Genomic DNA, 72,089 nt, shown 5'->3' on the forward strand with positions numbered 1-72,089 from the left:
TGTTGGTATATTTGGTTGAGGTCCCGAGGGTCTCGGGTGAGTTTCGGATGGTTAACGGATCAAAAATTTGAGTTAAAAAGCTGCTGCAATATTTCCTCTTCTGTTGGACATTGTGGGCTGTGATCGAGCCCAGATATCGAGCCGGATATCGAGCCCAGGTATCGAGCCCAGGGTTGATGAGGTACAGGCTCGAGCTAGTGTATCGAAGCCACGATCGAAGGTCCAACTCGAGGTCCATGATCGAAGGTCCAACTCGAGGGCCATGATCGAAGGTCCAACTTGAGGGCCATGATCGAAGGCAAGGCTCGAGGGACAGGATCGAGACCCAAGATCGAGGGTCACAATCGAAGGCTCAAGCTCGATGCCATGATTGAGGCTATGATCGAAGGCCCAACCTCGATGCCTTGATCGAGGCCATGACCGAGGTCCAAGCTCGAGCCTGTGATCGAAGCCGCGATCGAGGCCCAGTTCGAGGACCAGTTCCGAAGGCTGCTGGGCAGTTTTATAAAAAGAGGACATTCGTCCCATTTGCTATTTTTGGCGAACTTGAGCTTGAGCAGAGGCGACTTTTGACAGATTTTCAAGGGAAAAAAATTGGGGTAAGTAATTCTAACTCAGATTTGGTCTACATATACAAGTGTATCATTGTTTTTCACAATTTAATTAGTGTTTTAAGATTTGAGATTTGGAAAAGTTTAGAAATCTCATAGAAACGAAATTTTGAGATTTCGGTATCGATTCGGAGTCGGATTTGAGTGAAACTGGTATGGTTAGACTCGTAATTGAATGGGTTATCGGATTTTATAACTTTCGCCGGATTCCAAGATATGGGCCCCGCAGGCAAATTTTTAATTAATTATGGGATTTTTATTAAAAATGTAGTATTTCCTTATAGAATTTATTTTCTATAATTTTTAATGATTGTATCGAATTATTTTTGGCTAGATTCGAGCCAGACAGAGTTGGATACTCCTGGAAAAGGCAAAATTATGAATTAAATTGGAGCAAGACGAGGTAAGTCTCTTGTCTAACCTTGTGAGGGGGAAATTACCTCATAGGTGATTAAAATTAAATAATTGTTGCTAATTGTGGGGGGCTACGTATGCACGTGGTGACGAGAGTCCGTGCGTAGCTACTATTAATGCTAAAGTCCGGGTAGTTTAGGACACAAAGCATGTCTTACTTGTGTAAATTGTATTCTTTGATTTATTTATATTAATTGATATCTATATGAATATATTGAGAATTTTTAGATAAATATATTAAAGGATGAAAATCTCATAGGCTTGATTATCTGTTTAAATCAATTAATTGTTAAAAGAAATTGTTCTCCTCCCAAATTCATCTTATAATGAATATACTCTCCTTCCGGAGGCACATAAGAAAATATTCCCCTTTCTTGTGGAGCGGGCCGAACGCCTCGGCAGGATAGATGCATCTATGGATCGCACCGCACATCCCTCGGCAGTGTACACGATACTCTGGATCGGGTCGTACGTCCTCGACAGAAATCGTGCTTAATAATAATAATTACACGATACTTTAATAATTTATTTCAGTTTGTGAAGCTAGTTAATAAATTGAAAAATCCTTGGAATTTAATGAATTATTATTCTTGCTTGTTAAGGAATTAATTGTTACTCCTGTAAATGAGATTTAATTAATATATATTGAGAATTTTTACATTGGAAAGAATTTGATTATTTTCGCTGATTAAATAAATTATCGTAAATCCTGTAAATCATGTTGATTTAAATACCCTAGATTTATTTCAGTTATTATTATTGACCCATAGTGAGTGTCAAAGTCGGCCATCTCGTCTCTACCACTTCGAGATTAGGTTTGATACTTACTGGGTACACGTTGTTTACGTACTCATACTACAATTGCTGCACTTTTTGTGCAGGATTTGAGACAGGTACTAGTGGAGGACCTATCATCACATACCCATGTCATCCCGATGCATAGTGGTGAGCTGCCTTTCTGAGTCGTTCTGCAGCTACCAGTGTCTCTTCTTATATTTATATTCTGTCTATTTCATTTCAGACAGTATTTGGAGTTTTGTATAATCTACTAGATGCTCATGCACTTGTGATACCGGGTCTTGGCACACACACATTGGTAGAAGTTGGTATTTTATTATTTTTTTGAAATAAAAGTTTAACCAATGTACGTTTGACTTATTAGTTGGCTTGCCTAGCTGTAGTGTTGGGCACCATCACGACCTATAGGTGAAATTGGGTTGTGACACTCTCTTCTCTGGCCGTGACTATGTCCGGCTAAGAGACTTCATATCTATGTTGAATATCTAACTTATCTCCTATATAAACCATGAAAGAGACGGCATCTATTTAAATATAATTGAGTTTTATATATAGTATTTTGACTTGGTTTCGAGATGGTTGGTAAAGTCTGATATAGCACTACTCTTATTGGCTTTGCCTTAGTGGCTTCGTCTAGCCAGCCGTGAACCTTAGCCCGATTAAAGGAGTTGAAAAGGGCATCTTCTTTCACGGTTAGAACTGCTAGACACATGGGCTCAATAAAAGTATGTATTATATTAGGACAGACCACTTGCCTGAGTAAAAGGTTTAACCTTCCATACAGTCATTAAACTATATAAAAAATTCAAGTATATTTCAATTCTTATATCCTTACTGATTGTGCGGATTACCGCCAGTTTTTAAACATAAGGGTACTGAATTAGCTAGATTAAGAATTCTCAAACGTGTACTTTTGTTCTTCTATTACAAACTAACTCTTACTTACAACTTAGAGAGAGACAGAGTTTAAGAAGAGAGGGTTTCGACTTTTTTTTTGTTAGTTTTCTTCTAGTCTCTCCTCTCTGGCCGTGACTATGTCCGGCTAAGAGACTTCATATCTATGTTGAATATCTAACTTCTCTCCTATATAAACCATGAAAGAGACGGCATCTATTTAAATATAAATGAGTTTTATATATAGTATTTTGACTTGGTTTCGAGATAGTTGGTACAGTCTGATATAGCACTACTCTTATTGGCTTTGCCTTAGTGGCTTCGTCTAGCCAGCCGTGAACCTTAGCCCGATTAAAAGAGTTGAAAAGGGCATCTTCTTTCACGATTAGAACTGCTAGACACGTGGGCTCAATAAAAGTATGTATTATATTAGGACAGACCCCTTACTTGAGTAAAAGGTTTAACCTTCCATACAGTCATTAAACTATATAAAAAATTTAAGTATATTTCAATTCTTATATCCTTACTGATTGTGCGGATTACCGCCAGTCTTTAAACATAACGGTACTGAATTAGCTAGATTAAGAATTCTCAAACGTGTTAAAATAGAAATCTTTAACTGGTGGAAACCTCGGTGGACATATAAAAGTCAGAATAGGTGTGAAACAATTCCAGTTCCCGATCAATCGGTGATTTCTGTTTTAGCTCAGTTGCGAAGGCCGTGCGAATTACCGTCCGCCACTTGATCTTGTTAAAATATATATATATATATATATATATATATATATATATTGTTGAATCCAATCAGTTATCATACAAGTGGAGATAACGTTATCATGAAAGCAGATTATGTAAGAATAAGACCAAATCTCCAAGATTATCTAAAGTTATAAAGTCATTATTTTGTTGATCAAAAGTTGCCCATTTGCACATTTTATTTGTGGGGGGGGGGGCTATAACCCAACTTCTTCTTTCTCCACTATAATTAATAAGATTTAAAATCAATGAAGGTGAAATACTATTTTACCAATAAGGCTAAATACAACATTTGTAATCCGGCCTTTTTTCGGACCCCGCACATAGCAAGAGCTGTTTAGTGCACCGACTGCCCTTTATAATTTTTTATGATATATATATATATATATATATATATATATATATATATATATATATATATATATATATATCGCGTATTATATTACTCAAAATTTTATTTATTAATTTTCTAATCCTTTTGTAGTGGAAGAGTCAATACTTCTCTATGAAACTATTTATTTGGCTCAATTTGGCTGTAGGTTTAGTCATGTATAGCATGTTTTGGATTAGTTTTAAGAGGCAGAAAAATGCCTAAAACGAGCTTTTGCTTGTATCAGCAAAACTAATCTGATAAACTAAAACAAGTATTGAAACTTTCAGTTACTAATTTCCATTGGTTTTATAAGGTCAGGGACAATGAGTTAATTTCCATTGGTTGGTGAGTATTTCGACATTTGAGAATACAAAGAGAATCTTTTTATTTTTTTATTTTTTGTGTCAAAACGAAGAATTGACCATGTGCCTAAATTTTATTTTATCTGTTGTTTTGTTATGTTTATTCAAAAACAAATATTTAATAGCATTAAGGGATACTTGACTAAATTACTCTTATTTTTTCCTTAAATTTGAATAAGTTGGGTTCATTTCTTAATTTGGCTGGTTGCTCACAAGTCACAATTATCAACTCGCTTATTGTGTTCCACGTGAGTGATAAAGTGAATATTGGGTTTTTTAAAAAACTTTTGTGACTTAACTTTAATTACTATTGGTTTTTGGTTGTCAACTAGTAACTTCTATTTATTTGATTTGATTCCTTGGTTTAATTGTGATGATTCAAAATATTATTTTTAAATTTAATAATTAATTTTGTATTCTAAGACCTCAAAAAGTACTATTTATCATTCATCGACTTGCGTGCGCCGTCCGTAAAATTTTTCAAAAAGTTTTTATGTGAAAAATGGATTAAAATGTGAATTAGAGCCTTAAAACTCAACTGAGTTGACTTAGGTCAACCATTTGAGCAAACGGACTCAGATCAGTGTTTTGACAGTTCCGGTAGGTCCGTATCGAGATTTGGACTGGGTGTATGCCCGGAATCAAATTCCGAGGTCCCAAGCCCGAGATATGGAATTTTGATGATAAATTAAAAATTTTAAAAGCTTAAGTTCAAATAGTGACCGGATGTCGAATTATGTGCAAACGACCCCGGAATAAAATTTTGATGATTCCAACAGCTCTGTATGATGATTTTAGACTTAGGAGCGCGATCGTAATTTTATTTGGAAGTTCGTAGTGAAATTAGGCTTGAAATGGCTAAAATAGGAATTTAAGTTTGGAAGTTTGACCGGGGAGTTGACTTTTTGATATCGGGGTCAAAATCCAGTTCCAAAAATTTTGATAGCTCTGTTATATCATTTATGACTTGTGTGCAAAATTTGAGGTCAATCGGACTTGATTTGATAGGTTTCGACATCGAATGTAGAAGTTGGAAATTCTTAAGTTTCATTAAGCTTTAATTGGGGTGTGATTTATAATTTTAGCATTGTTTGATGTGATTTGAGGTTTCAAATAAGTTTGTATGATGTTTTAGGACTTGTTGGTGTATTTGGTTGAGGTCCCGAGGGCCTCGGGTGAGTTTCGGATGGTTAACGGATCAAAAGTGAGACTTAAACAATTGCTGCAATATTTCTGCTGGAAATGAAGGAAAAAAATCGAAGCCCATGATCGAGCCCATGATCGAGCCCCGTGATCGAGGGCCATGATCGACGCCGGGATCGAGGGCCATGATCGAGGCCGAGATCGAGGACCATGATCGAGCCCCAGGATCGAGGGCCATGATCGAAGGCCATGATCGAAGGCCAGGATCGAGGGCCAGGATCAAAGCTATGATCGAGGTCCAGGATCGAAGACCATGATCGAAGCCATGATCGAGGTCCAGGATCGAAGGCCATGATCGAAGCCATGATCGAGGCCCACGATCAAAGGTAGCCTCGACAGATCTGTAAGCTATAAAACAGGAGACTTCGTCCCATTTGCCATTTTTGACGAATTGGAGCTTGAGGCGAGACGATTTTGATATATTTTCAAAGAAAAATATTGGGGTAAGTGATTCTAACTCGGATTTGGTCAATATACACGAATATATCATTGTTTTCACCATTTAATTATTGCTTTGAGATTGAAATTTTGAGAAAATTTTAGAAATCTCATATAAATGAATTTTTGAGATTTCGGTGTCGATTCGGAGTCGTATTTGAGTGAAACTGGTATGGTTGGACTCGAAATAGAATGGGTTGTCGGATTTTGTAAGTTTCGCCGGATTCTGAGATGTAGGTCCCACGGGCGATTTTTGAGCTAATTTCGGATTTTATTGAAAAATATAGTATTTTCTTATGAAATTGATTCCTATAATTTTTGTTGACTGTATCGAATTAATAATGACTAGATTAGAGTCGATCGGAGTTGGAAAATCGAGGAAAAAGCATACTACTTGGTTAAATTAGAGCAAGTCGAGGTAAGTGATTTGTCTAACCTTGTGTGGGAAAACTTTCCCCTAGGATTGGTACTGATGTGATAATTATAATGTGTTGAAAGTCGTGTACATGAGGTGACGGGTGTGTACACGGGCTAAATGTGAAAGATTATATTTTTAAATTGTGTAGATCATTGTTGCGCACTAATTAAATTATTTTATCTTATTATATTCTTCATCATTGATCTGAGTTATATACTTTAAATTTGCTTGACATTTCTCTGCTAATTGTTTTACCTATTTAGTTGGAACTTGGTTTCTTTTATTCTGTGCATTATTTGAAGGTTGATTTTCTTTAAATTAAATATTATTAATATAAAGTATTTGACATTTTTAAATTTGGTATTGAAGCAACGTATTAAAAATTTTGAAATATTATTTTGCTGAATTATTTATTCCTAAATATTTTTGTAAGATTTTCGTACTCATTGTGATGGAGTCGTGAGCTCTTTATTGTGGAAAAATATTATTGATGATTTATTTTGGCATGAGCTGTGAGCTCTTTATTATGAAAAAATATTGTTGTTGATTTATTTTGGCAAATTGAATTATTTGGGCACTTGAGGTGCAAATTGTGATATATTGTGATATTGATACGTATGTGGTAGTATAAGGTCTGAGTGTGAAAACGCATGCGATGAGATAAGGGTGGCTTGATACGCATGGCTAGTAGGGGGAACTACTAGAAGTCATGTGGTGTGATAAGGATGACTAAAACGCAAGATGCTATCTCGGAAAAAAATATTTTCTTTAAAATAAATTGTGAAGGCTCCCGCGGTGATATAAGGAAATAAGATATTGTGACTTTATTTATGATTTGAGACTACGAGGCGGTACCTCGGGAGTGCCCTTGTTGATATTGATTTTATAGCCACAGTTGCCTTTGATTATTTGTTGTGATTTTCTTAAAGTTGAAAGGAATTCTGTTTTTTTTTTTCACGAGATATTATTTGCCATTATTTATTGTAATTAAATGGTGACATACTACTTGATTCATTTCCATTGTCATTTTATTTTATTATATTGTTAAACATTTTACCATTTATTATTATTTTTTCATTAGGGCCTGACCTGACCTCGTCACTACTCTACTGAGGTTAGGCTTGGCACTTACTGGGTACCGCTGTGGTGTACTCATACTATGCTTCTGCACATTTTTTGTGCAGATCTAGGTACTTCTTACCAGCCCAGATATCAGTAAGTACCTGTGCACGGAGACTTCGAGGTATATCTGCCAGCGTCCGCATACTCCGGAATCCCCTTCTATTCTTGCTATGTTGCTTCCTTATTTTCTTTAGACTCTGTTATATAGAGACATTCAGGATAAATTCTTAGAAGCTTGTGACTTATTTCTACCAGGTTTTGGGGGTTGTAATTATGTAAAGTTTCAGATTTATTTATTTCAGATTTCTATTTTTATTCCGCATTGATAGGCTTACCTAGTCTTAGAGAATAGGTGCCATCACGACATCCTACGGAGGAAATTTGGGGCCGTGACAAGTTGGTATCAGAGCTCTAGGTTCATAGGTGTTATGAGTCACAAGCAGGTTTAGTAGAGTCTTGCGGATCGGTACGGAGACGTCTGTAGTTATCTTCGAGAGGTTATGGAACTGTTAGGAAAATATTCACTTCTATGATTCCTTATCGTGCGCATTTGTTGATTTCAAAGTTCTAAACCATTGTCTTTCTATTCTCTCACACACGCACAACTAGATCTGATGATCAGACACCCGCACCCCCTGTTGGAGCCGCAAGAGGCCTGGGTCGGGGCAGAGGCCGAGGAAGACCACGTGGTGCAGCCAAAGCTGCTGCACCAGATCCACCAGTAGCTCCAGTTGGAGAGCAGGAACATGAGACGCATGTTACTACTCTTGCACTTCAGGAGACTCTTGCCCAGTTTTTGAGCATGTTTGTCACTCTAGCTCAGCCAGGGTTAATTCCACTTGCTCCTGCCACATATCAGGCCGGGGGAGGATCACAGACTCCCGCCGCCCGTACTCCATAGCCACGGGCCCAAGTTGACCATGCCCCATAGGTTATACCAGTGCAGCTAGTTGACCTAGTTCGGCCTGAGATTAGGACATCAGCTTCAGAGGGGGGGCAGCTCAGGCTTGAGAGGTACAAGAAGTACCACCCTCCAACTTTCAACTGTTTAGCTTCAGAGGATGCTCGGGGTTTTCTGGAGGAATGTCACTGTATCCTTCGTACTATGGGTATTGTGGATTCCAGTGGGGTTTCATTCACGGCATTCCAGTTTAGAGGAGCAGCCTACCAGTGGTGGCAGGCATATGAGTTGGATAGTCCCGCTGAGGCATCTTCACTCACTTGGACTCAATTTTTAGATATATTCTTAAGGGAGTATGTTCCTCAGAGTCTTAGAGTTGCATGGCGCGCAGAGTTTGAGCAGCTGCGCCAGGGTTCTATAACTGTGTCAGAGTATGCGGTCTGATTCAGTGATTTGGCGAGGCATGTACCAGCCTTAGTTACTACTGTTCGAGAGCGGGTTCGCAGATTTATTGAGGGTCTCCACCCTAATATCAGATATAGTATGGCCCGAGATCTAGAGATGGACATCACATACCAACAAGTGGTGTCAATTTCTAGGAGATTGGAAGGTATGGGGATCCGGGAGAGGGAAGCTAAGAGACCCCGAGATTCTGGCACGTATAATAATTCTCGTGCTCCAGTTGCAGCCCGTCATTGTAGAGGTTATGTGAGCCGTCCTATTCATTCAGCAATTCCATCTTCCAGTGGTGTTCCGGCTACTCCCAGACCTTAGGTTCCATATTATGCACCGCCAGTGTCTACTGTACCCAGTACGGGGTGCTTTCAGCGGGCAGTATAGTCGATCAGGCCCGAGCCAGTCCCAGCAGCCACGTCCTCCGAGGGCTTATTTTGAGTGTGGTGACACTCGTCATATCATGAGGGATTTCCCCAGATTTAGGAGGGGTACACCTCCACAGCTTTCTCAGGCCCCACCTATTCCACAGGGCCCTCAGGCTTCTCATGCCATGATTACTGCACCAGTTGCCACTTCACTTGTACAGCCAGCCAGAGGTGGAGGTCGGGCAGGTAGAGGTCGTCCTAGAGTAGGAGGCCATGCCAGATATTATGTCCTTCCTGCTAGGACAGAGGTCGTTGCATCCGATTCTGTTATCACATGTATTATTCCAGTATGTCATAAAGACACATCAGTCTTATTTGATCCAGGCTCCACTTATTCTTATGTGTCATCTTATTTTGTCCCGTATTTGGGTGTATCACGTGATTCCTTGAGTTCTTTCGTTTATGTATCTATACCCGTAGGTGAATCTATTATTGTGGATAGTGTGTATCAGTCGTGTTTAATTGTTATCAATGGTTTTGAGACCATGGTTGAATTATTATTGCTCAGTATGGTGGATTTTGATATTATTTTGGGCATGGACTGGTTGTCGGCCTATCATGCTATTCTTGATTATTACGCCAAGACGGTGACGTTGGCTGTGCCAGGTCTACCGTGGCTAAAGTGGAGAGGTACCTCAGATCATGTTCCTAGCAGGGTTGTTTTATTTCTTAAAGCTCAATGAATGGTTGAGAAGGGGTGTGATGTGTATCTGGACTATGTGAGGGATGTTAGTGTTGATACTCCCACCGTGGAGTCAGTTCCTGTAGTAAGAGATTTTTCTGATGTATTTCCAGCGGATCTTCCGGGTATGTCACCGACAGGGATATTGACTTTGGCATTGATTTGTTACCGGGCACTCAGCCCATTTCTATTCCACCATATTGTATGGCCCCAGCAGAGTTGAAAGAATTAAAAGAACAGTTACAGGAGTTGCTTGATAAAGGTTTCATTCGGCCCACTGTATCGCCTTGGGATGCTCCTGTCTTATTTGTGAAGAAGAAGGATGGTTCTATGCTGATGTGTATTGATTACCGCCAGCTGAATAAGGCTACAGTGAAGAAGGGGTATCAACTGCCACGTATTGATGATCTATTTGATCAGATTCAGGGTGCCAGAGTGTTCTCTAAGATCGACTTACGTTCAGGCTATCATCAGTTGAAGATTCGGGATCCAGATATCCCGAAGACTACTTTCAGGACTCGGTACGGTCATTACGAGTTCCTTGTGATGTCTATTGGGCTGACCAATGCCCCAGCAGTATTTATGCACTTAATGAATAGTGTATTTCAGCCATATCTTGATTCTTTCGTCATTGTGTTTATTGACGACATTCTGGTGCATTCCCGGAGTCGGGAAGATCATAAACAGCACCTGCGGACTATGCTTCAGATTTTGAGAGAAAAGAAGTTATATGCAAAATTTTCAAAGCGTGAATTCTAGCTTGATTCAGTGGGATTTTTGGGTCATATAGTTTCGTACGAGGGAATCAAGGTAGATCTAAAGAAAATTAAAGCAGTGCAGAGTTGGTCCAGACCGTTCTCAGTTACAGAAATTCGGAGTTTCCTTGGTTTGGCAGGGTATTATCACCGATTTGTAAAGGGTTTCTCTTTTATTGCTGCATCTATGACCAAATTAACCCAGAAGGGTGATCCGTTCAGATGGACCGAGGAATGTGAGGAGAGCTTCCAAAAGCTCAAGACAGCTTTGACTATAGCCCCAGTATTGGTATTACCTACAGGTTCAGGGTCTTATACTGTGTATTGTGATGCATCGCGTATTGGTCTCAATGCAGTGTTGAAGTAAGACGGTAGGGTGATTCCCTACGCGCCCGGACAGTTAAAGGTGCATGAGAAGAATTATCTTGTACACAACCTTGAGTTAGCATCTATTGTTCATGCCTTGAAGATTTGGCGGCATAATTTGTACGGTTTCCATTGTGAGGTCTACATCGATCACCGGAGTCTACAATATCTGTTTAAACTGAAGGATCTTAATTTCCGGTAGTGGAGATGGTTGGAGTTTCTTAAGGATTATGATATCACCATTCTCTATCATCCTGGGAAGGCCAATGTAGTGGTCGATGCCTTGAATCGTAAGGCGGAGAGTTTGGGCAGCTTAGCATATTTACAGGTAGCAGAGAGGTCTTTAGCCTTAGATGTTCAGGCCTTGGCCAACCAGTTTGTTAGATTGGATGTTTCCGAGCCGGGTCGAGTTTTTGCTTGTATGGTTTCTCAGTCTTCTCTTTATGATCGTATCAAGGAACATCAGTATGATGACCCTCATTTGTTTGTCCTTAAGGATACAGTTCAGCACGGTAATGCCAAGGTAGTCACTATTGGAGGTGACGGTGTATTACGAATGCAAGGCAGACTATGTGTGCCTAATGTAGATGGTTTGCGTGAGTTGATTCTCCAGAAGGCTCACAGTTTGCGATACTCCATTCATCCGGGTGTCGCGAAGATGTATCAGGACTTGAAGCAACATTACTGGTGGAGGAGGATGAAGAAAGACATAGTGGAATATGTAGCTCGGTGCCTAAATTGTCAGCAGGTGAAGTATGAGCATCAGCGGCCAGGTGGGTTGCTTCAGAAGTTAGAGATTCCAGAATGGAAATGGGAGCGGATCACTATGGATTTCGTTGTTGGGCTCCCATAGACTCAGAGGAAGTTCGATGTAGTTTGGGTGATTGTGTATAGATTGACCAAGTCATCTCATTTGATTCATGTGATTACTACTTACTCTTCAGAGCAGCTAGCTCAGGTATATATTCGCGAGATTGTCAGACTTCATGGTGTACCGATATCTATCATCTCTGACCGGGGTACATAGTTTACCTCACGGTTTTGGAGGGCTATACAGCGAGAGTTAGGTACTCGTGTGGAGTTGAGTACAACATTTCATCCTCAGACAGACGGGCAGTCCGAACGTACTATTCAGATACTGGAGGATATGCTCTGTGCGTGTGTGTTAGATTTTGGGGGTGCTTGGGATTAGTTCTTACCACTTTCAATAACAGTTACAAGTCAAGCATTCAGATGGCTCTGTATGAGGCCTTGTATGGTAGGTGGTGTCGGTCCCCAGTGGGTTGGTTCGAACCAGGTGAGGCTAGGCTATTGGGTACATACTTGGTTCAGGATGCCTTGGAAAAGGTTAAATTGATTCAGGATCGACTTCGTACAGCCCAATCTAGATAGAAGTGTTATGCGGATCGGAAGGTTTGTAATGTTGCATTCATGGTTGGTGAGCGGGTTTTGCTCCGTCTTTTGCCTATGAAGGGTGTGATGAGGTTCGGGAAGAAGGGCAAGTTGAGCCCTAGGTATATTGGGCCTTTTGAGATTCTTAAGAGAGTTGTAGAGGTGGCTTACAGGCTTGCACTACCACCTAGTCTCTCTTCGGTTCATCCAGTATTCCATGTTTCCATGCTTCGGAAATATCACGGCGATCCATCTAATGTGTTAGACTTCAGTTCGGTTTAGTTGGACAAGGATCTATCTTATGTTGAGGAACCAGTGGCTATTTTGGATAGGCAGGTTCGAAAGGTGAGGTCAAAGAATATTGCTTCCGTGAAGGTCCAGTGAAGGGGTCATCTGGTCGAAGAGGTGACTTGGGAGACCGAGCATGATATACGCAGCTGTTATCCACACTTATTCACCAGCTCAGGTACTTTTTCTAACTTCGTTCGAGGACGAACGTTTGTTGTAGAGATGGAAAATGTGATGACCCAAATGTCATTTTTAAATTTAATAATTAATTCTGTGTTATAAGACCTCGAAAAATACTATTTATTATTCCTCGACTTGCGTGCGCAGTCCGTAAAATTTTCCGAAAAGTTTTTATGTAAAAAATGGATTAAAATGTGAATTAGAGTCTTAAAACTCAACTGAGTTGACTTTGGTCAACATTTTGAGTAAACGGACGCGAATCAGTATTTTGACAGTTCCGGTAAGTCTGTATCATGATTTGGGACTTGGGCGTATGTCCGGAATCAAATTCCGAGGTCCCTAGCCCGAGATATAGAATTCTGATTAAAAATTAAAAGTTTTAAAAGCTTAAGTTCAAATAGTGACCGGATGTCAAATTATACGCAAACGACCCCAGAATAGAATTTTGATGATTCCAACAGCTCTGTATGGTGATTTTGGACTTAAGAGCGTAATCGAATGTTTATTTGGAAGTCTGTAGTGAAATTAGGCTTGAAATGGCTAAAATAAGAATTTAAGTTTGGAAGTTTGACAGGGGAGTTGACTTTTTGATATCGGGGTCGGAATCCAGTTTCAAAATTTTTCATAGCTCCATTATGTTATTTATGACTTGTGTGAAAAATTTGAGGTCAATCGGACTTGATTTGATAGGTTTCGACATCGAATGTAGAAGTTGGAAATTCTTAAGCTTCATTACGCTTGAATTGGGGTGTGATTTGTGGTTTTAGCATTGTTTGATGTGATTTGAGGTTTCAAATAAGTCCGTATGATGTTTTAGGACTTGTTCGTGTATTTGGTTGAGGTCCCAAAGGCCTCGGGTGAGTTTTGGATGGTTAACGGATCAAAAGTGGGACTTAAACAGCTGCTGCAATATTTCTGCTGGAAATGCAGAAAAAAATCGAAGCCCGTGATCCAGGCCCATGATTGAGGCCAGGATCGAGGGCCATGATCGAGCCCCAGAATCAAAGCCATGATCGAAGCCATGATCGAAGGCCATGTTCGAAGCCATGATCGAGGTCCAAGATCGAAGGCCATGATCGAGGCCCAGTATCGAAGGCAGCCTGGACAGATCTGTAAGCTATAAAATAGGTGATTTCGTCCCATTTGCCATTTTTGACGAATTGGAGCTTGAGGAGAGGCGATTTTGATATATTTTCAAGGGAAAACATTGGGGTAAATGATTCTAACTCGGATTTGGTCAATATACACGAATATATCATTGTTTTCACCATTTAATTAGTGCTTTGAGATTGAAATTTTGAGAAAATTTTAGAAATCTCATATAAATGAATTTTTGAGATTTTGGTGTTGATTCGGAGTCGGATTTGAGTGAAACTGGTATGGTTGGACTCATAATTGAATGGGTTATCGGATTTTGTGAGTTTCGCCAGATTCCGAGACGTGGGCCTATAACGACCCGACTTGTCATTTTAAGAATTAACGCCTCATCTAGTGGCTTAAGATCTCGAGCAGCTTTGTAATATGTATCATGACCCGTGGGGTCTGGTCGAGTTTGATTTTCGGAAGATTCAAAATTTAATTAGAAGAACAATTCTTATTTAAGAAGCATAAAAGAAAGGAGTTGCCCGGGGAGTTGACTTTTGAGCAAACGACCCCGGAATGGAATTTTGATGATGTCAATAGCTTCGTATGATGATTTCGGACTTAGGCATATGTTCGAATTTCATGAAAATTATGCCAGGTTCCGGGGGCGGGCCCCGCGATGACTTATGTTGACTTTTTGGAATAAATTTTTAAGTCGACGCATTATTATCCGAAATTGTTTCCGATAAATTTTAATGAAGTTATACAATTAATTTGGATAGATTTGAGCTGTCCGGAGGTCAATTCAAGCAAGAAGGCTATTTTGGAATATCGGCCTAACTTCAAAAAGGTAAGTGTCTTGCTTAACCTCGAGTGGGAAAATTACCCCTTAGGCATTGAGTCTTATGTGCCATTTGTGAAATGTGAAAAGTCGTGTACGCGAGGTGACGAGTACGTACTCGGGCTTATACGTGCAAAATTCATTGAAATAAAGTCTTAGGCATTATTGTGTAGTAAATTGGGAAATTGTGGAAAATTATTAAATCATCAGTTTGCCATGCCTAAATCCTTATTGTTGAATTTGTTTTTATATAATAATTTGATGTGATTGTTACTTGAAATATTTATGATATTAAAATATGCATGGCTCGAGAATTGCAAACCGATACTCCATTTCAACAAGTAGTAGAGATTGCAAGGAAGATTGAGGGTGTTTTAGGCGAGGAAATGGAGTCTAAGGAGGCCAAAAGGTCTCGAAGATCTGGAGGGTTCGGGGGATTTTACTCTTCAGCTAGAACCCATTATAGCGGAGGCTCGAGCAGTCGGTCAGCTCAATCCGCACATCAGATTACACGGAGTGCTCTAGTTTACAGTGCACCAACGACACGAGATTCTTACAGTGGTTATTCCAGTTATCCGACACAGACTCAGTACGAGCAGTCGCGACCTCAGAGGGGTTGTTATTAGTGTGGTGATACTAGGCATATCATGAGAGATTGTCCCAGACTTGACGGGGTGGATCTCATCAGAACACTCCAACTACAAGCTTTAATCCAGTCGATACTCCACGTGCACAGTCAGCTAGAGGTGGAGGACAGACGGGTAGTGGGCACCTAAGAGGTAGAGGCCCGACCCGTTGATTTAATCACTATGATTTGGCTGAGGCCAATACATCAGATGGTTTCGTTACAGGTACGATCCTGATTTTTATTATATAAGGATATTTTCCTTAATTTGATTCGGATCTGAATATTGAGGTGAGCCCGTGTCTGTTATTTTATTTTTGTACACCATTGAGGGCTATAAGTCTAAAAGTAATTTTTATTATTCATTACAGTGAGTTTAATGTGTTTCGGAATAATTGATTCTAATTTTTATGAATTATATGCCCTACCGGTATGAGGGTTCGTTATGTGTTATGAAAAATGTTTACGAAATTTATTGAAAAGAAGAAAGAAAGGAAATTGAAAATTTCAGTTAGCACAATGTGAAAAATACTTGTGATTTGGAGTTGAGGACGAGATCCTCGTATTTTATATGATGTGAAATATTTAAACCGGGCTACAAGCCGCGGTAAAAGTTATATAAGGACGAGGTCCTTATGGTGAAATATTTATGAGTTTAAAATTATCCCTTTGTGAAATTAATTTGTACAATAATATTAATAGGGAGTCATGCCTGTTAGGCTTATTTGATAATTATGGTATATTTTTCTGTTCATATTCAACCATTTTTATGTTGTAAACATTGAGTTTTAGCCTATGAGATGAGTGCCCGGGTGGCATTAAATGTGACTCATTAATCCGAGTAAGTAATCATGAGGTCTTCATGCCTCACATTATGTTGTCAGTGTTGTGAAAATTCAAAATGAGGTGGTGGTTAATATGAGATTAATTGATGATACTGGAATTAATTATGAACGGCTTTTAAGACCAGAGATGTGGTGATGAGCATACATATGATGTGCTTCATGTCCTGATATCATTATGATAATGCAGTGTTTGTAATGCTGAGATTGTGTTATTGATATATACATTGTGGATGTATTGTTAGGAGTTGTTTTGGTGTTACTCTAGCAGGTGGTTAGGCCCAATTACAGGGGAGACTCTGTCGAAATTTTTAAAAAAAAATAATAAAAAAAATTGGGAGTTAGAAAAAAAAATTGGGAGATTGAGACGTGCAAAGAAGAGACAAAATTATGTTATGTGTTTGAGAGCGAATGACCCTAAGCGGGGAAGAATGAAACACCCCAGAAAAATTTTGAAGTACTTCAACACTATCAAGATAGTTGATGTGTGCATACTGCATAGGCACGAGTTGCTATAGCCTGTTGAGACTAATACCGTGCGTCGAAGTAAAAATCAGGCATTTTGGAAATGATTGGAGGGTTAGGGATTTTGCTCTAAAGCTTATAAGAATGGAGAAAAGAAATAATCTCAATTGAGATGGTGTTGTCGGACCCGTGTTAAATTGTGGGAATGTAGAATCATCCACAAGTATGTGTGTAAGAATACAATTAGTAATTTAAAGTCCTCAGAAAGATTCTTAGAACGTTCGAGGGTGAACATTTGTTTAAGAGGTGGAGAATGTAACGATCCGACTTGTCGTTTTAAGAATTAATGCCTCGTCTAGTGGCTTAACATCTCGAGCAGCTTCGTAATATGTATCATGACCCGCGGGGTGTGGTCGAGTTTGATTTTCGGAAGATTCGAAATTTAATTAAAAGAACAATTCTTATTTAAGAAGCTTAAAAGAAAAGAGTTGACCGGGGAGTTGACTTTTGAGCAAACGACTCCGGAATAGAATTTTGATGATGTCAATAGTTTCGTATGATGATTTCGGACTTAGGCGTATGTTCGGATTTCATGAAAATTATGCCAGGTTTAGAGGAGCGGGCCCCGCGTTGACTTTTGTTGACTTTTTGGAATAAATTTTTAAGTCGACGTATTATTATCCGAAATTATTTCTGATGAATTTTAATGAAGTTATACAATTAATTTGGATAGATTTGAGCTGTTCGGAGGTCAATTCAAGCAAGAAGGCTATTTTGGAATATCGGCCTAACTTCAAAAAGGTAAGTGTCTTGCTTAACCTCAAGTGGGGGAATTACCCCTTAGGCATTGAGTCTTATGTGCCATTTGTGAAATGTGAAAAGTCGTGTACGCGAGGTGACGAGTACGTACTCGGGCTTATACGTGCAAAATTCATTGAAAAAAAGTCTTAGGCATTATTGTGTAGTAAATTGGGAAATTATGGAAAATTATTAAATCATCAGTTTGCCATACCTAAATCCTTATTGTTGAATTTATTTTTATATAATAATTTGATGTGATTGTTACTTTAAATATTTATAAAATTTCGTGAGCATTGTTGGTTTAATATTTCTTGGAAATTAATTCCAATATGAATTTTCTTAGGCAAATAATTAATTTAAGCGAGCTTAAGAATAAGTATTAATATAATTATCTAAATTTACATTAATGAAGGTTTTGCTTTATGCTGAGTAATTTCTATCTCTATTGATTGTTTTTGGATGTTATATACATTGTGTGGAGCCTTGGGCTATTTGTTGTGAAATTAATTGATTTTTGTTATATCTTTGGAATTTGGTTGTGGCCATTGGGCAAATTGTGATATGAATTAATTTTATTATGTTGCCGTATTAATTTTCCATGTAAATTATTGTGTTGTGTGAGTTATTATTTTGGAGAGATAAGGGTGGTATTTCACTATTGTTGTGTTTGTTGGAATATTGTCTGGGGGAGCGATAGGGGTGGCAATAGGAGCGATAAGGGTGGCTATTGATATTGTCTGGGCAGAGCGATAAGGGTGGCTATTGTGAGAGACTATATGTGATGATGCGGGGTTGTGGTGTTGATAATTTTCATGTGATGTTGTGACTTTCTTGTGTTTACTTTTATATCTTGTGCAATTTGTCTTGTTGTTGGTAAATTGATAACAATCTGATTTATGTTGAAATTGAGAGCATGTGGCTATTGCTAGGCGAATTATAAATTAAAATGTGCGCACGAGATGCCGTGAGTAAATAATGAGGATATTTGGTACGTGAATTGTCCGCGCAGTTGTGATATGAAATGTGGGCACGAGGTGTTGTGATGAAATGATAATGATATTTGGCACGTGAATTGTCTGTGCAGTTGTGAGATGAAATGAGGACACGAGGTACCATGGAAATATGATGATTTAATTATGGGCACGAGGTGCCGTGGAAATATGAAAATGGGTTGAGACCCGTATTTACCAAAAATATGTAAATGGGTCAAGACCATGATTATGAAATGAGGTGTCACATGGTGACTTTTCAATTTAAAGAATTATATTCAAAATATTTATTTGGAAGGATTGTTATTCAAAAAGAATTATATGAAAGAATTGTATTTGAAAGATATTTATTTGAGAAAATTATATTTGAAAAGATTTATTAAAAGAATTATATTTGAAAAATAATTATTTGAGAAAACTACATTTGAAAGAGATTATTTGGAAGAATTAAATGTGAAGGATATTTATTTGAAAAACTTGAATTAATTGGGCGTACATGTATTTATTAATTGTTGAGTGATATTTATGGTATTCTTGTTGTCTTGCTGCGCATACTACTGGTTGTTTTATCCTGCCCTTATTGCTATTTGTTTCCTAGTATTTTGTATATTATATTGCACAGGTTATTAGAATAGTGAGTGTCTTGACTGTACCTCGTCTCTATTCCATTGAGGTTAGTCTTGATATTTACTGGGTACCGACAGTGGTGTACTCATACTACACTTCTGCATATTTTTGTGCATAGTCAGGTATTGCAAATATCGGACTTGAGCAGAATTACAGCGAGATCGTAAGGATTCAAGGTAGAGTTGCTTGGTCGTCGCAGTCCTTTGGAGTCTTTTCATTTCATTGTACTGTTAAATTGTAATCAAACAGTATTGTATATTCGGTCCTCGTGACCATTCCATGTATTCAGTTAGAGTTCGTGACTCAGTACTACCAGTCTTGGGAGGTTATATATTGTAATTATTTCTGTTGTTAGTTTCAAATAAAAAAAATGGCTTCAAAAGGTAATTAAAATCAGCTTACCTAGTCTTAGAGACTAGGTGTCATCACGACGCATGTGATGGGATTTTGGGTCGTGACAGGGCCCCACGGGCGATTTTTGAGTTAATTTTGGATTTTATTAAAAAATATAGTATTTTCTTATGAAATTAATTTCTATAATTTTTGTTGACTGTATCGAATTAATTATGACTATATTCGAGTCGATCGGAGTCGAAAAATTGAGGAAAAAGCATACTACTTGGTTAAATTGGAGCAAGTCGAGGTAAGTGACTTGTCTAACCTTGTGTGGGTAAAATTTTCCCTAGGATTGGTACTGATGTGATAATTGTAATGTGGTGAAAGTCGTGTACACTAGGTGACGAGTGTGTATACGGGCTAAATGTAAAAGATTATGTTTTTAAATTGTGTATATCATTATTGCGCATTAATTAAATTATTTTATCTTGTTATATTCTTCATCATTGATCTGAGTTATATACTTTAAATTTGTTTGACCTTTTTCTGATAATTATTTTGCCTGTTTAGTTGGAACTTGATTTCTTTTATTCTGTGCATTATTTGAAGGTTGATTTTTTTTAAATTAAATATTATTAAATGAAGTATTTGACATTTTTAAATTTGGTATTGAAGCAATGTATTCAAGATTTTGAAATATTATTTTGCTGAATTATTTATTCCTAAATATTTTTGTAAGATTTTCGTACTCATTGTGATGGAACCGTGAGCTCTTTATTGTGGAAAAATATTATTGATGATTTATTTTTGCATGAGTCGTGAGCTCTTTATTATGAAAATATATTGTTGTTGATTTATTTTGGCAAATTGAATTATTTGGACACTTTGAGGTGCAAATTATGATATATTGTGATATTGATACGCATGCGGTGGTATAAGGTCTGAGTGTGAAAATGTATGCGGTGAGATAAAGGTAGCTTGATATGCATGGCTAGTAGGGGTACTACTAGAAGTCATGCGGTGTGATAAGGATGGCTAAAACGCGAAATGTTATTTCGAAAAAAAATATTTTCTTTCAATTAAATTGTGAAGGCTCCCACGGTGATATAAGAAAATGAGATATTGTGAATTTATTTATGATTTGGGATTACGAGGCAGTATCTCGGGAGTGCCCTTGTTGATATTGATTTTATAGCCACAGTTGCCTTTGATTATTTGTTGTGATTTTCTTAAAGTTGAAAGGAATTCTGTTTTGTTTCCTCGTGATATTATTTGTCATTATTTTGTGTAATTAAATGGAGACATACTACTTGATTCATTTCCATTGTCATTTTATTTTATTATATTGTTAAATATTTTACCATTTATTATTATTTTTTCAGTAAGGCCTGATCTGACCTCGTCACTACTATACCGAGGTTAGACTTGGCACTTACTGGGTACCGATGTGGTGTACTCCTACTACGCTTCTGCACTTTTTTGTGCAGATCCAGGCACTTCTTACCAGCCCAGATATCAGTGAGTACCTGTGCACGGAGACTTCGAGGTATATCTGCCAGCGTCTGCAGACTCTGGAGTCCCCTTCTATTCTTGTTATGTTGCTTCCTTATTTTCTTTAGACTCTGTTATATAGAGACATTGATGATAAATTCTTAGAAGCTTGTGACTTATTTCTACCAGGTTTTGGGGGTTGTAATTATGTAAAGTTTCAGATTTATTTATTTCAGATTTTATTTTTATTCCGCATTGATAGGCTTACCTAGTCTTAGAGACTAGGAGCCATCACGACATCCTACGGAGGGAATTTGGGGTCGTGCCATTAATAAATCAAATAATTTTGTACAAATAAACTTTGTTACGCCCTTGTTTAGTTCATTCACATTATTTGAAATATCCTTAACCATTTCCTAATATTAATCAAGTAATTAATCTAAACTTGCGTTTAGGGGTAGGCATAATTTGGGCAAACCCGAAATTCGAATTTTTTGAATTTTTGGTTTGAATTTTTTGTTTGAATTTTCGGATTACGGATTGGATTTTGGATTTAATTTTTAAATTTTTCTGATTCAAATTGGATGTTGGATTTGGTACTTTAGATTTTTGGATATCTGAGTATCCAAAAAATTTATAATTTATATTTAGTCCATTATCCATATGCCAACAGTAATAAGTTCAATACCCTAACCATTAGATATTATCTCATATATTCAATATTAATTACTAAGTTACTGTCAGAATACTTTCTATTTGACATGGTTTTACTATTGATATTTCTTATCGGCCGTATTAATGTTTATGTTGCATTTTCTTGACAATAATTTATTTACTTGAATACTATATTTGGATGATTGGAGTGAGACTGAGAATGATGAACTTTTTAGGCAATTTAACATGAGTACTTCATTTGGACATTTATTTTTATAAAAAAAAAATATCTCAACTTATAAGCTCAAAACGAAAATCCAAAATATCCAAACCGTTTAATCCGAAACCGAACTTAAAATATCCGATCCAATCCAAACTTATTTGAATTGGATTTGGATTATCATTTTTTCAATCTGAAAATTAAAAATCCAAACATAAGTTTTTATATCCGATCCAAATTGCCGGAACGCCCACCCTTACTTGCGTTGTTCACATTTATTTTGATTTAGATCTAAATGTAATAAAAGAATCTTCAGCCTTAAATCACTTTTGAAAACTACTTCTATAAGTCGGACATAGCATTTAATTCGTACATTGAAAGTCATTACTCCTTTTGAGATGAAGGAACTAGTATAAATACATTCACAAAAGAAAATCTGAAATTCAATTTGCTGTTTATAGAGTGTTTCTTTTTACCAAAAACAATAACAACCACCAACAAAAAATAGTGTAATCCCACGAAATGGGGTATGAGGAGGATAGAGTGTACCCAGACTTTACCTCTACCTTACGAAAATAGAGATGTTGTTTCCGATAGACCTCCAGCTCAAGAAAAAATAAAAAATAAAAACAGAAACAATAAGTAGTAACAGCATCAAGCAAAGGTGATAGATTAGTCTAAGCGAAGGAAACAACATATAGTAAAAGAAATCGGCGAATAAGACCATATAAAAATACGAAACTAATACTAATGCTACCCGCATGAAAAAGAAGAATCTTTCAAAAACAGAACAAAAATTAGGCAAGAGTGTAGATCATATAATCTTTCTGTTCCAACAACAACAATAAACGCATTATAATTTTACAAGTGGGGTCTGAGGAGAGTAGTGCGTACGAAGATTTTATCTCTACCTAGTGAAGATAGAGAGGTTGTTTCTAACCGACTCTCGGCTCAGAATAACCGTTCTTTTACCTAGAAATATAAGATTCGAGCTCTAGAAATGGAAAAAGAAAAATTGGTGACTAGTGCTTCCCCTTTTAAGTGATCTTATACGATATGAGTCAAGATTAATTAACCAGGAACACTTTCCCTTTTAATTGATTTTACGATCTGGATTAATCGGGCCTTTCAGGGAGAATCGAACCCCCATCTTTCCTAGCGAACCCACAACCCTTACCATTGAACTAAAACCCTTTTTGTTACTGGGTTCGGCAGTATATATTTATATAGATTTAGTAATTATTTCAATACAAATACAGAATTCCAGAAAAAGTCACCGGGTTCGTCCGAACTCACACCCACTACTGTAGCTCCGCCCCTTCGGACAGTGCACATCAAATACAAAATGGTTATAAAAAAAACTACTCCTAAACTCCTAAATCCTACCTATACAACAAGTGGGTTCAGTTAGTTGAAAATTCAGAAAATAAATGACGTGATTTTCAAAAATTATGCAGATTCATGACTATACCCCACACACCCTATTTATCACCCAACCAAAACAAACTCTTCACAATTGGCCTATTTGTCTCCCCTATATAATACTGACAACACATGCAAATCAGGAATTTTTCCCTATACCATTCATCTCCCTTTTCAAGAACCAATACAACAAACGAAAAAAATTAAACACTAGTAAAAAATATTCAAGAATCAAGAATGCCTTATAGCCATTTTTTCTTCTTTCTCCTTATAAGCTTAGCTTTTGCAGCTATGGCTGTTCCTACACTTAGGCCAGGTTTTTACACAGAAACATGTCCACAAGCTGAATCTATAGTCAAAGATGTGATGAAAAAAGCAATGAAAAGAGAGCCCAGAAGCGTAGCCTCAGTTATGAGATTGCAGTTTCATGATTGCTTTGTTAATGTAATAAAAATTTCAAGAATCCATTTTTTTTCCTGTATTTGAAAATTCTTGTTTTGGGGTTAATTTTTGTGTTTATTTATTTATTTATAGGGATGTGATGCGTCTTTGTTGTTGGATGATACACCAAATATGCTTGGAGAAAAACTGGCTTTATCAAATATAAATTCACTGAGGTCTTATGAAGTTGTAGATGAAGTTAAAGAGGCACTGGAAAGAGCCTGCCCTGGTGTTGTTTCTTGTGCTGATCTTTTAATCATGGCTGCCAGAGATGCTGTTGTTCTGGTATATTTATATTCTCATCTTTTCAACTTCCATTTCCAAAAAAGGAAAAAAATCATCTTTTTTGGGTGGTGGTGGTTAGGCTTGGCGTATCAAAGTTGCTGTCATATAACTAGAAGTTCACGGGTTTGAGCCGTGGAAATAGCCTCTTGCACAAATGCAGGGTAAGGCGGTGTACAATAAATCCCTGTGATTCGGCCTTTACTCGGACCCCGCGCATAGCGAAAGCTTAATGCACTGGTGTTGGTGTGGGAGGTGTGGGGAGATTTCCATACTGAAACATTTCTTTTCTGAGTTTTTGCCTACCAGCTAATTAGAATTTTTTTTGGGGGGGAGTAGGGGGTGGGAGTGGTGGAGGGGAGGAGAAGAAGGATATAATCATATAAATATGTATCTCAAAGTAAGCTTAATTGTTTTTTTCTTTTGATAAGGTCAAAGTAAGCTTTATGTAAACCAAAGGAGCCCAAATAATTGAATTTCTTTTGGTGTTCGAAATAACTTTTGTGTATTTTGATTATGCTATTGCGAACTTGCTACCTTCCACTCCCACAAGCATAGGTAATAGGAAATTCTGCCCATCAAAAATTAAACAGATAAGAAATCACATACTATATTTCTGTCTCTGCCGGAATTTGAGGAATACAAGTAATTCATTAGTATACTAAGTTCTTGGTATTACAAATTGAGGAGTGAGTAGGGGTAAAAGAAAAAGGAAAAGGAACCCCAAATTTTGTACTACAGTAATTATGATGAAAAATCTCCTCTTTTTCGTTTTCTTTTCCCTATGTTGTCTTTTGAGTTACTTGGTAAAACAGAGGATCTTATTTGTTTTAAACTTCTACTCAGACTGGAGGTCCAAATTGGGAAGTGAAGTTGGGAAGGCTAGATAGTTTAACAGCAAGTCAAGAAGATTCAAACCAAATCATGCCAAGCCCAAGATCAAATGCAACATATCTCATTGATCTTTTCAGCAGATATAATCTCTCAATGAAAGATCTTGTAGCACTTTCTGGTTCTCATTCCATTGGCAAAGGAAGGTGTTTTTCTGTTGTCTTTAGGCTATATAATCAGTCCGGCTCGGGCCGGCCTGATCCTACCATTGAACCAAGATTCAGAGAAAAGTTAGACAAGCTTTGTCCACTTGGTGGAGATGGGAATGTAACAGGAGATTTGGATGCAACACCTGAAGTATTTGACAATCAATATTTCAAAGACTTGGTGAATGGTAGAGGGTTCTTGAATTCAGATCAAACACTTTTTACTAATCCTTTTACAAGGGAATATGTAAGAGAATTTAGTGTAAGTCAGAAGAAATTCTTTATGGCTTTTGTTGAAGGGATGATAAAGATGGGTGACTTGCAATCTGGCCAGCCAGGTGAGATTAGACAGGATTGCAGAGTGATTAATAGCCGTCGTCCGCGTGTTGAAGTCTTGTTTGAGACTTCAAATGGAGGAGAGTGACTACCAACTGAATTGGAGAAAGGTTTGAAAAAGTCTATTCTAGTTTTATGATCAGAATAATATCAATCAGATTGTTTGTTCTGATGTTTTATGGGTAGCTTTGTTTGGATTTTACTTCAGTATTTCCTGGCTGACCATGAAGGGGAGTCTTGGCGTAACTGATAAAGTTGTTGTCATGTGACCGAGGTCATGGGTTTGAGTCGTGTAAACAACCTCTTGCAGAAATGTAGGGTAAGGCTGCTTATATTAGATTCTTAGTGGTCTAGCCCTTCCCCGGACACCGTGCATAATGGAAACTTAGTGCACCGGGCTGCCCTTACTTCTTGGCTGGCCGCGGCTGCTCTTGTATAACAAAAGACTTGATTATACAATACAATAAGATTTATGTAACAATCAAACAAACATTGAATTTGAATTAACAATACAATACAATCAGTAACAACCATCCAAACAGCCTGAAAGACTGAAGAGGGACATAAATCTAAGCCCCTGCTAGTTTTTAATTGACCACGTAAAAGAAGGGAACACCGAGCACATGTGTAGGATATGCAGCGTATTTCAAGGCAAGAGCACGTACAGAATTATTATCTGCAGCTTCTCCGAATTTACTAAGTTCAAGTTCAGTAGCATGAACTCCACATGATGTGATAAATAGTGATGCAATTCCAGCTGCATTCGCGCCTTTGATATCATGGTGCAAGGAATCTCCTACGTTAATACAATCAGAGGCATCCACAGCAGCAGCCATTTCCGTAGCTGACTTGTATATTATCTGCTGCAACGAGCTCGTCATGAGATAGTTCAACGATGTTCAGAATATATCAATTGAGACAAAGAAGCACAACATCAGACAAATAATGATTAATGACATGTATATAAGCACTACATTGATGTTATTCCACTAATCAGGGGCGGACGTAGAGTATTAGTTATGGTTTCATTCAGTAGCTGTGACTCAGATCAGTATCAAATGTATTGTGGTTTCGAAGTCGAACTTATAAAGTTAAAATCCTGGCTGCCACCAATTCAAGGATATGAAACTAATGTTACGACCTTCTACAAGACATATCTTGAATATAACTTACCTTATGTGGTTTACCCATCCATTTTACTTCACCTCCAAGTTTTTCATATGTGGCTGCCAATGTTCTTGAAAAATAAGTCCAAAGAGAAGAATCTCAGTCTTGAATCTAAAGATGGACAAAGACAAGGTACAATGTGACAGGTGTCGGCAGGGCTTTGGTCTAGCGGTAACAGTAAATGCGCATTTAGTCATGTGTGGGCTACACCTAGGGGGTTAGAACCTTATCATAAACAAAAGCCTAGTATTTAAGAAAAGAAGGATAGAGGTGCCCCCATTATCTACTAGTTCGGAAATTTCTCGGGTATAAAGAAAAGGTACAAGGTGAAGGGGAGCCTTGGAGCAATGGTCAAATTATCTTCGTGTGATCTATAGGTCACAGGTTCAAACCGTGGAATCAACCAACGATGCTTGCATCAGGGTAGGTTGCCTACATGACCTTCCCCGGATCATGCGTTGCACCAAGCTGCCCAAAGAAAAGGTACAAGGTGGCAATCTATAACATACTCCGAACCCATATTTCACTCTACACATTAAAAGATTCACTATATAAGTACAAAATAACAAATTTCGAACCAGTAAATCAAAGAGTTGTGATAGAATTTCGAACTCAACGCCATAAAGTTCAAATCCTGAATCCGCCTATGAGGACACATGCCCTCAAGTATAAAGTAACTCAACCAGCAAAAGCATGAGTGCAAGAAAAGCATTCTTACCGGGCATAGCACGTAGATTTCCAGGCTCTATAGTTACATAATCAGGATTTGCTACCACCATAGGAATTTTCTTAGAAGCACATTGCTCCGGTATCTTCTCAAGGTCATCAAGATTCATTTGAAGTGAGTCACCAGAAGAAAGGCCCAAAGCATCAGTTCCGTGAGCCAAAATAAAATCGGCTTCCTGAACATTTTCCACTACTTCTAGTCCGAGACCCTGAAGTAAAAAACCAGAGCCACTAACCACTTAGTTGAGAAAGACTAACATTTTCTTTCAGTTCAAACAGTAAAGAAAACTAAGGATATTAATCTAAGGAGTTCACAAAACTTTATGTACCTCGAGAGAGATAGCACCCTTGTCGCTCCAAGTCAAGTGAATGCATGATCTTCCTAAAGAGGCAAACCATTCGTCGTCTCTCCTGATCATAATTATATGTAATGGAGCAAATTCACTTACAAATCTGATAGAAACTACATTTGATTTTATTAAGTTTTTCTCTTGAATTGACAGTCCTAAAAGCAACATTCTAAAAATAAAAATGATATAATGTGAGGGATGAAAGAGAGAAGTTAGCAGTGATAGTCGTTGATGATGACTATGTGAGACGGTGAGAGCAGTCATTTGGTAGATCAAAAGTCAAGCGAGACATCAGACATGCATAATACAAAGAAATTTGAAGCGCCATATATTGAAAGCATCTTAATTTGATGATCGATAGAAAGTTAGCGAAGATATAAAAACAACAACAGACTCAGTCTAATCCCACAAGCGGAGTCTGGTCAGCGAAGATATAAATCATTATATAATTTGCTTAGTATCTACCTTAAATGTAAAATAGGTAACCTTAGAAGATACTGATGTGTTAATTCGCCACTGGTAATAACACCAAGAAAGAGTGATGTATCACATCCAAGGCTCTTCAATTTTTCCAGGGTTGTAGATGCTCTTCTTGAAGAATTACTAATGATTGCCATTTTTGCACCATAACTTGCTAACTTTCCACTGCTTAATTAACATCATTAGTTAGACATTAGGAAAACTAATTAAAACAGTAAGGAACCACTGAAAGGTGTGTATATACAAGCTTAATCACCAAAATATCAAAGCTAAGAGATGAAAACTTACACGTCGAAATGGCACCAGGATAAGGTTGTTTCCCATCATGAAGCACTCCAAACTGATCAAGAAACCATGCCTGAAGACAATTTTGGAAACTCTTCGGGAATTCCAATAATATTTAAATCATACAAAACAATTATAACCACTTTACATCCCGACCTTTTATAATGTATGACACAACGGCAAATCTCAGCGTTCAACTGAGTTTAGATAAATCCGATATTTTTGAAACGACGGTGGACAAACCCCGTAGTCATAATGTGTTTACAATAGGACTTTCACATGTTAAAGTATTTTCCTTCCATCTCCATTTGATTTTTTTTCTCCTCGCCGCAAGAATAAAATTCTCCGGCTTGGATGGGTTACCTTGGGCGAAGTGCAGCAGTAGTCACTTTAAAGTCTACTATTTAAAATATATCCACAATTTATAATATATTTAAAGATTAGTTAATTCACACAAACTAGGACTAAGTATTATGAATTTATGAGCTACTAATTTGGAATTCAGGGCTTAGCGTCCTAAATTTTTGAGCTGCTAATTTAAAATCCAGGACTAAGCGTCCTGAATTTCTGAATTACTAATTTAAAATTCAGGATATGGTGTCGGTTTAAACTTCAGGACGTCGTGTCCTTAAGTTTGAGCAAATTGACTAATCTTTAAATACATTATAAACTGTGGATATATTTTAAACATCATGTTTAGAAGTGGTTTACCTAGTATCATTTCCACGTTGCCTCCTTTGGAACAAAACCCGGCCTAACATGAGCAACTAAGGAAAGCCCAGCCAGTTTGGGAATCGGTGGGCTCACCCTTAATGAGTTCGATTTTGAAGGATTCATAGAAATTGGTAATAACACGCAATTTTCACGGATAGAGTTCATGAGCAGAATTCTTATAAATATACAGATGCAATTAAATCTAATACTCTAAACACCAACCTTCATACTTGCAGCTCCGATGAGAATCCAAAGTTCCCATTTTAATTTAGAGGAGTTAAATAGGAAAACTACAACTGTTTGGTATAGTGTAAAATGGTTCTTTTGATGATTTTCTAATGTTATGTTGTCTTAAATTAATGAAATCGGTACCCTAAACTAAATAGCAAAGAAGGGAAAATAATTTGCATCATTGATGGGCGCAAGTCATTTTCCTCTACATCTATCTTTTAGCTATATGGTTGTTTGTTAATATGTTCCAAGAAAATTAGGAAAAGAAAAAAGAAAAGAAAATCTTGGTTTTGCAATGTAACTAGAAACCTATGCAGTAACCTACAGTTTGCGTTAAAAGGGATAACTTATCTGCATCCATGTTTACGTTAAACCATATCAACTTACGATCGTTAAGTGTTTGATGAGATGAGAATATATATTAATAAATTACATCAAATCATATCAAATTATGATCGTTAAATGTTTGATGAGGTGAGAATATATATTAACAAATTATGATTAAGTAATAAATATGTATTAACACATATTATGCACCTACCGGTTTGATATAAACATTGGGCAGATAATTTTTCACGTAAAAGAGTATCAAGAAAATGAAAATGGTGAAAAACCATTTAGAATCAGATAATTGGAATATCATGTACTGAAACTAAAGAAGCACGGTACCTTGAATTGACGAGTTTCACAAGCTGCTGTTGAATTCCATTCAAAGTTTGAATATTAAGCTCGTTTAGCTTTGAGGATTGAGCTGATAAGCATGTTCCATTCATCATTGACCTCTAATTCTCTATGTGTGTTTGTACTTTTTTTAGTTCTTGATTTCGACTTTGCTCTGTTTTTTTTCCAATTGAAAGCTACACTGGTCAACGCCAAAAAAAAACCACCCACTTAAAACACAGCACACCACCCCCAATAAATTAAAATAAACATGCACCCACATAAAATAACTTAGTTATATATTACCCACTTATAATTCAATAACTTAGTTATAGATACACCCCTTGTGATTCAAAATAAAACACTTACCCTTACTCCCGAATGCACTTACATTGTGTAAAAATATCGATTTACATTTCGTATAAAAAATGTTGATTAACATTTTGTATTGAAGCTTCGTGCTCTTATAACAACATAGATTAGTTTGTAGAGACAAGGAGTTTAAATTGTAGATAATCATGGCATATTCTGTGAAAATGTCAAGTTGTTAAATACGGATGATAAATACTTACCTAGATCCGGTGTTTCTACCAAATAATAGCAACTTGCCATGTTTAAATTATTTACTGAGATGAAAATATGCACTAATTAACCAAATGATAAGGTGACAGAAGTTTATACCCATGCAACATGTCCCGCATCTATTGATCTATCAATTTACTTTAATTTGTTATGACAAGTTATTTATAGTGTTACCTGATTAGGTTTATTATGGACATTTGGTTATCATTACATGTCGCATTTATTTGATAGTGTAAAACAGGTATACATTATCAGTGCATAAAAGGTAAACTCAATTCATTTACGACCCTTCATATGCACAAAATTGTGAATATCTATGGTAATGCACATCTATGGTAATGCACAAAGCTAAGAACTATATTGCCAAATCAAGTAAGCACTTAAAAAATAGTGCAGCTAGTTGTGCTGTTGTAAAATTCAAGAACGACATGGCTTTAACTGATTAAGAACACTAATAGGAACTTGATTATTATAGTAATTTTCTAAGAATTACAATAATTATATTCTATAATGTTCTTTATTCTGTTGTAAAGGACACCACACATCCATAATGTTCTTTATTCTGCTGCATGATGTGAATTTTCTATTGTTTTTCATAAAATTATTTAGAGAAACTTTATGATCCAGGAAGGCAGAGAATCAATAATGAAACCAACTATTATAGCAAAGTTTTGTTAACTTTTTAGGTACATTATACAGTAGGGTATATGAATTTAGAGGCGGAACCAAGATTTCAAGATTATGGGTTCGAAATTATAATCGTTTTAAATTATTCGATTCTAAATTAATAATTTATATATATTCAATGAATTTTTTTAAGACAAATACATGGTTCGAACTAAAGTTACTGAGTTCGGCTGAATCCGCTCCCGACACTCTAGTTCCGCCCCTGTATGAATTATTGAAGCTATTGGGAAGACACATCAGAATCAAGTAGCAGCAAAACCACTATCCAGTTCTGGAAAAACTATATTCCATCCATTGCTTATGATCAGCAAAACAAGGAGCTACAATGCTAAATTATAATAGTTGTGGATTCGGTCATAGAGGCAGATTCAGAATTTGAAGTGGATTTCTTAATACATATATAAGATCTGCGCAAAAGCTAATTCAAGCGAACCCATCAGTCTTATGAATCCTCACTGTCAATATCATTTATTTAAGCTCATGTAAGTTCTATATTGCTCACATCCAGGCGGCGATGTAATGAAACCCTTGTTCATTATCTGTCATTTTTCAAGAGAATTCAAGAAAACACATAAAATTAAAGGGCTTATAACTACATAGTTAAAATGATGTCAACAGTTACTACATTTAAAACATTATAGTCTCAATTAACAAAAAGGTCAGATCAATTACCGAAGTAAAGCTCTTAAACTACAAGCAGAACAATACCCTTCCACCTGTTGAATGAGAACAATATAACTCCCTAGAACAATATTTTCCGGTAATGTGTATAATTTTAATACCAAAAAACGTATTGCTGCCTCTCTTTTTAGTTCAATGGACAAAGCATGACTTTAACATTCCTATTCAAAAGGTCAGAGGGTAGTGTTTCCTAGCCATTAAAGGTTAAGGGGGTTAAATCTATAATAATGAAATCTCAAACAGACCAAATTTATATAGCTATAGTTCAAATGCCTCTTCTGTTCCTCCCGTGGCATGCCTCTCCGGCAGCAAGCGAAAACAAAACTCGCAGCTTGGCAAACCAGCAATGGCCTGTAAATTAGTTCAGAGAAATAAACAGAAGTAAAGTTATCAAGTACAAGTGCATTGTCCACAGAAAGCAAATGCCTATATGATTACTATTTCCAAACTCTTTTATTCCATAAGTTAATACGAAATCCTAATCCGAACTTCAACTTTGTATTTTATACAAGCATTAACAGACAATTTTTATTGCAATGCTAATTTGGGATTTCCACTAAAGGTAGTTCATGATGGTATTATCTTTCTGGTCACTGTTGTTGTTACTAATGTATTGTCTCTTTTCGTCTTCTTGAGCCGAGGGTCTATCGGAAACAGTGTTTTGGATAGCGTGCGGCGACAAATAGCGACGAGGGCCTGCTTCACTGAGGCGAGAGGCGAGCAGTGAAGTGCTCGCCTTTTTTATGTGAAGCGACAATTTATACCCAAAAAAAAAAAAAAATATAATATATATATTTAGTTTTATATATATATATATATATATATATATAACTAAAAACTCAATAGCAATAATATATTAATAAATATATCAATTCAAAACTTAAAAACTCAATAGATAGTCATAGTAGATTCATAAACTAAAACAAGCAACATCTATATGCAATTAATTCTACTCTATAAGACTAACCGGAAAAAAGAGTAAATTTTAGGTTTGATTTGAACTATGAAGAAGCTCTGTGTCTGACTGCCTCAGCCCGTATCCATGATTAAAAAAAAAAGGAAGGGAAGAAAGAAAGATATAAAGCTAGCTCAAACCTCAAAGAACTCTCTGCTACTTGCTCGAACAACAGAGCCAAAAAAAAAAAAAGGAAGAAAGAAGAAAGGAAAAAGAAGAAGGAAAAGAAATTTGACAGCAATGGTCGAAGAAAAAAAATGGATAGCAGAAACTAGAAGAAGAAAGAAGAAATGGACAACATACCTGGGTTATGATGTCGCTGATGAACTAAAAAGAAGATGAAATCCCAAGCCCTAATATTTAGTTTATTGATCGAAAAAACAAATGGCGTTGATGGTTGTTGAAGGAGAAAGAAGTGAAAAACCCAAGCCCTAATTTGTATTTTAATCGTCGTTTGGTCGCTGCCTTTTTTTTTTCAAAAAGCGCTGCTACACATCGCCTCGCACTTCGCAGCGCCTCTCGCTACATAGGCAAAGGCGCTCGCCTTTCTGAAATCGCCACGCAACAGAGCAAAATGGCGTCGGCAGCTCGCATCGCATCGCCTCACGCTATTAGCGCTGAGGCGAGCGCTATTTACAACACTAATCGGAAACAACCTCTCTACCCCTGGAATAGGGGTAAGGTCTGCGTACACACTACCTTCTCCAAACCCCACTTGTGAGATTATATTGGGATGTTGTTTGGGAGGAAACGTGCTCCGCAATTCAAGGTTAAAGCATAGTATTTTGTTTGTGCTTCTCCCAAAATCCAACATATAGTGTTTGCACATAGTTATCCCAAACAATCCACAGGTCAATTATCTCAAAATACCAAAACTCACAAATGAGCAACTAAAAGACCAGTTGCCATGGAAACACAAAAATCAAATATAAGATTCATTTTAAGAAAAATATATACTTTACCTAACAACCACACAGTAGAATCCCACTAGTGGGGTCTGGGGAGGGTAGAACGTACGCAGACCTTACCCCTACCCAAAGGGATAGAGAGGTTGTTTTCGGGAGACCCTCGGCTCAGAGACAATAGATCCGTAACCACAACAAAAACCAGAAAAATAGTATCAGTATCGTAATATATTTTACCTAACACGCAAAAAAAAAAAAAAAAAAATTGTAAATTCATCAGGTGTTAATTTACCTCTTCTTTAGGCCGGCAACAATAGATCTTTTTATCAAAATGATTGATGCAACGACTACCAGCATGGATTTGAAAAGTTTCGACAGGACTACTACCATGAGTGAGATTTAAGACTTTCACCGTCATCCAGTACATATCGAAGGTTCCCGACAACGAATAATTCACTTTCTCAATCTTCAAAACCTTGTACTTGAAAGCCTGCGAGGAGAGGCACAATTAGTTGTTAATAAAGGAAGGATAGTCTGGAGACTAATCACAGAATGAAATTTAAGGTTGCATACATTGCACTCTTTCTCATTATATTCCTCGATAGCACGGTTAGCCAGTTCCATTAGTAACTTAGCATTGTCACTGAAATCCTGAGATGGTAATGGTCCAGGTAGTGATCCTCCAAAAGTAGGCGCACCAGAAAAACCCGGTCCAGGTAGTGATACTCCAAAAGTAGGCGCACCAAAAAAACCCGAAGAGAGATAGACATCACTGTCAAAATACTGCATCAAACAAGCCAACACTAGAGTGAGTGATGAAAACTAATCCAAATCATAGGACGAATATACAATAAGTAAACTCAAGCACAAGAAGCTAAAATACTTGGCAACACAGATTTAATGCCAGAAGATAATTCCCAGGTAGACTCACAACTTGTTTGGATAGTTGTTATATATCGTTTCATAATGTATCGTACTTGTATTGTATTGTATTGTATTATATTGTTTTGATGTATACAATGTTTAGATAGATTGTATTGTTTGTCGTCATTTCATGATGTCAAGCACCAACAATATTAAGAATAAACTTACAATATCATAAAGAAAAAGTAAGGTACGAGATAATATAAAAAGTTAGGGTAAAGGATAAAATAGTACTTATTAGAGAAAAAAATAAGGTAATGACACGACCACACCAAATCGATCGTTGTATAAAGTGCCACTTTTTGTTGTTACGTAACAACAAATTTAACGATACGATACAATAAAATTTAAGTAACAATCAAACAAATATTGTATTTAAAGTCACAATACGATACAATATAATAGGTAACAACCATCCAAACAAGCTATCAGATAAACATCCAAGGGAACATGTTTCAATAAGTTTGTTTAAGAAATTTGATCTAACAACATGAAATTGTTACTCCCTCTGTTTCAATTTAGATGATACACTTTTCTTTTTAGTCCGTTCTAAAAAGAATGACACATCTACAATTGAAAATAATTCAGCTTGAAATTCTTCATTTTAACCACTTTTAAGCCTTGATGAGAAGGTTTTATAAACACACAAATATCACGGCCCACAAAGCTTTTGACACTTAAGTTTAAAGACCACAAATTTCAAAGTGTTTCTTTTTGTTTTTTATTAAACTCCGTGTAGAGCGAAAATACTTCTATCTAAATTGAATAGCAAAAGAAAAACTTACATGGGAATGACAAAACTGAGGGTTGAATCGACAGGGGGTTAGATACTCCCCCGTGAGGCATCTTCCTTGAGCTGCAAGTTTTTCTCGGTGCTCCAACTCTGACTGTTTCAATCTCTTCTCCTCCTCAGTTACTGGCCTCGAACAAAATTCTCTTATTGTCTTGTCGAATGCATCTATTACTCTCTTCGCTACCTCATCTCCCAGTTCGAAACGAATTTCTCTTTGCAGTACGAAACGAATCTCTCTTTCCCTCTGCTTCTTTGCTTCCAAGTCTTTTTCCCACTTTAGATCCTCCTCTTTTGATTGTAAAAGTGATTTTAGCCTCATCTCCTCGAACGAATAATGCTCTCTTTCCCATAAATTCTTATCCAAAAGAAGTTCTTCTTCTGATTTGGGATAATGGATTTGTATTTGCTTCTTTTGGGACTCAGTTAAATTTGCAAGACAACGTGCTCTTAGGTTGATGCTTTCTGAATTGTCTTTAAGGAATACTTTTATCATATATTCTGCCATTTCTTCCTCTTTTTGCCTCTGCTTCTCCTCCTCTTCCGATAGTGGCAAACAATTCGACGCAACTATCAACCAAACCCAATATTGATGCGATGAAGCTAAACCCTTTTTAAGTTGGATTGGGATTTGGGTCGGCGATGAACCTAAACCCATTTTTAAGTTGGATTGGGATTTGGGTCGGCTCAAGAGACGGAAATAACAGAGATGTTTTATATGAATTACAATATTTATAGGAAACTTGATTATATTTCCATCTTTTTTGTTGAATTTAAGGTTAAAATAATTTGCATCCTCCAAATTTGCATTAAAGATTAAATTTATCCTCCAATTTTAAACAATATTCATTCTTAACTTTTTAAAATGCCTATTTTACATCTACAACTTTTATCTTTTCTTTTTGATTTTTTTTTTTAAAATAGGCATTTTTATCTTTTTTAATCTGTTTCAGCTTACCGAGAACATGACCCTAAATAGGAAGGTGTGGAGGTTACAAATTTTTTGAATTTATTTTCATTGTTCCTTGAGTCGTGAGTATGTCGAAAACAACTTCTCTACTTTTACAAGGTAGGAAAAAAGTATGCATACACACTACCCTCCTCAGGCCCCACTTGTAGAATTACACTGGTTTTTTTATTGTTATGGTTGTTGAAGTTTTTAATCTATATTATGGATTTACTTATAGACAAATAAATATTAATTTTGATACAACAAAAGAATGAGAAGTAGTTTTCAAGCATATAAGTTACTAACGTTTAATTATGAGAGAAAAAAAAGTAGTTTTTCAGTATCATTAATTTTATTAATAGCAATCAAAACTCACTATATTTATAACATTGAGAATAAAAGAAAGTGAGAACATTGTAAATTAAGTAATGCATGTAATAAAAAAGGTTTAAAAAAGGGTAGATTTTATAACAAATTCCTAAAAACAAGTTAAGGTTAGGTAATAGGACCCCACAAAGTAAAGGTGTGTAACTGAGATTTCAAGACAAATTCAGGGTGGTGCTTATCCTTTTCCCTTTAGTTTACTCATGGTTCTTGCACTAATCAGAATCAATAGTTACAGGCATTAACAAACAAAATTTTTATGCATTTTATTAGTCTAATACTTCAGAGCTTATCAAATCATAACATTCCTAATACCAACGTAACAAAGTACTTTTGTTTCATAACATAACAACAACTAGTAGAATTTATTTACAATTACAAAAAGAGTTATATGGAACACAAAGGGTCATACATGATGGTAAATACTTGCACCCAACCAGTATTTTTACTGATTCAAGAAAGTTAACCTTAGCAGTTACAAATTAAAGTGCGACTACGTATACAATATCACTTAAATATGGTTAATAACCGCAGAGAAAATATCTTTTTCATTTCGATGGCTAAGGAAGGATCATCTCATCATAGCTTTTACTTTTCAGCAATGTTCTAGCGGGGCAGATGGATTCAGCCATGCGAATTTGATTATATCCCGATGAACCGTCCATGAAAGACATTGCCTCATAACCAGTAGTAGCATCGATCATCAGCTCTGGTATAGGAAGCGGGAATTTATCTTTGGGACACTCATTATTGAGATCTCTGAAGTCAACACACACTCAAATCTGTCCATGCTTCTTCCTTACAGGGATAATACTTGAGACCCATGTTGGGTATTTCACTTCACGAATAAAGCCGGCTTCGATGAGTTTGTTAACTTCAGTTTCAATCAGGGGAACCAAGTCCAGCCTAAAACGCCTTTGAGCTTGCTTAACAGGATGAGCACCATTCCTGACTGCAAGGTGATGGACTGCTACTTTGGGGTCTAAACCAGGCATCTCTTTATAACTCCAAGCAAAGACATCCCAATACTCCTTGAGTAACTCAATATAAATATTTTATTCATCGACTGCTAGTAAAGCACTTAGATAGGTGGGCATTAGTTCTTCGTCGGTGCCAAGGTTTATTTCTTTCAAAGTGTTAACTGTTGCCTTTACCCCTTCTTCAAGTTCAGGCGGAGCATCCTTTGCATCTTCATCTTTTTGAGGGTCCCCATCGTTGAAAGATATGTGATAACACGGACATCCTCCAATTTCTCATCATTCCCTATTATAGACGAAATACCATTCTCGCCTTGAGCAGTAACATGATACGAAGAACCCACACTTTCTTCATCTTCGTCATGTTCCTTAGTATTGACCACAATATATGGCTTTACCTTCAGTACTTCTTTACATGAAACCACAAATTTTGTTTGTCGCTTCATTCTAGAAGGAATCAAACTTTGGAAATCCTTAGAGATCTTCTGGATTCTAGGAGAAGCGGATGTTCTTATGCTTTGATAATTTCTCTGGAACTTGTTCCCCTTCTTTAATGGTCCAATCTCTCAAATACGGAAGTTCTCACAATTGATTTTCTAAGTCGATCAAAGACAGAAGGCCTGTTAGAAATGACAGATTCGTCTTCTACAGTGACATAATTATTGCTCACCCTTCTTATGGAGATGCATACTAGTGACGGATGCTTGTGTGCCAAACCTTCACGTAGTTTCTTCGTAGCAGCTTCTGATGGGAGCTTCCCTAATTTTGACGGCTCCTTGGGATTATATCCATCTTTGGCAAATAGCCTGTAAGCATTAGGATCAAAGCCTTCATCTGTATGCTTCGTATGGATTGCCACATTCTGCGAATGATTTTGAGCCACAAACCATGCAAGTAGCATTGATGGCAACTTTACTGCCTCAATTCGTTGGATCGGAAGAGTTAACTCCCTTAGAATATTGGCTTGGAGTTTGGATGATTCACCCTTCTTTTTCTTCTTTTTTATTGATATAGCGGAGCGCAGGAGTTACTTTGAGTTAGGGTGTACCTCCTCAGCAACAGCTTTGGTTTTATCGGAACCCCCCCCCCCCCAACTCTCTTAGTCGTGGACTCGTCATTCTTGCCATTCATGACATCACCAGCTTTTAGCTCATTCACAATGCGGTTCTTCAAGTAGAACTTTGCATCGGCGAAGTGTGACTCAGCCTTGGTGAATAGTTTGTCATCAACGACTGTCTTTTTCTCGACTTCTCCCTCGTAGTACTTTAAACATTGATGGTAGGTAGATGAAACAACTTTATTCTCATGTATCCAAGGTCTTCCAAGCAAGACGTTGTATGAAGTCTTTGCATCGATCACATGCAGCCATGCACTTGATTGCATATCTTCAATGGTGATCCCTAACTTGATCGAGCCTATGACTCTTTTCCCCCCTTGGTTGAATCCTTGAATTATCACACGACTTTCCGAGAGTTTGTTCATTAGAATACCAAGTTCTTTCACAATGTGAATTGGCAAGATGCTCACTGAGGATCCTCCATCAACCAAAATTCGATTTACCCTTTCATCACGTATACAGTCAACCAGGTATAAAGGGCGGTTATGAGGAGTGTCACCAAGTAGAAGATCGTCATTCATGAACGTAACTTTTTCCTAACAAGCGTTAACTTCTTGAGGAATAGACTCGACGAGATTTTCCGAAGATGGTGTCAATGGTAGGTCATCAATCTTTTCTTCCCCATTGTTAGCATGGCAACAAGATGCATCAATTCCCTCATGAGAAATCTTCGTGCGGAACCAACTTGGTAAGAACTCCTCCAAGGTCACTGGATGTCGTGGCTTTTGAGGGTGGTGCACCTCCATTTTTGCCTTCTTCAAATCCTTAACGGGATTTTGTTTCCTTGTTCTTTTTACCATTATTTTCCTTGTTGCTTGTTCTATCGATTCTTTAAGTGGGCTCCTTTTGTAACGTCTAAGATGAGTCACCAACGTCGAACCTTTATCGTCATCATCAGGTTGATCAACTTCAACTTTGTTGTTCTCCAGTAATTCTTCATCTTTATGTCTTTTAAAATTACATAATTCATCTGGACTGAATGAGCCAAAGGTTATAGAGACTTGGTTTGCGCTTGCTTTCTCATCTTCAAGCACGATCTTCTTTTCACGAGGCAAGTCCATAACGTTGTCCTTAAAGACAAAGCACTTTTCCAGAGGGTGGCTCACAAGTCGATGGTATTTGCAGTAATTTGGGTCATTCGTTTTTCCAGTTTCATTTGACCGTTTCATCTCTGGAAGGTCAATGAGCTTTAACTCGAGAAACTTTTCAAAAATTGCAGGCACATCAAAATCCAGAAATGGGTACTCCTTCTCTTGCATTTCTTTTAGAGTCAACTTTCCACTTGGCTGCTTCTTGCTCACCTTCGTCGTGAACTTCGCACGTGATGTATTCACATTCATAGTTTCTTTGCTTTCGAACTTGGGTATGAACTTGCTCATTTTTCTGACTTCTTGCTTGTCGTTCCCCTTGCGAGGTTCATAGATGGGCAGCCTTTCATTTCTAGTGGAGGCCATGCTTAATTCCATATCATGGGCACGAGTTGCAAGTTCTTCGAATGTGCTAGGCTTGATACCTTGCAAGATGTAGCGCAGTCCCTAATGCATACATTGGATGCCCATCTCTAGCTAGAATCTTCACTAATCCCGGCTTTGCAGTTGAGGCTTGCATTCCTCTAACGATTAATAAAGTCGATAACTGGTTCACCTTTTCGTTGACGAGTATTTGTAAGTTCTATCATACTCACAATACGTCTGGTGCTATAAAAGCGATTGAGAAACTCTTGCTCTAGTTGATCCCAGATATCAATAGATCTAGCCTCGAGGTCTGTGTACCAATTAAAAGCATTTTCTTTTAGTGAGCGGTCAAACTGCTTGACGAGGTAATCTCCATAAGTCCCAACATTGTTGTACGTCTCAACGAAGTGCGCCACGTGTTGCTTTGGATTGCCTTTGCCATCAAACTGTTGAAACTTTGGAGGTTGATAGCCAGCAGGCATCTTCAACATATCGATCATTGTAGTATACGGCTTTGCATATGTAAGAGAGTACTTGGCAACAACTTCATACTTATTTTTAATAGTTCCTTCAATGAACTCCTTCAGTTGATCGATCAGAATCATCCCTTCAGATGAGACAGAGATAGCCTTAGCGGATGCTACTTTTCTTGGGGGAGAATCACTCTCTGGAACTTCTGGAAGCTTGCCAGGTGCATGGGTGGACTCTTTTTCCATCAAGATTTACACCCTATATGTTAGCTTGTCAATTCTAGCATATTGATTTTGCATGCACTTGGTCAAGCGAGCGATTGCTTCTGTCAAGTTTGCCAAATCCTCCTCCACATATGAAGCGTTTGTTACCATGGCTTGCATGATTATTGTGGACGATGGAGAGAAGCATGGATTGTCACACAGATTGATCCTGGATTGGCTCACGCTATGCGGTATAAGTGGGGAGGATCCATCGCTTGAAATATCATCATCTTCCTTTACAGCAGAGTTCTTGGATCCATAGAGGTCAAGCAGAGCAAGAGTTTTCTTGATCTTTTCAGCAATATTGCTTCCTCCTTCAGGTGCGTTTGTGGAGGATCTTGCTCCTTTTGAGGATGAAGATCCGAAAACAGGGGTTGATGCGGATGGCACTTGTAATGCTTGTTGTCCTAAAGAGCTTGCTTTGCTCCTTATAACTGGTCCAAAGCTTCCAAAGGTAACATCGAGGATGCTTTCCACATCGGCATAGAACCTGTAATTAGTAGCCTTGGTGGAAGTTGATTTTCTTTGAAGCCATTTCGATATCCTTGAATTTTGGTGATTGAAAATTTGAGATGAGAGGTAGAGATTGTCCCACTGGAGATGCCAAAATTTGTAGACAATAAATTTGCTTCGAGAAAATAAAATCAAGACCGAAAATATTGCAACAATCATAATATTTTATTTCAAATATTTGAGTGTTACAATCTCTATGAATCCTCTGATTCTAATCTTCAACAGTAAATAAAAGAGCTTTTGTGTTTAATCTTGAATTTTATTTTATTTTAATCCAAGTGCTTGAGGCCTGATCTTGATCTTGACGTATTTTTAATCCAAGGGTTTACAACTTGTTCTTGAATCTTCGTCTTGATCTTTTAATCCTTAGAACACTTGAACGTTTGTAGCTTTTAGAGAAATCTATAGCGTTTGATCCACGAGCTCTCTCTTGCTTTTTGTTATAACTTTTGATCCTTTTTTAGGGTTATGAAGACCCCTATTTATAGTTATGGGAGGAAAGAGTTATGATAAGAACAAACTCTTTCCGACCAATCAAATTGAAGTGTGACAAGGCCGCATTGGATTTGCCAGAATATGTCACTTGCATATGTGGCACGGTTTTATTGGCCCTTTAATTTGACTTAGCATGCCTTGTCATTTTGGCACGTGACACAATTCTATTGGCTCTTCCGTTTGACTTGGCGCGCCACGTCATTTGACACGAGGCACCAAACTGGGCCTCTAGGAAGATGACATTTGAGCTTAATAAAATGGGCTCATCACTTTAGCCCAATTGATTAAGACTTATTTATTTAATTCATATGTGTTGGACTTATATAACTAATCCAATTATATTAGCCCAATAAATTAATTTGAACTAATATATCTTGAATTTAAAATATAGTCCAAATTATTTTACAGATTTAATTCCAATAAAATTTATATGCCTACATACATTATTTGTTGTCGTTTTATGTTATCACACACCAACAATAGGAAAAATAACTTTTATTATTTTAAAAAAAAATAGAATATAAGGTAAAATTATTATATAAGAAAGGTAGGAGAAAGAATAAAATTAGATTATTTAACAATAAGGAAGAACAAGATCGGAGAAAAAGTAAGGTAATAATTAGAGGCGACTGAAGGAAAATTGTAGCCAAAAACCAAATTTTAATGAGAAACCTTAAATTTATTTAATATTTTTTGTTTTGTTTTTGTAACAATTGTATACTGATCCATTTATACGTATCTTGATTATTCGTTGGTTACTTGCTAGCTCCCACCACGGGTGATACTTGACAACTCAACCTCTAAGGCTTATATTATATTTTAGAAGAAACATACACTGAAAGTTAAGATAGTATTTTAATAAACTTTCATATTATTGTAATAATCATAATTTTATACTACTAAGTAGATATCAAAATAATTTCAAACATCTAGAATAATTCAAGTCTGTTTTGAAGTGAAAAAATAGCGTTATCCGGTCTCATCTCCAAAAGATACTTCATTGTTTTAATTATCCGGTCGTCATCAAGTTATTCATTTTCATATATTGCATGTTTCTTATAAAATTTAATTATTTATCTGAATAACCTCTATCACATTTTAAAATATGAAGCATAAAATTTAATCTCTTTATTAATAAATTTATAATATATAAATAATGAATAAAAATAAATAATTTCGGGGCCTTCAACTTTGGGGGCCTAAAGCAATTGCTTTAGTGGCCTCCCTATTGACCTAACACTGGTAATGACGTGATCATGTCAAATCAGTCGTTACATAAAGTGATTTTTTGTCATTATGTAACAACAAATTTAAAGATACAATACCAAAAAATTTAATTAACAATTAAAATAAATATTATATTTAAAATAACAATATAATATAATACAATAAGTAACGATTGTCAAAACAAGCAAGGTATAAACCTAAAAAGGATAACTGCATCTAAAAGTACATGACATATTATTTGCTCCAATAATGGTGAATGACGTGAATAAAACAACAACAATAACAACAACAACAACAACAACAACAACCCAGTAAAATCTCACTAATGGAGTATGGAGAGGGTAGTGTGTACACAGACCTTACTCCTACCCCGAAGGAGTAGAGAGGTTGTTTCCGAAAGACCTTAGACTCAAAAAAACAAAAAAACAAAAGGATAAAAAGAAGACAATATTAGTATCACAACAGCAATCATAGAAAAAATAGAAACACCATGAAATCCAAAAGAAAGATGCAAAGTAAAGAGAGACAATATTAGTATCACCACAACAATCATAAGAAAAATAGAAATACCATGAAATCTAGAAAAAAGATGCAAAGCAAAAGCGATAGCTAGTAAATAGGACATGCACTGAAAAGCGAAATAGTAAGCCACAACATTGCCACTAGCTATCTTAGACAAAAATCCTACATGGCTAGTCCCATAATGGTACGAAGTAAGGTACGACTCAACTACCTTCTAACCTACAACCCTAATACTCGACCTCCACATCTTCCTATCAAGTGTCATGTCCTCGGAAATCTGGAGCCTCGCCATATCCTGCCTGATCACCTCTCTCGAATACTTCTTAGGCCGCTCTCTACCTCTTCTCATGCCATCCACAACCAGCCGCTCACACCTCCGTACTAGAGCATCTAGGATTCTCCTTTGAACATGTCCGAACCATCTAAGCCTCGCTTCCCGCATCTTGTCATCAATGGGAGTCACGTGCTCCTTCTCCCGAATATCATCATTCCTAATCTTATCTATCCTAGTGTGCCCGCACATCCACCGCAACATCCTCATTTTTGCTAATTTTATCTTTTGGATATGTGAGTTCTTAACGGGCTAACACTCAGCCCCATACATCATGGCTGGTCTAACCACCGCTTCATAGAACTTACCTTTGAGTATCGGTGGCACTCTCTTGTCACACAAGACTCTAGATGCTAGCCTCCACTTTATCCATCCTACCCCAATACGGTGTGTGACATCCTCGTCGATCTCCCTCCCCCGCGGATAACCGAACCAAGGTACTTGAAGTTGCCTCTACTCGGGATGACCTGCGAATCAAGCCTCACTTCCACGCCGACTCCCCCTAGCTCAGCGCTGAACTTACACTCCAGGTATTCCGTCTTCTTCCTGCTCAGCTTGAAACCCTTAGACTCAAGAGCCTGTCTCCAAACCTCTAGCCTCTCGTTAAAAACCGCTTCGCGACTCATCAATTAGAACTATGTCATCGGGGAATAGCATGCACCATGGCACATCCCCTTGAATATGGTGTGTTAACGCGTCCATCACCAGGGCGAATAAGAACGGACTGAGCGCAGAACCTTGGTGTAACCTATTACAATCGGAAAATGCTCAGAGTCGCCTCCTACTGTCCTAACCCGGGTCTTAGACCCATCATACATGTCCTTAATCGCCATAATGTAGGGAACCGACACACCATCTGCCTCCAGGCATCTCCAGAGAACTTCTCTATGAACCTTGTCATATACTTTCTCTAGGTCAATAAACACCATGTGCAGATCCTTCTTCCTCTCTCTGTATAGTTCTACCAACTTTCTAACATGGTGTATATCTTCTGTAGTCGAACGACCCGGCATGAACCCGAACTGGTTGTCGGATACATACACTGTCATCCCCACCCTCTCTTCAACCAGCTCTCCCACACTTTCATGGTATGACAAAGTAATTTGATACCCCTATAATTGTTACAACTCTAGATATCACCTTTGTTCTTATATAATGGAACCACCGTACTCCACCTTCACTCATCCGACATCCTCTTCGCCTTAAAAATAATATTAAACAACCTAGTCAACCACTCCAAACTTGCTCTTCCCACACACTTGCAAAATTCCACCGGAATCTAGTCTGGCTCGGTCGCTCTGACCCCTACTCATCTTACGCATAGCTCCCACGACCTCCTCAACCTCGATACGCCTGCAGTACCCAAAGTCACGGTGACTCTCAGAATGCTCCAATTCACCTAGCACAATATCCTGATCCCCTTCTTCATTCAGAAGTTTATGAAAGTAAGTCTATCATCTCCTCTTAATATGGGCATCTTCCATCAATACTCTACCATCTTCGTCCTTGATACATCTCACTTGGTCCAAGTCCCGAGCCTTCCTCTCTCTCAACTTGACCAGCCGTAATAACTTCTTCTCCCCATCTTTTTCCCCAATTCCTCGTACATACGACCATAAGCCGCAGTCTTAGCCTCCGTGACCGCCAGCTTAGCCTCCTTCCTAGCTTTCTTATACCTCTCCATATACGCTCGCCTCTCCTCCTCACCTATGTTCCCCACTAATTTCAGGTACGCCGCCTTCTTTGCTTCCACTTTACCTTGGATAATTTTATTCCACCACCAGTCTCCTTTGTGCCCACCAGACGCCCATCGAGACCCCTAACACCTCTCTCGTAGCCTCCCTAATACAGTCTATTGTCGCTGACCACATACTGCTCGCGTCACCACTGCTCCTCCAAGCTCCCATAGCCGACAACCGCCCCTCCAATGCTTGGGCTTTATCCTTAGTTAAAGCTCCCCACCTGATTCTCGGTCTTCCTTAAGTAGACTTTTTCCTCCTCTTTAACATAATACCAACGTCCATCACCAAGAGCCTATGTTGCGTCGCGAGTATCTCACCCGGAATCACCTTACAATCCTTGCACAACCCTTTGCCACACCTTCTGAGGAGGAGATAGTCAATCTGAGTCTTCGCCACCGCATTTTAAAAAGTAACCAAATGCCCATCCCTCTTCCGAAAGCTAGAGTTCGCAATCACCAACCCAAAAGCCTTAGCAAAGTCCAACAACGATGTACCTCCTCCGTTTCTCTCCCCAAAACTGAAGCCTTCATGCACCTCGCCATAATCACCTGCGTTCGACCCAATCTGCCCATTGAAATCCCCTCCTATGAATAACTTCTCAGCAGGCGGAACCTGGCGCACAATCTCATCTAACCCTTCCCAGAAGCGTCGTTTAACCTCCTCATATAGGCCCACATGCGGCGTATAGGCGCTAATGACGTTTAGGGTGTACTCTCCAACCACCAACTTAATAATCATCAATCTATCATTCACTCGTCTAACCTCAACCACAGACTCTCTAAGTTCCCTATCCACCAAGATGGCCACTTCATTCTTACCTTTCTGGACTCCTGAGTACCAAAGTTTATACCCGTCTTCGTCCCTCGCCCTCGACCCTACCCACCTTGTCTCCTGGACACACGCTATATTGACCCTCCTCTTCTGGAGGATCTTCGCCAACTCTATAGATTTACCCGTCAATGTACCTACGTTTCATGACCCAATTCTCAACCTACATACACCCTTGTTCCCTTTACCTCCCTTGCCTCCCGCCCCACCTCCTAAACCCTGCCCTACCTCCCGCCCCACCCCTCGTTCCCCCCGAGGACATGACCTCACTCTACCATCCCAGACCACAACCACTATACCTACGATAAAATAAGGGGAATCAATATCACACACAAAGCAACAAACCAAATCAGAAGAAGACAAGTTATAACAACAGGCACACTAATACAGTGAATAAACTAATACAAAGTAAGATGACAACAATTTAACTCACACAACAAAGGGAAACTGGAAAACGGGAGGTACCAACTCCCGCGAGTAGAATAGTAAATTCGAAGCAAGAACAATAGAACATGAAGTCACAACGAGTGCCGAGAAAGGTGTTATCCACAACAGCTATGTTTTGGAAGTTCCTGCCCGCTTCGCCCGAGGCTCACCGAAAAATTATCTCAGTCGCCACCGCCGCTAGGCTAGATCAGTACGCCAGAAAATAGAGAAACGGGGGGTGGAAGAGACGAGGTATAGGGGGAGAAAGAAAGGAGAAGAAGAAAAGGGAAATATAAAAAAAAGGGGGGGAGCAGATCTGGAAAGCAAAAAGGAGGGGGGGAGGGGAGTAACGGGGGAAGAAGAAGAAAGCAAGAGAGAGAGAGAGAGAGAGAGAGAGAGAGAGAGAGAGAGAGAGAGAGAGGGGAAAAAGACATGGGTGGGGAGGGGTGGTGGTGGGGTGGGGTGGGAGTCTTACCTGGTCCGGTGGTCGCCGGAGGTCCAGTAAATGGTAAGTTAGAGAGATTAGAGAGAGACATTAGTGCTTGATAGACGTTGAGAGAATGTTCAACGACATGAGTAAAAGATTATTTTTATTCTATGTTTATATTGAATCAATTATAATGATATGAGGTGAGAACGTGTATTACTTAGCTAATTACTTAGTAATAACGATGTATGTAAAAACACATATTTACTTATGTATTTATTAAACTAGTCTTAGGGTACACGCTTTTCGCGTGCACTTATTATTTGAATATATAAGTTAGTAAATCAATAGATATTATTGAATAATGTATTGAGTTATAAATAAAAGTTTTTAAAAAAGTGTCAATTCTTGAAAATAATTAATATTGTTCATATTTAGCTAGATCAACAAAGAAAAAAAATCATGTAAGTGCAACCGCTAATAGGATAAAATTCTAAAATAAAATATTGACGGAAAACATAAATCCAAACAACACATATATTTAATCAAACTTGATCAATTCATAGCTTCTACCTTGGCATCTCACTAAGAATGTCATAATTAGCATACGAGTTTTGCCAACTTGAAAATAATTTTACTTATATGAAGAGTGTAAAAAACAATTAAATTGGATTGTATTTCAATTAGTTATGAAATTGTAATGACCCAACCGGTTATTTTAACTTTTAGAACCCCGTTCCCTAAAACTTCCTGTAGGTGCTTGTAATGATTTATGACTTGTGGGGATGGTTGGTTCGGGATTTGAAAGTGTTTGGGGTAAAACCAGAACACTTGGTTCCTTAAGTTGGCCTTAAAGTGCTAAGTTCGACTTCGGTCAACATTTTGAGAAAACAACTTCAGAATAGAATTTTGATGATTCCAACAGCTCCGTATGGTGATTTTGGACTTAGGAGCATGATCGGAGTTTTATTTGGAAGTCCGTAGTGAAATTAGGCTTGAAATGGCTAAAATAGGAATTTAAAGTTTGAAAGTTTTGACCGGGGAGTTGACTTTTTGATACCGGAGTCGGAATCCAGTTCTGAAAATTTTCATAGCTCCGTTATGTAATTTATGACTTGTGTGTAAAATTTGAGGTCAATCGGAGTTGATTTAATAAGTTCCGACATTGAATGTAGAAGTTGAAAACTCTTAGTTTCATTAAGCTTGAATTGGGGTATGATTCATGGTTTTAGCATTGTTTGATGTGATTTAGAGGTTCGACTAAGTTCGTATGATGTTTTAGGACTTGTTGGTGTATTTGGTTGAGGTCCCGAGGGCCTCGGGTGAGTTTCGGATGGTTAACGGATCAAAAGTTGGACTTAAAAAGCTGCTGCAATTTTCTCTTCCGCTGCATATTCTGGGCTGTGATCGAGCCTCAGATCGAGCCCCAGATATTGAGCCCCAGATATCGAGCCTCAGATAGAGCCCCAGATATCGAGCCCACGATCGAGGCCTGAGTCGAAGCCAGGGACGAGGCTCAGTATCGAAGCCTCGATCGAAGGCAAGGCTCGAGGGCATGATCGAAGGTAAGGCTCGAGGTCTAGGATCGAGACCCATGCTCGATGCCCTGATAGATGGCTTAAGCTCGATGCAATGATTGAGGCTATGATCGAAGGCCCAACCTCGATACCCTAATCGAGGTCATGACCATGTCCCTGAGATCGAGCTCCCTGAGACCGAGCTTCTTGAGATCGAGCTCCCGAGATCGAGCTCCCCTGATCGAGCTCCTTGATCGAACTGGGCAGAGCTGTAAGTTATAAAAACAGAGGACATTCGTCCCATTTGTCATTTTTGGCGAACTTGAGCTTGAGCAGAGACGACTTTTGGCAGATTTTCAAGGAAAAAACATTGGGGTAAGTGATTCTAACTCGGATTTGGTCTACATATACAAGTATATCATTGTTTTCACAATTTAATTGGTGTTTTGAGATTGAAATTTGGAAAAGTTTAGAAATCTCATAGAAACGAAATTTTGAGATTTCGATATCGATTCGGAGTCGGATTTGAGTGAAACTGGTATGGTTGGACTCGTAATTGAATGGGTTATCGGATTTCGTAACTTTCATCGAATTTCGAGATATGGGCCCCGCGGGCGAATTTTTAATTAATTTCGGGATTTTTATAAAAAATATAGTATTTCCTTATAGAATTGATTCTTATAATATTTAGTGATTGTATCGAATTATTTTGGCTAGATTCGAGCTAGCCGGAGTTGGATAATCGTGGAAAAGGCCTTATAGTGGATTAAATTGGAGCAAGACGAGGTAAGTCTCTTGTTTAATCTTGTGAGGGGAAAATTACCTCATAGGAGATTAAAAATTAAATAATTATTGCTAATTGTTGGGGCTACATACGCACGAGGTGACGAGAGTCCGTGCGTAGCTACTATTAATACTAAAGTGCGGGTAGTTAGGACTCAAAGCATGCCTTACTTGTGTAAATTGTATTCTTTGATTTATTTCTATTAATTGATATCTATATGAATATATTGTGAATTGTTAGATAAAGATATTAAAGGAAGGAAATCTCATAGGCTTTATTGTCTGTTTAAATCAATTAATTGTTAAAAGAAATTGTTCTCCTCCCAAATTCATCTCATAACTAATATACTCTCCTTCCGGAGGCACATAAGAAAATGTCCTCCTTTTTTGTGGAGCGGGCCGAACGCCTCGGCAGGATAGATGCATCTATGGATCGCGCCGCACATTCCTCGGCAGTGTACACGACACTCCGGATCGGGCCGTACGTCTTCGGCAGAAATCGTACTTAATAATAATAATAATTACACGATACTTTAATAAATTATTTCAGCTCGTGAAGCTAATTAATAAATTGAAAAATCCTTGGAATTTAATAAATTATTATTCTTGCTTGTTAAGGAATTAATTGTTACTCCTGTAAATGAGATTTAATTGATAAATTGGAAATTATTTGAGTTGAAGGAATTTAATTAATATATTGAGAATTGTTACATTTGAAGGAATTTGATTATTTCTGCTGAGTAAATAAATTATTTGTAAATTCTGTAAATCATGCTGATTTAAATATCTTAGTTTTATTTCAATTATTATTGACCTATAGTGAGTGTCAAAGTCGGTCATCTCGTCTCTACCATTTTGAGATTAGGCTTGATACTTACTGGGTACACGTTGTTTACGTACTCATACTACACTTGCTGCACTTTTTGTGTAGGATCTGAGACAAGTACTAGTGGAGGACCTATCATCACATATCCACGTTATCCCGAGGCATAGTGGTGAGTTGCCTTTCTGAGCCGTTCTGCAGCTACCAGTGTCTCTTCTGATATTTCTATTCTGTCTATTTTATTTCAGACAGTATTTGGAGTTTTGTATAATCTACTAGATGCTCATGCACTTGTGACACCGGGTCTTGGCACACACATTAGTAGAAATTGGTATTTTATTATCTTCTTGGAATAAAAGTTTAACCAATGTATGTTTGACTTATTAGTTGGCTTGCCTAGCTGTAGTGTTGGGCGCCATCACGATCTATAGGCGAAATTGGGTCGTGACAGAAATATTAATAACTAAGTTTGTTAATACTTTTATCACCGCTAATACCAATTGTTTTACCCTAAATTTGTGCCAAATTTAAAAAATGATTTTTCTAATATGAGATGAGTTTGTAAATGAATTGAATTGAATTTTTGTTAATTAGTTCATTCAATACTTACTTATTTGTTCTCAATAATAAAAGAAATAATTTATTTTCTTGGTGCTAATTATTATGAACAATAAATATATAAAATATACCACATACAAAATATTGGTTACTTTTATGTCGTCCTATATGCATTAAGTTTGAGTATCATATTTCTAATTATATATGATTAGTTTCATGTCGTCCTATATGCAATTAAATTTGAGTGTCCAATTCCTAATGATGCAAAAATAAATACGTATGAATTATGCTCGAGTTAGTAAAGCACACCTATAAAGACAACTTATCTGCGGTTATTTTACATCTACACACGTTTTTCAACAGGCTACATGATAATATTCAAAACAAAAATGCCTTGAATTATTTTTCGTAACATATTATAATTATGCTACATAGTTCAAATAATAATTTGTTTTATATAAGGTAAGATCATAATTGTTTTTATACTCTAATTATATATGATTAGTTTCATGTCGTCCTATATGCAATTAAATTTGAGTGTCTAATTCCTAATGATGCAAAAATAAATACGTATGAATTATGCTTGAGTTAGTAAAGCACACCTATAAAGACAACTTATCTGCGGTGAGTTTACATCTACACACGTTTTTCAACAGGCTACATGATAATATTCAAAAAAACAAATGCCTTGAATTTTTTTTTCAGTAACATATTATAATTATGCTACATAATTAAAATAATAAGTTTTTTTTATATAAGGTAAGATCTTAATTGTTTTTTATACTCCTAAATTTTAGGGCTTTCAATATAGTTTAAATAAGGAGTAATTAATAACAAAACTTTAAATGTTTTTAGAGTCCAATATATTAGGAAATAATTAAATGACTATTCCTAAATATTAGAAAAATAATGGTTATTTATAAATGTTAGCGAAATAATTAGATTACTATTTTGTCCAATGTGAACTCTATATTTAAAGGGTAAAAAAGGCGAACGACATTTCGCTAAAGGTCTTCATGATTTTAATATAGTACTAATCTCTATAAACGTGCACACACGTTATTTTTTATCAATGTAAATTGTCACAAAAATTGCTAGGTAATATTAATTCTAATTACCTTAACTTAACAGCAACACTGCGTAAAATATTAACATTAAATACAACAAATAAGTTTTCCGGTGATTCCTTATGCCCCAAACATGTTGTCTAGGCTATTCAAGATGTTAGATCTAGTTTTTAAAAAATAAGGTGATGGTTATAATAAAATATAGAAAAATATATATTTTTAGCCGCTTCCAAATAATAGTCGACAAAAATATAATTTTTTGTACATATGTGTATTCATATATATTAATATATATCTTTTATATACTTTTTGGCTAATGAATGTAATTAGTTTCAGCCGACCAACTAATTTTTTATTTTGCCCTATAATGTAGGCCGCCCGATTTGCATTTCAACATCTATAGCTAAAAGTGTTGGCGAGTCATTAATTTCATCCCCCAACTTTGTAACAAATTTTCCAAAACTTAAGAAGAATTTAATACTAACATAATAGAAGAAAATAATTTGGAACTAATCAACATAGAAAGCTATAACTAATCAATCTCCTGCAAATCTATTTTATGCTCAAAAATTTATAAAACACCAAACATAAAATAAATAGCGCTTGTACCATACTTTGGACCAACATACAAAAAATATATTTAGATGACTGCTACTTATAATACATAGGTTAAACCATTAATACCTAATAGAATAATTTTTTATATTATGTTGTTATTCAATGTGAATTTGTTATTTTCTATTTAAATTCTAGTTAGCTTACAATTAGTCTTTAATTCTTTATATACGTACCAATCAATAATCACTTAGGTCATCAATGGTTCAACCTCTGTAAATTTCGAAAATTATTCTTACAAATCCTCTTTCTTCTGTAGAACTTTTCTTTTATAGATGTGCTTTTTAAACTCAAGTTCGATTCTTATTAGTACATGATTAGGAACATAAACGGTATGAATTTTAATTTGTGACATCTTTTGAGATTGAATTCTTTTTGTTTACTATTTTGTATTTTATAAGCGTAAAAGTTTGACTTTTCGACATACCATTCTCTTATCCTATGAGTATCCCCCAACGCTTATTAAGGAAAATTCATAATCGTTACATGATTGAGTTTTGTTTGTTCCACCATGGGAGAACGATTTACCACTAACCTGACAGACTAATCAATATTCATTACCGGTGCATATATGGGTGAAATTAGCTCATGAAAATATGACACGTAAGTTTGGGCGAATTAATATCCCGCTCTTTATTAACTTAATTTATTATGACCTGCCCGATTAACTATATGAATTTTATCAACATATCATGGAATTATATCTTGATGACATAAAATATTCTTGGAAGAATAAGCAATCGAGCAATTTTTAATTTCATAAAATTGTATTTTGAAGACAAAAATCCTTTTGAATAGTAAGCAACCGATAGTTCCCTTTCAAGTTTCTATCTTCCCACAATATAAGAGAAGGTATAAAGAAGCTATAATAAATAGATCACAGCAAATTTGTATCTTTATCTGCAATACATTAATAATCAAAGAGTTAATATAATGTGTGACTTACGAAAAGAGAGGAATTCAGGATAAAGAAGATGAAAATTGAAAGAACACATGACTTTGATTATTTTATCTTGAACTACTACTTTATCTTGAACTACAAAAAACACAGTTAAAGTTTCTATCTTTCACAAATATAACATGAAATTAAAAGGCTTATAATAAAAAGAAAAAGAAAAATTGAACGGTGATATTCAACTTTCAATGGACATTGATAATAGATTAGAGTCCTCTACAAACTTGGCAATATTTGCAGCGGTAGTGATTTACCAATAAAAAGTTAACAAATTTTTAGTTGATTTAATCCTACTCATTAGATAGAGTTTAAAAGACTATTATCGGTTAATATTTTAAGGGTATAAAAATATTTAACTATCCCTTTTTTCAAATGTAACTCATACACTATGTAAATATTCTATTCTCACACAATTATATTTTTGTTTGTAATTAGGAGCAATAATTTGTTTTAGAAGAAAATTATGGACGTGCCTTCCTAATCCAAGTATGATCAATTTTATATAATATGTGACAGTTTAAATCGGAAAAGACTTCCATCATTAGGTAATTTACCATTAAATTCTTAAATTATATAAATATTTAAGGGCATAAAAGTCGATCATTGTTTTAAGGATATTTTAGTCGTTCAACATTTAGCATAAATTATTCATACTTTTATAATAATATAAATAGATTGTTGCAAATAGCATATGCAGATAAAATTTTTCCTCATGAAAATTTACTATACATCGGGAAGCTTACGATTTAGTGATATATTATAAATTTATAATCTTGACGATTCAATGGCGTCCGTTGCTCATATCTCACTAAACTATTAAAAGTTATATAATATAACAATTTTTTTAACAGATTAATCATATGTTAATATGCGCATCAAAATTTATTTGTCCATGTTCCGGTTACCAAAAGCTGATGTGGCATTATATATTATTCCGCATGAAATTAAGTAATATCAAAACTAAAAATAAAATCCGACCCACAACAACACGATTTTAATCTAGAAGACCTTGGCCCCCTCCTTATTTTATAAAGAGAAATTTAATCAGTAGGTAGTTTATGTACATTGACTCAAAAGGTAAAAAGTGAATTTGATCGACTATTTATATAAAAGTCCCTTTTTATAAAAACGACATCTTCTTCCTTCCCTAGGGCAAGTGCACAAATAGCCATTCTCAAGGTTGGTATTTGGAGATTAGTCAGTACTTATTTTGTCTTGAAATTTTAAACTAAAATTTCAAAATTTAGGACAATTCAGGAAATTTTTATCCTAAAAATTTGAACCGCAAAACTGAAATACAGGACGCACTGGCTAATTCTTAAATAACAGCCCTTTAGAGTGGCTACCAGGTGTCATTTCTACTCGTTCCCTTCCGTCTGTAAAAATAGCACGGGCTAGCCAGTTTTCGGACTGGTCATTTAAAAATAGCCAGCATTTGCAAAGCCATTCAAAAATAACCACTATTTTGCTGCAATATGAAAAGTTCCAGCATAATATACTGGAGATTGGAGCAAATGTGTATGAACTTCCAGTATATACTGGAGTTCCAATATAATATACTGGAATTCCAGTATATTATGGAATATTTTCCGGATTTTGAACAATGTTTTCGTTCAGATTTATCTTTATATGAAAATTGGCTAAATTTCGATTACTTTTGAAACTGTGACTATTTTACAATGACCACTTGTAAATCTGGCTATTTTCGAATTTCTCTCTTACGTTCAATGGCCCAAGTACAAATAGGGTTGAGGGTCCAAAACAAATGGGCCTTAACAGTTCAAAGCCCAGTAAATTAGCAGCCCAAAATGTTCTTCAATTCAGCTAAATAAACCCCAAATCTTTCAGTTTTTCCGTCTTTTTTGCGCCCTTCTTGAGCAAAAAGATTCGAATTTGCAGCAGCCATTAAAGATGGGTGGGAGAGGAAGGTCTCGAACTCAAAGAAAACACTTTCGACAGAACAGAGAAAATGTTTGGAAACGCAGCAAACATGAAGACAACAATGTTACTACTACCAATGATGACAACAACAAAGAACAACAACCTAGTAATAAACCCCATTGGGAGCCCTTTGCTACTCAAAATCTTGCCTTTGATGAGTATTATAAGGTAATAGAGATTTTATCTTTTTGGTATTTGGGATGTGGCACAATGGAATCAATGCGGACTTAGCTAAACATAAGGCAAAATGGAAGAAAAGGATCCACAATTTCTACTTTTAGCCGTGTTAGAGAACTTCTGATATTGTTGTTATTGTTATTATTACTATTATTTTATATATTGAACTTATTTGTCAGCTTTATTTTTGTTTGGTATGAAGACGATATAAGTTAGAGCTTAAATGGAGAAGTGATAATTCATTTGCTTACCCCAACTTGTTTGGGATTGAGGCCTACTTGTTGTTGTTGCAGTTGTCATTGATCAAGAAGGAAATCCAAAAGGAACTCGAATTTTTGGTGCAATCGCCCGGGAATTGAGAGAATTAAATTTTACTAAAATAGTTTCATTAGCTCCCGAGGTATTATAAAATGAAACTGTGATCTGCTTCTAGTGGGGTATTTGAAAGAAATAGATTAATTAGTAGAGTGTTTCTCACACATATATCTTTAATAATTCATATCATATTCAAGAATAAAAAATAAGTTAAAAAACACGTTGATAATATCAAATATGGAAGCCCCAACAATTTTTGTTCATCATGGGTAGGGACCCTATTGTTGAGATAATAACTTCTATACGAAATGCTGATATGGATCGAAAAAGGGTGATTCTAATAGCATCTACTAATATTACCGAAAATATTGCTCAAATACTTTTATGGTTGTTGGTATTTGGGATGTGGGTATGTGCTTATATGTTTAGTTGGATTATGGGGTTTGAATATTTCTTGCCTTTGATGAGTATTATAAGGTCAAAAGTTTTTATCTTTTTGGTATTTGGGATGTATTGATGTGCTTAGTGTTTAGTTGGATTATGGGGTTTGAATATCTCTTGCCTTTGATGAGTATTATAAGGTAAAAGAGTTCCCTTTTTTTGGTTATTTGGGATGTGGGTATGTGCCTATATGTTTATTTGGGTAATGGGGTTTGAGTTTTTTTTTTGTTGTAGGAGCAAGGAATAGTACCAACTGAAGAGTGGGATGCTTTTGTTGGCTGCCTTAGAACTCCTTTGCCTGCTGCATTCAGGATCAACTCCAGGTTTATGTGTATCATTTTTTTGAGTTTTAGTTTGTTTCTTGATATTTGTTTCGATTGCTATCTTGATGCAACTGTAAGGACTATAGTTGAAGTATAATTTAATGAATGCTTGCTCTTTCCTTATTTTTGTCTTTCTGGCTTTAAAGTTTGTTAAATTTGAACAAGATTGGATTTTTGTGTTTTTTTATTGAAAGGAAGCTAAGTGTGCTATATGTTACAAAAATTGACAGCAAAGTGCAGTTAAAGTTGTGAACTTTTGAGCATTTCCCTTACAAAGTTTTCACAAGCTCTACTAGCACAGTATGTAAAGCTTCATTTTTTTTGGTGAAGCAGCACGTAAAGCTTCATTTCGTGTGCTTCTGATTGTACAGTGGATTTTACTACATTAGGCACACATTTGGTGGTGGATATACACGTTTCCTCCTATCACAATTGCATGACAAGTGCACTTTGTTCAAAGTGTCTATGTGCTGCTATTAGCATATACCTGAAATAACCTAATTTCATCATTTCTTGTTATTATATGAGGTGCTTCATTCCTACTTTGCCCTCCCAGGGTAGGGGTAAGGTGTGCATACACACTACCCTCCCAAGACCCCACTCGTGGGAAATCACTGAGTATGTTGTTGTTGTTGCTTCTTTTAAAACTTTGAAAGTTGGATTTTAGAAGAAAGCGCATTGCTCTAAAATAAGGGGTTAAATATAGCAAAGTCCTGCTTCAAGTTCCAAGTAGCATGTGAGATTGAATAAACTTGTTTGTGGTAGCCTACTCCTATAAGAAGTTCTTAGAACTCTAAGACCAAAGCAACTTTTTATAAAATTAAATCATATTGAGCTTCCCGTTTTGTTAATGTTGCAGTAGCCAGTGCTATATGGATATTCGGACCAAGTTGGAGAACGATTTTATGAAATCTGTTCAGGCAGAGGTTGATCAACTGAATTATGTTTACCTTTCATACTAAATTATGAACTTTCGTCATTACATATGCAGTTTTTAGAGGATAATTACTCTACTGCTTACTGTTTCTATATTTTAAGTATGATTCAGGGTGTTGATGGGAGTGAGGTCGAGGGAATAAGACCATTACCTTGGTACCCGGAGAATCTTGCTTGGCAGTCTAATTTTTCACGCAACCAGTTGAGGAAAAACCAAATACTTGAGAGGTTAGTGATGCAATTTCTGTTTTTGTGTTATAACTTTTTGCAGACTCAATTGATAATTGTTTAGTGAGAGATCATTTATAGGTGTATGACAAAAAGTAGCACATGGTTTTCTCAAAATGATTGTTACGGGGTGTTAACTGCTAAACTTTGCTTCCCGGGCTTTGGTCTAGTGGTAAGAGTGTAGTTTGTGATGTGTGGGTTAGGCGCATGTCACATTATTCGAACCCTGCCATAGACGAGAGCCTGGTATTTAAGTGGAGAAGGGTAGAGGGGTGAGCCTATCATCCATCGTGTTTCGAACCATGCGTTATTGACCCTCAAGGATTTTCTCTGTTATAAGAAAAGTAAAAAGGTCAATATTTTGGGACGGATTTTAACAGAAAGGATTTAAAACAAAATAGACGCAGGGACTATAAAAATTTTCATTGTGACTTATCCCAAAGAAAAAAAGCTCACTGTTGACAGCACATATAGTGTCTTACATTACCATCGAAATAAATTGTGCTTATTATTTCATAGATATTGTTGAAAATAAATTACATGCAAATTAATAAAGCTTGCAAGTTTATTTATTTATTAAAAAAGTTGCACATTTTGCTTTTAGTTTTTGAACTGCATATTGCATAGTGTGAACTGTTTTATATAGAAAGTTAAGGAGAATTTGTAAAGCTAAGATGACTATCAGAAATTAATGAATCCTGTAATTCCATCAGAATCTGTACCTTTTATTAAAGACAATTTCTGACTCTCTCTGCTCAACAATTGAGGTAATTACTATAAGCTTTCAGGTTCCATGAGTTCTTGAAGCTACAAAATGAAATTGGAAACATTACGAGACAGGAGGCCGTTAGCATGGTTGGTCAAGTTGACCTTCATCTCTGTGTTTCCATGTTGGAATATCCCATTGCAGATTTGTTTAATACATCTCCTTTTGTTGACTTCATCTTGTGACTGCTTTGATTCAGGTTCCTCCCTTGTTCCTGGATGTACGTCCAGATCATTTTGCTCTTGACAGTAAGCTATTTTTTACGGGCTCCAAATTACATTTGCATGTTATCTTCTTTTTAGGTTATGCAATATTTCACATATTTCAAATACTGGGTATGTTGTTGTTGTTGCAATATTTCACATATTTCATTCTGAATGCTTTATGTATTGTGACTGTTCCTATAATCATGCAGTGTGCGCAGCTCCCGGTTCGAAAACATTTCAGTTGCTTGAGATGATTCACCACTTGGCTGAACCAGGGAAATTACCTAGTGGAATGGTCTTCTTCTTTCCAATGCAGCTTTTGTGCTTGCCTTTTCAAATGTCCAATCTTTTTTGTTTTCATGTGAACTCTCTGTACCTTTGTAACGTCGTCTTGGTTCTTTTTTGGAATGACTCTTTATATAGGTCTTAGCAAATGATGTTGATGTCCAAAGGTGTAACCTTCTTATTCACCAAACGAAGAGAATGTCTACTGCCAACTTGATCGTCACAAACCATGAAGTGCAGCACTTTCCGAGCTGTCATTTAAGAGGAAATTTTGCAAATGGTTCTGAGACGCAAAAAGTGAGGGAATTAGATATAAATCAGCTTCAATTTGATCGTGTCTTGTGTGATGTTCCATGCAGTGGTGATGGCACTCTGCGCAAGGCTCCTGATATATGGAGGAAATGGTAGTTATTTACATACTATTATAGTCCGTATCACTCTCGTTTTGCTGCATATGATGATTTCTAATGTCCACCTTCTCCCTCCCTCCTTTGTTTGCATCATACAGGAATACTGGAATGGGTATGGGTCTCCATGGGCTACAGATTCAGATAGCAATGCGAGGTTCCTTGCCCCCCCCCCCCCCCCCCCACACACACACACAACACACACACACACACATTCAGAGACAATATACTGTGCATTTCTCAACCTCATCTTGTTTCTCTTATTTCTCACATTTTTTACTAATTACTCCTTTATGTATATACCATTCATATAGCCGACTAACCCCAATTAGTTTGGAATTGAGGTGTAGTTGCTACAGTTTTCTGTATATAAGCCTTATTCCTTCTGTCTCACCTTTAGTAGATACGTGATTGGTTAAAAACATATATTGCAGGATTGTCTTTGCTTAAAGTAGGTGGAAGGATGGTTTATTCAACTTGTTCCATGAATCCCATTGAGAACGAGGCTGTGGTTGCTGAGGTAACTCATAGGAAGAATGTTGGCATATCAATTAACATCTTGTTGCTTATAATATTACTCTTTTATTCAACAATAACAATTAAGTCTCAATCCCAAGCTAGGTGAAGTCTGTTCTATAATTCCTCACGATCCATGTCGCTCCATCGAGGCCCTTCTCAATCCAATATTCAATAGTTTTGGCTCTCCAACACTAGAAGTTCTCTACATTTTCTACTGGCATGCAAATTTATTAGAAGGCTCTACATCAAACCTATAGTTGAGTATGGAGCATTCGAAAAACTTGGAGATCCAACTACAACAAGACAGGCAGCCTGATACAACATACTCCCTCTGTTTCAATTTATGTAACACACTTTCCTTATTAGTTTGTTTTGAAAAGAATGACACATTTCTATATTTGGGAAACAAATTAACTTTAAACTTTTCATTTTACTGTTAATGAAAAGCTTGTATAGCCACCTATTATGGCCCCACAAAGCTTTTATACTTTAAAATACTTAACTTACCCCCACATTATGGACCAAATCCCCTATGACACACTTTTTGCGGATGAAAATTAACTTACACATTCAACCTTTCTAAAGTGTAGCTAAGACACACCACCTTTTTCTTGACCAGTTTTTCAGAATGTGTAATGTCACACACCAATAAAGTAGTGCCACGTGTCATTATTTTTATTTTAAAAAATTAACATTTAAAATTACAACTATACCCCATAACCATCTTCTCCCTTTCATCTCTTCTCCGGCAAATTGTACTCCTGCCGTCGACTACCCAAAATCTAGACCTCCACCTTCTAGTTCAAACACAAAAAAAAAGCCCCAATCAGAAGCCCCAATCAATTACTCCTAGAAAATACTTTTCTCCAATAGTATTCCAGAGCCTCGTACAATTCTAGATTAAGATTTCTACAAAGTTAAAGTTCGATTTTCTCGGCGTTGAAATCCACGATTACGTACAGATTAGAGCTGCCTTACCCATTCTTTGGTAATAAATTAAGCGTGTCCAAGTTATTAGCTACAAGTTTATGAATTAGTGTGGTGGTTTTGGAAATGATTCTTGTTGTGGGGGTTGCTGTTGCTTCGGCGACCCCGATGACGTCGTTATGGGTTTGGATTCATAGTGTGGAGGTAGCCACAGATTATTATTTGTGTTTTTGGGCTGCTTTATCTGTTATTTGCTCTTTGCCTTTTTTGTTTTAGCCATGGCCGAAAAGTTGGAGAGGTTTAGGTGGGTCTGGTGATGGATGGGTGGGTGTGCTACTTTAGAAAAAAAGAAAAGAAAAGAAAGAAGCTGAAAAAAGAAAATTAATTTTACCCATTGAATAATTTTATTAGATCTGGACCGTTGAAATAAAGTCCAAGATACGCAGTTTTTTAGTGTTCACACGCCTCATTTAGTTTGTAAAACACGCGTTGGCCACATAGACAAAGAGATGTGTATTAGCTACACTTTAGAAAGATTCAGTGTGTAAGGTAATTTTTGTTCGCAAAAAGTGTGTTATGGGTATTTGGTCTATAGTTCAAGGGGTAAGTTATGTATTTTTCCAAGCTTTTAAGACTACATATTTCAAAAGTATTCCTTTTTTTCCCTCTTAAACTCCGTACCGAGTCAACGTACATCACATAAATTGAAACGGAGGGAGAAGTTCCTATAGAACCTATCACTAGAATACCCATAGAAGGGGGATAAGGCTAAGTGGAGCGAAAAGGTTTTTCACAAGAAGAAAATTATTAAGTGACTAGTCTTGGTTGACTGTGGTTGGGGAGACCTAGGAAAAAGGCACCTCTAACGGAGCTTTAGGTCCTTGCATTTGCTGCAAAATTTCCGTCGTCGAATATACGAATACCATGCTGAATTTTCTCTTTTCCAGTTTCTATCCTACCCCACCTTCGGGTTATTTGATTTGTGTATTGTTTTCATGTGGACTGTTGATATGATGCAAGTACACTTGCTGTTTAATTCGTTAGCATGATTATCTGTCTTTTACGTAAACTTCAATCCTTTAATAACCCTTTGTAATCCATTTCTATTGACTATTACCTATTGTTGACCCAGTATAAACGTTTCATGAGAAGTGCTTGGTTTCATCTTGATTGGTGTACAATTTTATCAAAAAGTGCCGCAAAGCTTCTTTAACTTGGTAGTTGAATGTTTTATCCCAAGTGTTGCAACCACTAGAACATGCTTTCCTGCTTCCTTTTTTTTCTTTAAATTTATGGCTGATGATTAATCAGAATAAGTTTCCTGAGAAGCAGAGATTATACATATATACATGCATAAATATATGTGTGAGTGTGTTGCCTTGGAACTTCACAAGTACGTAATACTTGCTTTCCGTCCTCCCCAACTGTCTTGTTATATTGCAGGTCTTGCGGAGATGTGGGGTGTCCGTTGAACTCGTTGATGTGTCCAGTGAGCTTCCTCAGCTTGTTCGCAGGCCAGGTCTTAAAAAATGGAAGGTGTGGTAGTTTTTTTCTCATCCTTAATTTTCGTGTCTTGTCTCCATGTTTTGTGATCTATATATAACAGATTGAGGTTTATGTGCAACCAGAGAGTCCTGTCCATTATAATCCATCTTAAAAGGTAGAAAAGGAGAGAAAGTTGTGTTTGGAGATGCATTCTATATCCACAGAATGATCTCCTTTTTCAGCTAATGTCACATGATTGTGGGATTTTGTGTGCATCAAGCTCGTGATGCTATTAGTCTATATCCGGAAGGTGGGGGACCTAAATATTCTCACATGATAGTCTATATGTGGTGAGCAAATCTGGGGAGGAAATCAACATGGCCACAGGAACTTTGATATACTAACGTTGGAATATGACCTTATCAAAAAAAAAAGAAGGTTGGAGTATATTCACTTTTCTGATATGAAATTTAAATCGGTTCATTTGATTTTGGTCAAGGCTGAGTATTCCTTTTGCTTCTTCTTTCTAATAATTCGCATGCATGGAGCTTTAACCATGTTCGAGGAGGTAAGGATTGGGAATTTAGTGTTCACGAGCATGAGAATGAATTCCTTCTAAGTGTTTCACACAGCTTGCGGTGTTATTATTTTCTTCTGTTGGTGGAGTATAAAAATTAATAGTCCTGTCATCCCATATATTTTGGCGGTATTTGACTGGAAATGGAGTTTAAGAAAATAACAAAGACGTTTGACACATATAGGCTGAATATGCATCAAATACCAAAAGTATCCTCAGTACCAAGCTATTTGCTAGTGGACACCGGAACAGGTCATGTCAATGTAACAGTGGAAATATAGAAATTAATTAGTTTCTAAATATAGAAATGCGTCAATCTTTTGGAAGGTCAAAAAAAAGAAAGAGTGGCAAACAAATCGGGCTGTACTGCTTTTAATCATCTGGACGACCTTTAATTGATGGTGTCTGTATTTACAAGTTCTATTGATCTTTAGTAGAAGGGGAGCCTTGGCGTAACTGGTAAAGTTGCTGCCATGTGACCAGGAGGTCACGGATTCAAGCTGTGGAAACAGCCTCTTGCAGATATGCAGGGTAAGGCTGCGTACAACAGACCCTTATGGTCCGGCCCTTCCCCGGACCCTACGCATAACGGGAGCTTAGTGCACCGGGCTGCCCTTTTATTGATCTTTTAGTAGCATTAGACAGATTCCATTGCTTATGCTGCATGATTTTATCTGATGTTTGTTCATCTGTACGTGCAGGTTCGAGATAAAGGAATGTGGTATGCTTCTTACAAAGATGTTCCAGATAATCGCAGAGGTGGTGTTGTTCCCGGGATGTTCCCATCTGGCAAAACCTATGTGGATGCATCTGAGCAAAATGATGATGCAACTAGAGCTCAATTGTCTGATAATGGAAATAATGATAATTCTGAAAATGACATGCCGGTGTTGGAGGATTCTGCAACTGTAGCTACAATCGTGGATGATGAGGGAGTTTCAACTCTACCGCTGGAGCATTGTATGAGGATAGTGCCACATGATCAGAATAGTGGAGCCTTCTTTATTGCCGTATTTCACAAGCTTTCTCCTTTGCCAGGTGAGCTTAAAGTTAAACACCCATTGTCCATTAGTACATTAATCTGAAAATGGGATCATTTGCCATTTGATATCCATCTATATTTACGTAACTGTTGAGGTACATTTTTCCGTTTCTGGCAGCTTCAGCCTTTCAGCAGAAACCTGTCTCTCTGCGGGAGAAGTTGAGTTCCAGTAATATTCAAGCTGAAAGTTTAACAACTAAGGTTAAAGAAGATGTCAATGTTGAGGATGTTAAGCCAGTGGATTCCGTTGGTAACGAAGATGTGACTATGGACGATGCTGATATTCAAGCTGAAAGTTTAACGGCCGAGGTTAAAGAAGATGTAAATGTTAAGGATGTTAAGCCAGTGGATTATGTTGGTAGCGAAGAGACGACTACGGTTGATGCTGGTAATGGGACCGATGAAACTATTTTGGATGCTGAGCCCAGTGAAACATTGGAGAAAAAAGAGATAGACGAAACTCAACCTCCTACTGATACAAGAGCTGAGCCTGAGACTAATAGAGGGAAAAGAAAATTACAAATGCAAGGCAAGTGGAGAGGGGTTGACCCAGTTATATTCTACAAAGAGGAGGCAGTTGTGGGTAAGATAAAGGATTTCTATGGTATCAAGGACTCATTCCCTTTCAAAGGACATCTAATTACGAGGAATAGCGATATGAACCATGTGAAGAGAGTTTATTATGTGTCAAATTCTGTGAAGGAAGTTCTGCATCTCAATTTTCTAGCTGGTCAGCAGCTTAAAATAGCTTCAGTTGGGCTCAAGATGTTTGTAAGTCTATCCGAATTTGGCACTTGATTTCTCTTCGTGGGATTTTTTTCAAATTTGACACAACTTCTCTTCGTGGGAATTTTGTCACACTTGACACCTAACTTCTCTTCATAGGGCTTTTGTCATAATAATAAAAATTGCAGCAGCATTAATTATGCCTCGAACCCTCAGCGAAATAGCAAAATTGCCCCCCCCCCCCCCCCCCTACACACACACACACACACACCTTTTTTTTTCCTTAAAAAGATAAAGTAAGATTAGGGAGCGAGAAGACAGAGGGTCGCTATTTTCTGATATCTTCTTGCCAATTGCACTATTTAGATGACCTTTTTGCTTTGGCTCTTTCCAATTTGCAGGAGCGCCAAACATCTAAAGATGGTGCATCTTCACCATGTATATTCCGGATATCATCTGAAGCATTGCCGTTAATGCTGCCGTATTTAACCAAACAAATATTATACGCATCTCCTGCGGACTTCAAGCATCTTTTGCAGTACAAGAGCATTAAATTTGGTGATTTTGTGGATGCTGGATTTGGTGAAAAGGCCTCACAGCTGTTGATGGGTTGTTGTGTGGTGGTTCTGAACAAAGGTTAGATGTGATGTAGTGTTTGGCCGTGACCTTACTTGCAAATACTGAAATCATTATTTGCATTTTGAAGTTTGTCCATCAGTTTTGCGAATACTAAATTTCAGCGTTTGAAATACTGGTGAAATATTGAAAAACTTGTGTGCGAAACTCATGTCCAACACAACTTTAACTTCCAAATACACTTTATAAACGTCAACTTCGAATACTCTTTTTTCAACTTCAACCAAATGTCGTCCAAACGCCTACACATTATGCCTCATTTCCTAGCAAAAATCCTCATTGCTCTGCTTCTGATTAAGTTTGGTTGATTGTTTCGTGCAGACAATAAGACACTGTCAGAAGCTCAAGCGGATCCATCAACTATCGCTATAGGATGCTGGAGAGGCAGATCTAACATCTCAGTGATGGTCACTGCACTTGATTGCCAAGAGCTGCTCGAAAGGATGTCAATGGGTGTGGAAGAGGAAACAAATTTTTGCTTGCCGGAAACCAATACATCAGCTGCAGAGGCAGATGAAATAGTTGAAGCAGTGGAAGATGAAGTTAAAGAGGACACTAAACAACCATGAGAATACTCTATATAAAACTTACGATTTTGGAGGCTGTTATAGATGTACCATGATTGTGAATTTAGTAATTGCTTGTTTGTAGCTTTGCTCAAGTTTTATTCAATATATCCACAACAATCATTTTCAGATGAAGATAATTTGAAGAATCCCTTTAGATTGTTATTTTATGTACTTAAATCAATATGTTGAAGAATTAAGTACCATATTTATGAGCCTTGAGCTTAAACTTTGTTTCCACTTTCTGCAGCCAATTGCTGGCTAGTGCATAGCTGCATTATGATATTGGGAGAACATATATTGTATTTTTGCAAAGGGGAGGGAGGGAAGAGGCAGACAACACAATAGAATAGCATTTTAGCACTAACTGTTTGTTTTTATATTTTGACTATTTCTATTCCATTATAATTGTTGCCTTGGCTTCAGTCCTCTTTTTATGTTGTTGTTTGTACTTGTTGTCATTACTTCTTTTATCTTTTCTTTAGCCGAGGGTCTTTCGGAAATTGTTTCTCTGCCCTCCAGGGTAGGGGTAAGGTTGCGTACATTTCACCCTCCCTAGACCCCACTTGTGGGAACTTGTTGGGTTTGTTTTTTGTAACGACCCGACCGATGATTTTGAGTATTATAGCTCTGTTCCCCCATTTATTGCTTATTCCATGCTCATTTATTGTTATGTGACTTGCCGAGTTAATTAGTTTAGTTCTGGGGATGTTTCAGAATGAGTTGGGACACTTAGTCCCAAGTTTGGAAGCCTAAGTTGAAAGAGTTGACCGGATATTGACTTATGTGTAAATGGCTCCGGAATGGAGTTTTGATGGTTTTGATAACTCAGTATGGTGATTTTGGACTTATGAGTGTGTCCAGATATTGATTTGGAGGTCCATAGATGATTTTGGCTTGAATTGGTGAAAGTTGGAAAAGTTGAGGTTTGGAGAGTTAGAAGTTTGACCGAAAGTTGACTTTGTTGTTACCGGATTCGGATTATGGTTCCGCAAGTTGGAATAGGTCTGTTGTGTCATTTATGACTTATGTGCAAAATTTGAGGTTAATTGGAGTTGGTTTGGTATGTTTCAGCATTAGTTTTGGAAGTTAGAAATTCATAAGTTCATTAGGCTTGAATCGATGCGCGATTCATAGTTTTAGTGTTGTTTGATGTGATTTGAGTCTTCGAGTGAGTTCGTATGATGTTTTAGGACTTGTTGGTATGTTTGGTTGAGGTCCTGGGGGCCTCGGGTGTGATTCAGATCATGTTCGGCGCATTTTGGAACTTTGAGGAACTGCTGATTTTCTGTTGCTGGTTTTCTCTTTCGCGATCGCGGAGAGGGAGACGCGATCGCGTAGCAAGAATGATTATGCGATCGCGAAGCTTGGGGAGGCAGTGCTACACGAACGTGTGTGTTAGGTCGCGTCCGCGAAGAAGAAAGGAGGAGGCTGGTAGTCCACACAATTTGTTCTTCGCGATAGCGTAAAGAGATCCGCGATCGCGAAGAGTACTTTGAGGGCACCTTGATTTTTGTTCTTTGCAATCGCGAGGGATTTTTCGTGATCGCGAAGAGGAACATCTGGGCAGAATATGAGATTTCAAAATCGAGGGTTAGAGTATTATTTCATATTTGGACTTTGGGAGCTCGGATTGAGGCGATTCTTGGAGGAATTTTCAAGGATTTGATTGGGGTAAGTGATTCCAACTCGGATTTGGTTAATATACATGAATCTATCATTGTTTTTATTATTTAATTAGTGTTTCGTGTTGGAAAAATTGGAGAAGATTGTAGAAACTTCATAGGCTTTAATTTGAGAATTTGAAGGACGAGTTGTGATCGGAATTGAGTAATTTGGAATGGTTGGACTCGTGGTTGAATGTGTGTTCGAATTTTGTTAATTTTATCGGATTTCGAGACGTAGGTCTGGGGTTAACTTGTTGAGTCGACTTTTTGACTTTTGTTAAAGAACTTAGCTTATTCATATATAATTGATTCTTATAGCTTGTGTTGATTGTATTGAGTTGCTTTTGGCTAGATTAAGTCGTTCGGAGGCCGATTCGCGAGGCAAGGGCTTGTTGGAGTAGAGATTTGCACGGTTTGAGGTAAGTAACACTCTTAAACTTGGTTCTGAGGGTATGAAACCCTGAATTACGTGTTATGTGATTGGTGTTGAGGAGATGCACATACTAGGTGCAGGCGTGTGGGCGTGCACCGTAGAAATTGTGACTCAACAGATTCTGTAGAACTGTGTAGTCATCTAATCTTAGTATTATTCGTGTACTCTCCATGTGTTGGAGGAATTGAGCTGTGATTCTTGTTAGAAATTATGTTTAGGCTATATGCTAGTACTGTTGGGACCCACATAGGTCGTTTGTTGTTGAATTATTTGCAAATTTACAATCATGTACTCAGTCATATCTATCCTTGCATATCATATCTCAATCTCTGTTACCATTATTGTTACACCATATTATCATTGTTTAGGCTTATTGTTATGAGATTTTGTGAGCCCGAGAAACTGGTGAGATTAATGACTGAGTGAAGCCGATGGCCTAATTGTGAGTGATATTTATGGGATCGGGTTGTACGTTGCAGCACGCTTTATTGATTCGTGTCATGATTGGCTTATATTAGCGGGGAAGGATCCGCCCCTCCGGAGTCTGACATACATGCAGTGAGCGCAGGTACCTACTGAGTATAAGCGCCGAGCGCGAGTGCCGAGTGACTGGGAGGACTGAGTGACTAGGAGGACTGAATGACTGAGCGTGCTAAGTGAATTCATACTCCGAGAGTATGCATTTGACTTTATCACTGTGTTGCATTACAGTTGGCGTGCATAATTGACAGGTAGATATAGTGATGTATCATTCCGCATATTAGTCACACTTAGCATATTTTATCCGTGTTTAACTTAACCGTTAAACTTGAAAGCATGTCTACATTTCTGTACTGTTAAGAATTTTTATTTAGACTGTACCTGTCGAGCTCGTCACTGTTTTCAGCCCAAGGTTAGTCTTGTTACTTATTGAGTACATTGGGTCGGTTGTACTCATACTACACTCTGCACTTCGTCTGCAGATCCAGGTACTTCTAGACACGGCGGGTGCTAGATTGGGGCATCAGTTGCTTGGAGACTATCGAGGTAGCTGCCTTGGCGTCCGCAGACCTTGACTCTCATTCTTTTCAGTTTATTTGTATTGTTCTATCTTTCTAGACAATGTTTAGCAGCTAGACTATGTTGTTATTTAGATGCTCATGTACTCAATGACACTCGGATTCTGGGGGATTTTGTATTGAGTTGGTGTTTTCTTATCAGTTGATTATGAGATTTTTATTATTTAACTTTATTTCAGTATGTTTAAATTAAAGATGTGTGGTTATTTGTGAGTTATCGGCTTACCTAGTATTGCGATAGGCGCCATCACGACATATGAGATTTTGAGTCGTGACATTTTTGTTGATTATTTCTACCTCAAAATATCAAATTATAGCAAAATAAAAATTTATCTGCACCAGATATTTATACCAAACTGTAAAAACTTATATAAACGCATGTCATATATTTATCTGTTTGGTATAAACACTCAGATACGGGAAAGTTTTTACCCACGAGGTATTATGTTAGAAGAATTTGTGTTGTATATAAACTTACACATGTCAATTTGGTTTAAAGATATGGCCATAGGTTATTGTTAGTTTTTTGTGATGTAAGTTAATTTGAACTAATCAGTTTTTTCTGGTGTAGGTTAATTTGAGCTAATTGCTATAGGTCAATCACATTTTTTATCATGAAATTTCAATCTCATACGCAATCTTTCATGTGCCAAACGCGAAATATAGTATCAAAATAACATATATAATCCCCTACACATGCCAATGACATTGGATTCTTTTGTTTTTGTCTACAAACCAAACTACAGCAAAAATATTAGAAATAGCCTATGGTGTTTACAAATTAAATAACCAGGGCCATAAAAATGCAAACGTTTATCGCTCCCGGACTTTAGTTTAATAGTGTAAGAGCATAACGTGTGATATGTGAATTATGCTATGAGTTCAATCCAACAACGGACAAAACCCCTCTTATACGCGATAGGCACTCTACCTTATTTTCCCGGTTACTACTTCCTTATCAGAACCCTCTTACCTTATTTTTCCGGTTACTACAAAACTTCTTCTTTTTTAATGTACTAATTACTTTCTAGGTGAAATGATAGTATAAAAATTAGTTACATCATCTACATATAAAGGTAATGAGTTGCTGTTGTCCCCTTCCAATTAACTCACAATAACCATTTCCTTTCATTAACAGTGCAAAAAATAACAATATAAATATACAACCAAAAAGACTCAACTAACAAACCCAAGAAATTGACAACCAAAAGAATGAAATAGAAACACCAAACCCAATATCTCAAGATCTACAACATGCTTTCTTTTCTGGGATAACTTGTGCAGGACCAGGTACAAGAATTTTCTTTCCAGTTAAAGATGCAGAATTACCATTTGCTTGATCATCACCTGCAGCAAGATTCTTCTTGTTCACAATGTTGAAGATCTCTGTCAAAACAGTAAAGAAAGCGTCCTCCACATTTGTGGCTTCCATTGCAGAAGTCTCTAAGAAGAATAATCCTTCTTTCTGAGCAAATTCTTTAGCGTCCTCGGTTGGAACAGCTCGTTGATCTTCAAGATCGGTTTTATTTCCGATCAGCATAATCACGATGTTCTTATCAGCATGTGCACGTAACTCTTCAAGCCAGCGTGGAATGTGATCAAATGTTTGACGTTTTGTTATGTCGTAAACCAGCAGAGCTCCCACAGCTCCCCTGTAGTACGCACTCGTGACAGCTCTATATCTGATCATGACACCAAAAGAATGACCGAGTTAATAAAAGCTGTTAAGACTCTGAACCTTCTATTATATCCCGTCCGATAGCAATCACAGACAATCAAAACCTTGAGGCAAACTGGATACCTCTGACCATCTAAATTCTATATGCCTAACAAAGAGCTAATTCCAAACATCATACTAATAGATCAAAAGGAATTAGTATTAGCAGGAATCATAACTCCAGCAAGTCATACAGCATGTATTTGCATACTAAGGCAATTCGATAATTTGAGATTTTTCTTCCAAATAAAAACAAGGTCTGGTCCACAGCAGGCATATTCTGCACATGATTAGTGAGGACGAAAGCCTAAGAACACCGTATTAAGGCAAAATTCAAGTTAGCATGGATGTATTCTAAAATGTTATTTATGATCCCCTCCAAGATAGCACTTTTTTATGAAGTTAATACATTAAAAGGTTACAAAAGAGAGATTAGGTTCCCTACCATAGCACCTTATCCACTACTAGGAAACATTAGACGAACCTGATCTAAAAGGGATATATAGAACGGAAAAGGGTCAAAAATACCCCTTTACTATTCAAAAATGTTCATTTATTCCCTCCGTTATACTATTGGTCTACCACAACCCCTGACATCATAGAATTGGTGCAAAAATACCGCTCTGCCGTTAGGACCCTCCACCATGGCAATATTAACCCATGTGGCCTGACATGTCGTTGAGGTGGATGCCACTTCATTGCACCTATCCCATTTTATCCCTCCCCTACTTCTTCTTCTTCCACCACTTGGGTATGCCATGAGCTCTAAGGCTGCGCTTCATGTACTTCAACTAACTGGAATGC

General features: G+C 37.1%; 4 protein-coding genes and 1 pseudogene across 6 annotated transcripts in view; 2 read left to right on the top strand and 3 right to left on the bottom strand.

The window, feature by feature from the left end:
- Nucleotides 1-23,354: 23,354 nt before the first annotated feature.
- LOC104112459 (peroxidase 17) lies at nucleotides 23,355-25,498 on the top strand. Its single transcript, XM_009622392.4, has 3 exons — nucleotides 23,355-23,674; nucleotides 23,765-23,956; nucleotides 24,800-25,498. Exons 1-3 carry the CDS (start codon nucleotides 23,468-23,470, stop codon nucleotides 25,412-25,414), a joined length of 1,014 nt encoding a protein of 337 aa, XP_009620687.1. The 5' UTR covers nucleotides 23,355-23,467; the 3' UTR covers nucleotides 25,415-25,498.
- A 297-nt stretch (nucleotides 25,499-25,795) lies between these two features.
- Nucleotides 25,796-30,162, bottom strand: LOC104112460 (uncharacterized; annotated as a pseudogene).
- A 1,652-nt stretch (nucleotides 30,163-31,814) lies between these two features.
- On the bottom strand, nucleotides 31,815-36,177 carry LOC104112457 (uncharacterized). Its single transcript, XM_009622390.4, has 4 exons — nucleotides 35,459-36,177; nucleotides 34,323-34,532; nucleotides 34,042-34,239; nucleotides 31,815-32,240 (listed from the first exon to the last, which is right to left on the bottom strand). The coding sequence occupies exons 1-4, from the start codon at nucleotides 36,119-36,121 to the stop codon at nucleotides 32,148-32,150; spliced, it is 1,164 nt and encodes a 387-aa protein (XP_009620685.1). The 5' UTR covers nucleotides 36,122-36,177; the 3' UTR covers nucleotides 31,815-32,147.
- A 19,579-nt stretch (nucleotides 36,178-55,756) lies between these two features.
- Nucleotides 55,757-66,616, top strand: LOC104112456 (uncharacterized). Of its 3 annotated transcripts, none has more exons than XM_009622387.4 (15): nucleotides 55,757-56,016; nucleotides 57,016-57,104; nucleotides 57,964-58,030; nucleotides 58,153-58,268; nucleotides 59,057-59,123; nucleotides 59,234-59,282; nucleotides 59,450-59,535; nucleotides 59,664-59,929; nucleotides 60,034-60,089; nucleotides 60,367-60,452; nucleotides 62,822-62,914; nucleotides 64,142-64,478; nucleotides 64,601-65,253; nucleotides 65,610-65,844; nucleotides 66,166-66,616. In XM_009622387.4, the coding sequence occupies exons 1-15, from the start codon at nucleotides 55,819-55,821 to the stop codon at nucleotides 66,411-66,413; spliced, it is 2,646 nt and encodes an 881-aa protein (XP_009620682.1). In that variant the 5' UTR covers nucleotides 55,757-55,818; the 3' UTR covers nucleotides 66,414-66,616. The 3 variants fall into 3 exon arrangements, with proteins under 3 accessions (XP_009620682.1, XP_009620683.1, XP_009620684.1); XM_009622388.4 differs by having other exon boundaries at nucleotides 64,607-65,253; XM_009622389.4 differs by lacking the exon at nucleotides 55,757-56,016 and adding an exon at nucleotides 56,903-56,921.
- A 4,056-nt stretch (nucleotides 66,617-70,672) lies between these two features.
- LOC104112455 (ras-related protein Rab11D-like) overlaps nucleotides 70,673-72,089 on the bottom strand; it is a 5,772-nt gene continuing 4,355 nt past the window's right edge. The window contains exon 2 of the mRNA XM_009622386.4: nucleotides 70,673-71,250. Coding sequence (XP_009620681.1) covers nucleotides 70,809-71,250 — 442 coding nt within the window. The 3' untranslated portion in view covers nucleotides 70,673-70,808. The remainder of the gene's footprint in view (nucleotides 71,251-72,089) is intronic.

Source organism: Nicotiana tomentosiformis, chromosome 5, assembly GCF_000390325.3.
Source record: "Nicotiana tomentosiformis chromosome 5, ASM39032v3, whole genome shotgun sequence".
In the NCBI taxonomy this organism is placed as follows: Eukaryota; Viridiplantae; Streptophyta; class Magnoliopsida; order Solanales; family Solanaceae; genus Nicotiana; species Nicotiana tomentosiformis.

What these genes read in the sequence shown, in the direction of transcription:
- LOC104112456 (XM_009622387.4), top strand. Translation starts at nt 55,819, where the DNA reads ATGGGTGGGAGAGGAAGGTCTCGAACTCAAAGAAAACACTTTCGACAG. An exon ending in GATTCAGATAGCAATGCGAG is followed by an intron (nt 60,090 to 60,366) that starts GTTCCTTGCCCC and finishes CATATATTGCAG; the next exon opens with GATTGTCTTTGCTTAAAGTA. An exon ending in ACGAGGCTGTGGTTGCTGAG is followed by an intron (nt 60,453 to 62,821) that starts GTAACTCATAGG and finishes GTTATATTGCAG; the next exon opens with GTCTTGCGGAGATGTGGGGT.
- LOC104112457 (XM_009622390.4), bottom strand. Translation starts at nt 36,121, where the DNA reads ATGGGTTTAGGTTCATCGCCGACCCAAATCCCAATCCAACTTAAAAAG. An exon ending in CTCAGTTTTGTCATTCCCAT is followed by an intron (nt 34,533 to 35,458) that starts GTAAGTTTTTCT and finishes TGTTTGATGCAG; the next exon opens with TATTTTGACAGTGATGTCTA. An exon ending in ATAATGAGAAAGAGTGCAAT is followed by an intron (nt 34,240 to 34,322) that starts GTATGCAACCTT and finishes CTCTCCTCGCAG; the next exon opens with GCTTTCAAGTACAAGGTTTT.
- LOC104112459 (XM_009622392.4), top strand. Translation starts at nt 23,468, where the DNA reads ATGCCTTATAGCCATTTTTTCTTCTTTCTCCTTATAAGCTTAGCTTTT. An exon ending in TTCATGATTGCTTTGTTAAT is followed by an intron (nt 23,675 to 23,764) that starts GTAATAAAAATT and finishes ATTTATTTATAG; the next exon opens with GGATGTGATGCGTCTTTGTT. An exon ending in CCAGAGATGCTGTTGTTCTG is followed by an intron (nt 23,957 to 24,799) that starts GTATATTTATAT and finishes ACTTCTACTCAG; the next exon opens with ACTGGAGGTCCAAATTGGGA.